A 72,089-nucleotide genomic window follows, 5' to 3' on the forward strand; every position below is an offset into this window, starting at 1 on the left:
AATGAGAAGGTGGGGGAGAATCTTTTTACCAAGAGTATGCAGGAGTTCAACAACTTAATTAATGATCTTGGCTTGGTGGACTTGGGTTTTAAGGGACCCAAGTTCACCTGGAGCAATAATCATAGACCTGGAGCCCATGTTCTTGAAAGGCTGGATAGAGCTTTGGCCTCTCCTGAGTGGCTAACTCTGTTCCCTCATGCCCGTGTCCAGACTGTGGCCAATGCCTCCTCTGACCATATTTCTCTTATTATTAAGATGGTTAACAAGGAGGAGTATAATCCTAGACCTTTCAAATTTTTTAATATGTGGCTCACTAATGATATGTGTAGACCTGTGATAGAGAAAGCTTGGGATGCTATAACTCATGACCTTCCTGATAGCAACTTGATACATAAGCTTAACAAAACTAGGGGGGATCTGTCTGTGTGGAATAAAGTTGTGTTTGGGAACATTTTCTCGAATATCAAGGCTACTCATAAGGAGCTGGACAAGGTCTTGGCTAAGCCTTTCTCTATTGAGAATTATATTAAAGTAAAAGAGTTGAAAGAGACTCTGCTGGATTGGTATGATAAGGAGGAGGATTTTTGGAAACAAAAGTCCTCCACTGACTGGATTAAGGATGGGGGAAATAATACCAAATTCTACCATCTCTCAACCATATATAGAAGGAGAAAAAATAACATTGAGAAAATAAAAAATGAAGATGGGATTTGGCAGGAAGGGAGAACTGCTGTGGGAAACTCTCTCAACTACTATTTTTCTGAGATTTTTCATTATGATCAACCTGAAAGGGATGATCAGATTATGAATCTGTTCCACAGAATAGTGAGTGAGAGAGAGAATGAGATTCTCATTAGTGTCCCCAGTAAGGAGGACATTTGGAAGGTGGTGAATAAAATGGGCAGCCTTAAAGCTCCTGGTCTAGAGGGTTTTCAAGGTTTTTTATAAAAAGTGTTGGGACATTGTTGGTCCAGCTGTGGTGGCTTTTGCGCAAGACTTCTTTACCAATGAGCAACTTAATCCTAGTTTCAACGAGACCTACATTGCCTTGATACCTAAGGTGGCGAACCCTGATCATGCCTCCAAATTTTGTCCTATCAGCTATCTGACTTTGGGTACAAGATTGTATCAAAAGTTCTTGCCAATAGGCTGAAAAGGGTCATTGAACAGATTGTGTCTCCTTTCCAAGGGGCCTTCATCAAAGGAAGGAGCATTGGGGACAATGTAGGTCTTGCCTGTGACGTTTTCCACAATATGAAAAACATGAAACATAAGGGAGAGGGATGGTGTGCCCTTAAACTAGACATGGCCAAGGCCTACGATAGGGTGGAATGGACTTTTGTGGATAACATCTTTGAACAACTTGGGTTTACAAACAAGTGGAGAAGCATGATTCACCAGTGTTTATCCACTGTTTCATTCCAAGTTATGCTTAATGGCTCTCCGTTGGAGAAGGTGATTCCTGAGAGAGGGTTGAGACAAGGGGACCCCCTATCCCCTTATATCTTCATCTTGATCTCGGAGGCCCTCTCAAGGATGATTGCTAGAGCAGAGGTCAACAATGAGCTTCATGGTGTTCGGATAAGGAGAAATTCTCCGGCCCTAACACACTTTGCTCTATCTTGATGACTTAATCTTATTCATTAAGGCTAATCTTGCTTGAAAGTGGACACCTCAAAAGATCCTGGAGGATTACTGCCAAGCCTCTGGGCAGAAAATTAACTTTGAAAAGTCCAGTATTTTCTTCAGCAGAAATGTAAAGTATAGACAAAAGATTAAGCTTAAACGTTTATGGAAGATGAGGAACTTTGACCCAAAAGAGAAATACCTTGGTGTCCCCATTATGCTGTCTAGGAAAAAAGCTGAGGATTTTGACTTTTTTGTGGACAGAATCCATAGGAAAGTCAAAGGTTGGAAAGCCAGAGTGTTGTCTCAAGCTGGGAGAACTACACTCATCCAAGTTGTTATCCAAGCCACCCCCTATATGTCATGTCTACTTACTTGTTGCCTGTCTCAACATGTAACAAGATAGACAAAGCTTGTAGGGATTTCTGGTGGAATGGAACAGATCTATCAAAAAGTGTTCACACCATAGGGTGGGATCAGATTTGTAAGAGCAAACTTGAAGGGGGCCTGGGGCTTAGGAAAACAAGAGATATGAATGTGGCTATGTTAGACAAACTACCCTGGAAAGCACCCACAGACATTCATTCTCTGTAGACTAGAACAATGTTCAGTATTTATGGAAAGAAATGGATAGGAGATGTGGAGAAACCTCCTGATCAAGCCTCCTATACGGAAGGGCATACATCAAACTTTTAATTCCATAAGTGGGGGGGGGGGGGGGGGGGTTGATATGGAGAATAGGACAGGGATCTACTACTTCCATTCTGAAGGATCCATAGCTAAAATGTCTTGATAAGCCTGTGACTCTAGAAGAATTGGGAGTAATGGAGGACTCTCTGTCCAATTTGCATGTGTCTGACCTCTTTCTGTCAGATAATAGTGGCTGGGACTCAGCCAAACTTAATCAGCACTTCCACCCATTCATATGCCAGCTGATTCAAGAGATTGTTGTCAGACCAGAGGGGGCAATAGCTGATAAAATGATATGGGCTATGGAAAGGTTTGGAAAACTCACTGTTAAGTCTGTCTATGATTTTCTGAGGGGAAATAAAAACTCTGAGATGGGGCAAAGTTCTGGTATGAACTGCATAGCTCTTAAACAAATATGGAAAACCCCTCTGCCTGCCTATATCCAGATGTTTGTCTGGAAAGTGTATATGAATGTGCTCCCTCTAGGAGACAGGCTGGCTGAAAAAAATATGAAAGGGGATTTCACATGCCCTTTTTGTTACAAAAAGCTTGAGACAGCTGAGCACTTATTCTTCAATTGTGACTGGACTAGAGCAGTATGGTTTAGCTCACAAGTGGGATTGCGAATCAATCACTTCCAGCAACACCAAGACTTGAGGGAAAGAATTGATATGTTCCTGTCCTGGTGCCATAGCAAAAACAGTGAGATAGCCTTGGCTGGGACACACATCATGTACCTAATCCAACATATTTGGAAAGCTAGAAATAAAGCCAAATTTGAACACAGGAAGGCAAATAGGGATCGCATCATCAGACTGAGCAAAGGATTGGCAGACAAGTGCTTCGAGGCTTTCAGAGAAGCTTCTCTAAACCCTCTAGAACCTTCTCTCTCTGAATATTATTTGAATAATATGTTTCCTATTATACCAAATGATTGTATAGTGATGAGATTTGATGCATCTTTCTGCAGGAACACAGGGATGGGGGCAATGAGCAATCGCCGATGCTGTGAAGGGGGATATAGTTGGAGCTGCAGTAAGGAGATTCAAGGCTAGGGAGTCAGGGGAAGCAGAGATGGTTGCAGCTGAAGTGGTAGCTCTGTTGGCTAAACAGCTGGGACATAGCAATTATGTTTTGGAAGGTGACAATCGGGAAGTGATCAAAGCGCTCCAAGGAGATGACTGCCCTTGGTTCCTAGAGACGCTGAAGACCTCTATATCATATAACATTCTGGGTTTGAATTCATGTTCTTTTGTTTGGAGAAGTAGGACTTTTAATGGGGATGCAGACGCCCTAGCAAAATGGGCTAACCATCAGCTGGGTGGGTCTTATCTTCCGAAGTGTATGCTTGATCAGAATTGTTTTCCTGTTCACCTTTAGGTGGTTTTATCTAATCTAAGTCGGCTTATATCGAAAAAAAATATATGTATCTGTAAACTGGCAACAAAGTTCAACGTTTTTTAGAGATCCGAGCACTGGACGCTGGATTATGTTTCCTTTGCTTTTTCTGGTATACCCTTCGTTATTTCCAACTTTTCTTTACACTTGGGGAAACTAAAAGGAGGACAAGAGAGGGTTACTCAGAGTTAACTAAACTGATTTTAAAGATTTGATATCTGAAATTACTCTGGAGGGAAAGTATGATCATGATCAATTATCCATTTGCATGTTATGGCATACAGAGTTTCAAATCTCAATAGCACACTACCAGCACGATGCTCGACCATGCGCGCTATCTGTTGAGCAAGTTGAAGTTTGCTACACAGATGTTAATTACTGGAATACTACATATCCGAAAACTAGTTTCAGAGAAAAGAAACGAAATAACCCTCGACTTTATTTCTTCATACTTTGCTAAAGCGTGCAATAAACACGACTATGATTTTCGTAGCTTTTACCCCAAGTTCAGAAAGCTAGACCCACAAGGGCGCCTTTTTTTAATGGCAACACTTACAAAATGGGTTCATCCCCTTATCTAGTATCTATGTTGACGGATCTGACAGTAGTGTGGCTGCTGCATGCCACACATGTTGGGAAGCTGCTCTGCCCCTCCTCATCACCTCTTGCATCTGTTGCCCTCCTTGGCCCTGGTATCCTCTTACAGTCTGCAAAGTTTGTCTGAGGGCCTCACACCTACACTCCTGATTCACATTTTCCAACTCTTCGCAACACCTTTGTAGAGTACTTCCCATATGGCCTCTTGGTACTAACATTTATGGTTGCAAGTATCGCCTGCAGGCATCCATCCTCATATGTCCGAGCTGCCTAAGACACCTTTCTGATTGATATGTATTTGGCTCATCATCAACGTCAGTTGTCGTGACGATGGATTGATACATGGATGCCTCTGCCATTGCTAGAAGAGCAGCTGTGGATGTCAAACGAGCCATTGCTTCAGTAGTTTTGCGAAAAGTAAGTGCTGGGCTTGTGTCAAGTGGGAGTGATGGACTAACGGGTGTTTATAGATGGGTTTTGGATTTGCATGGGAAGTACGTGGAAGGAGGAATAGAGCACGTTTTGGTTGATTTGCTGCGGTTAGGTTCAAGGCGGCTGAGAGTGAAGGAAGTAGTGCAAGTGCTTCCCTGAACAGAATTTGTTGTCATATGGTGAGAGAGATTTGGCATTGCTGAGTTAGCTGGATCAAGCAGTTGCAGTTGTTCAGTTAATGAATGAGACTTATGGTTATGGATCTGAATGGATCGTTCAGATCTTTGATGTGATCTTATATGCAAATGACAGGAATTGGAAATCCCTAATCTCCCGAAAGGTACTGACAGGAATTAGAAAGCATCTTCGTTTTCCTGACAAGGTTTGGAATTCAGGCATTCGACAAGCAACGGTTGAGGAGTTTGAGGGTAACATCATTCTCGAAAAAACCACAAGTTAAAATTAAAATGTCAATTGTGTTAAACCTCCTTCAATATGGTGAAAATCTAGAGCCATTTAGGATTTTCCTTTTCCCCGGCCACTAGGGCGTAGTCGACAAACATATATAGCAATCAAGTATTCAAGTGGTTCAATTATCTCCTTGTACGTTAACACTGAACAAAAGTAGGAGTGGTTACCGCGAATGGTAAGGATGTTAAAAATGGTTAGTGAAGATCTCCAATGGCACAAATCAATTTAACTAGACTACTAGAGCATCGTGGCAAGTCACTTGTCGTATGCGTATTCATGACTTCATGTCATAGTAGCAAAGCAGAACCCTCCGCATGAACTAGTCAAGAAAGACAGAGAATCAAAGGATGATAGTAAATTGAATGAAGATCAAGACTTTGCCATGTCGAACAGTTAGTTAGAGTAATATCTAGGCGGTATCATTTGTAACCATCAAAACAGTACTATATAAACAAGTCTTGTTTCTGTAATAATCAAGAATGAAATTTCTCATTTTATAATTTTGAGTTCAATTCTCATTTTATTATGGTATCAGAGCGCAAAAGCTTAACGGCGAAGAAATCGATCCGCCATTAAAATCTCTCATCAAAGCTTGCTAAACGCAAATTAGGTTTACCCAATTCAACTAAATATCTTTCTGTTCTTCAATCTCTGTTCTTCAATTGATTTCCAAGAACGAGTAAATGGCTCGAAACAATCAAAACCAAAATCCATCAGCAAATCAAAACTTGTCAATGAATCAAAACCAAAACCTATCAACAAATCAAAATCAAAACCTGTCAACGAATCAAAATCAAAACCCATCTACAAATCAAAACCCATTCAACAATCAATCTCCGATGAATAACCTTGATTCTTCAACATTTGTTCAAAATCCATCCCTAGCGATGCAGAACATATCAAATTTCATCACTGTCAAACTCAATAGAGAAAACTATATTCTTTGGAAGTCTGTTTTCATTCCTTTCTTGAAGATTTTTAATCTTGTTGGAATTATTGATGGTTCTGAACCTTGCCCGCCTCAGTTTTTAGTTGATTCGAGAGGAAATAATCAGGTTAATCCTATTTTTAATGAATGGAATAGAAGAGACCAAATTTTATTGATTTGGCTTAATGCTACTCTTTCTCTTGAGCTTCTCCCGTATGTTGTTGGAAGTTCAACTGCAAGGGATTTGTGGATTACTCTAGAAAGGCGATTTGCAACTATTTCACAGGCACATGTTGCACAGTTGAAGACAAGACTTCAAACACGTGAAGAAGGGGAAACCGTAACATGGCTATGTATCTTCGAATATAAAACAAATTGCTGATTTGCTTGTTGAAGCCGAGCACCGATTCTGAATCTTGATTTAGTGTTTCAAACACTACAAGGTCTTCAAAGTGAATACAAACCATTCACCACTTCAATTCGAGTCGAAGAAGAGATCAAGTTACATCGGATGAATTGCATGGTGCCGCTTTAATTTTAAGTGAAGAATTGTCTATTGAAGACCTTAATAAGTCAATGCAAATAAATGATAATAGCTCACATGCTTTTGCAAGTACAAGGGAGTATAATGTAGGTACTCAAAAGAGGAAATTATCAACACAATAGAGGAAATTATCGAACAACTGCTTGGTTATTACAATCATAATAGCAATGGAGGGTATAGCAATGGAGGAAGGAACGATAATGGAAATTATAGAGGTAGCGATGAGCAATTACAAAGGAAATACCAAAGAATCAAGGAAGAAACAACAACTACTGAGGTTCAAATCCTAACATTAATTACAACACTCAAGGCAACATGCCTATTTGTCAAGTATGTGGAAAGACTGGTCACTTGGCTATAGACTGTCATCATAGGATGAGTCACTCATTTGCAGGCAGAATTCCTCCAGCAACATTGGCAATGATGGCCACAGTTCATGACTCTTCACAATATCCAGAATCACAATATGGGCCTAATCTCAATTCTCAATCTTCTTTTGAATCCAGCAACAACAGTTATGCTTCTGATTTTCCTACTGCAAATTATGTTTCTCATGACTGGAATGCTTCAAGTTCTGGCTCAGCTCCAAACTAATATGCCGATATAGGAGCATCTCATCACATTACACCTGATATCTCTAATATTTCATCTCCTGCATCATATAAAGGGAAGGATAAAGTGTTGGTTGGCAATGGACAAGGTCTGAATATTCTAAACACTGGCTCTTCAATTTTTTGTCCTACAAATTCTGCGTCATCTTTTAATATGCATAATATACTTCATGTTCCCCAAATGACACACAACTTACTTTCTGTCCATAAATTTGTGACTGACAACAATTGCTCACTCATATTTCACTCTGATGGTTTCATTGTCAAGGACAATGCTTCACAGAGGATCCTTTTCAAAGCCCATACTGAAAAAGGACTCTATCCTTTCAAGTTCAACACTTCCTCGTCCTCTCCATCAGTTTTCATGAGTCACAAAGCACCTTTTTCTGTCTGGCACCAAAGGCTGGGACACCCCTCTGCTCAAGTGCTACATCAAGTGTTGAGCAACAACAAATTGCTTGTACAACACTCTAATAAAGCTTCTTCTTTCTGTAATGATTGTCAGCTAGGCAAAAGCCATAAGCTTCATTTTCATGCTTCCACTTGTAAATCTACATGTCCTTTACAACTTCTTCATATAGATTTGTGGGGCCCTGCTCCTTTTTGTTCTATCAGTGGTTTTAAATACTTTGCAACTATTGTTGATGATTTTAGTAGATTTTGTTGAATTATTCCTTTGATGTCTAAATCAGATTTTTATACTGTTTTTGTATCATTCAAATCATCCATTCAAAATCAACTAAATTTCAAAATAAAATGTGTTAGAACAGACTGTGGTGGAGAGTTCACTGGTCATACTTTTCAAACTTTTCTTGCTCATTTTGGAATGTCATCAATTCTCTTGTGCCTACACTCCAGAGCAAAATGGAGTAGTAGAAAGAAAACATCGACATTTGCTTGATATGACTAGAACTCTACTTGCTCAATCCAATCTTCCAATAAAATACTGGCTTGAAGTAATTATTACATCTGCATTTCTTATCAATAGACTTCCATCTCCATCTCTTCATAATTTTTCCCCCTGGCAAAAATTGTTCAATCAATCTCCTGATTACTTGTTTCTAAAATCATATGGATGCAGCTGTTTTCCATGGCTTAGGCCATACACACAAAATAAATTTGATTTGAGGAGTCATCATTGTGTGTTTATAGGATATAGCATGTCACATAAAGGCTATAGATGCCTTGAACCTCTTACAGGAAGAGTTTTTGTCTCAAGGCATGTAGTTTTCAATGAATTTGAATTTCCTTACAAGTCAAATACTTCATCAGTTTTTCTATCAGACAACTCATCTTCATCTCAACTTCCAAATTTCTTTCAGAAATCTCATCATTCTCATTCTGTTCATATTGATATTCCATCATCAGTTCATGAATCTTCTTCAACCGCTTTAGAATCTACTTCTTCCATTCCTAAAACAGTCAATTATGTGCCTAATTCTTCAAGTATAAATCCATCTACAGACTCTTTTAATACTCATAACATGAAAACACGATCCAAAAATGGAATTATCAAGCCTAAAACCTTTTATGCCACAAAACATGTTCTTCCCCTTGTACTTTCCACTTCTCTGCAAAATTTACCACCCACTCCAACCACCTTCAAACAAGCAGTCAAAGACCCTAATTGGAGATCAGCCATGGCTACAGAGTTTAATGCACTCATTAAAACAAAAACTCGGATTTTAGTTCCTCCACAAGACTCACAGAATGTTGTTGAGCACAAGTGGGTTTTTAGGTTGAAACAGAAATCAGATGGCAGCATAGATAAGTTCAAAGCTAGGCTAGTTGCAAAAGGTTTTCATCAAAAAGCTGAAATTGACTTTGGTGAAACCTTTAGTCCAGTGGCTAAGCCAGCCACAATTCGAATGATTCTTTCTATAGCAGTTCAACGAGATTGGGATGTTAGACAACTAGATGTCACAAATGCATTTCTGCATGGACATCTCAAAGAAGATGTATATATGACACAGCCACAAGGTTTTATTGATCAAGAAAAACCTCATTATGTGTGCAAACTTCTGAAGAGTCTCTATGGGCTGAAACAAGCACCTCGTGTTTGGTATGAGGAACTAGTAAAAGCTTTACTATCTCTTGGCTTTACTACTGCAAATGCTGATCCTTCTCTATTTGTCAGAATACATCCTCAATCTACAACGTATATATTGGTCTATGTTGATGATATTCTCCTAACAAGTAGCTCTTTAGTTTACTCTGCATCTCTTATTCAACAGCTTAGTGAAACCTTTGCAATGAAAGATCTTGGCTCAGTTAGTTACTTCTTGGTCATGGAGGTGAAGAGAAATTCAAATGGTTTGTTCTTATCTCAAACAAAGTACACTTACGATCTCTTGGAAAGATCAAAGATGATTGGAGCTAAAAGTTGTTCAACACCTTATTCTACAACTGTAAAGCTTGATCCATACAGTGGTGACTTACTTTTTGATCCAAGTGAATATAGGTCTATTGTTGGTGCACTTCAATACTTAACATGGACGAGACTAGACATCTCATTTTCTGTAAATCAGATTTGTCAGTATATGCATGCTCCAACAACCAATCATCTCATTGCTGCTAAAAAAGTACTTAGATATTTGAAAGGGACTGTTGATAAAGGAATCTACTTCACCAAAGGCTCCAATCTTATCACAAAGATTCTCGAAGCCGACTAGGGCCGGTTGTCCCACGCATTTAAGGAAGTAATAACCGGTTTTTGCATATACTATGGCAACAATTTAGTCTCATGGTGTGCAAAGAAACAAACCACTGTTTCAAGGTCAAGTACTGAGTCAGAATATAGAAGCTTGGCTTACACAGCAGCAGAAATATATTGGACGTGTATTCTTTTGAAAGATCTTCATATTCCTATCAAGCATCCTCCTTTACTATGGTGTGACAACATCAGTGCTATCTCTCTGTCCAACAATCCAATATTTCATGCTCGTACAAAACATGTTGAAGTGGATTACCACTATGTCCGAGAATTAGTCACTAACAAGCTTTTGGACATAAAGTATGTGTGTACTGAAGATCAAACTGCTGATATCTTCACCAAAGGTCTATCTACTGCTCGATTTCAATTCTTAATTTCCAAGCTTTCAGTATGCCAAGCACCCTTCAGCTTGAGGGAGGGTAAAGACAGAGAATCAAAGGATGATAGTAAATTGAATGAAGACTAAAGACTTTGCCATGTCAGCTTAGTTAGTTAGAGTAATATCTAGACAGCTGTCATTTGTAACCGTCAAAACAGTACTATATAAACAAGTCTTGCTTCTGAAATAATCAAGAATGAAATTTCTCATTTTATAATTTTGAGTTCAATTCTCATTTTATTAGTCAGCTCCTGTACAATATGGTTTTTGTAAGGAATAGTAGAGATTAGCACATTGTTAGTCGCTTTTTGTATTGTATGGTTGTAACCTAGAAAAACGGTAGCCATTAGCAATTGATGCCGCCAAAGTCAAGTATCGGCACGTGTCAATGCTATTTTCCAACAATGGGGCAAAACTTTTAGTGAATATGTATAAATTTTCATTTGAAACTTTTGATCTGAAAATTTTGCATATCAAATAACACCGCCCTGTGTTGGCGCAAATATTTCTGTTTGGAAGGGAAACATGATGTGGAAAGTCCAAAGGGAATTTAATCAGTTCCTAAAACTTTGCAGCTAGATTTTGCATAAGTTAACGAACCAAATTTAACGATCTTGAGAGGTCGTTACTATTATTGTTACTAGCCACGCTACAAGCACCAAGTTCTTTAGCATGGATGCTAGACTTGTCTTAAGTCAAATACCCAAAATGAATTTATTGTTCTAACAAGTGAGAGTGGTGCACAAAAGAAGAGCCACAATTAGGAGCGTCATAGCCACAAAATAGCAAATATCACCCCACTGCTTGATTGTCAATGTACAGAAACAAGGCTCTCTATGTATGTTGTTTCACCCGGAAAACAATTTTCTGCTCCAAACGACGAAGAATAAGTAAGAGTGAGAGGTTGTCCCGTCAAATTTTCACTTTTAGATCAATGTAACACAACTTCGGATGTGTTGTGTAGTACTAGAGTTCCACCTTCGTTTACAAAGCATCTTGGTTTTGTGAACCAAAGATCGACTTCCGTTTTTATGATGAACTGCTTAGTCCACGACCCTCCTTTTGCACCCCATACTCTTTCATCACCCACAATTCAAGAAAGGGTTTTCCCATGGTAGGATATATACAGAGTGTAAATGTCTAAATTTACACCAAAGTTAAGACTTAGCTCTTAAGTTAGGATAGTGAAAATGGAATGATTTTGTTTGGTGTTAATGGTTGATTTTCATGTGGATGAAGATGCCTACGAATCTAGTTTGTATCTTGGGAGATAGTTGTGAGTGGATGGAGAGTCAGTAACTCAGGTTAGGATTCATTAACCAGACTAGAATTAAGCCACATGTAGTTCTTAAGGGTAACTTTTATAGGGATTAGGAGCTTGCATCAAATGCGACACGTGTACAGAAGAGTATAGATGTGCGGTCGGGATAAATAACATGTGTCCATGAAAAGCATGCATGTAGTAAGTGTAGGCAGTATTTAGGTTTATCTGAGTTGGCATAGGGTGTAATGATGGTTGATGTCTATAATGGTATATATATATTACGACGAAAAAATGGCTTAAGGATAAAGTTAGTAATGATGACAGTAGCAAGTTATGACGTCACGAGATAAAGTCGAGTGACGAGTCGTTGGGTGCTCGTTGGGGTGTTGAGTATGAGTCTTTTGATATGGCGAGTGTTTGGAGTTGTTTGCGAGTGTGAAGGCCAGGCACTCGTATGTCTGGGGGTCACATTATATTGGGGGAGTCATTGTATGTGAGTCTCGTGCACATCACGTGACTGGTGGGATGTCATTTACACAAAGGTTTCCATATAATGTTGAGACCTGAATCTCAGGGAAATCGCGACCAACCAGATTTTTGGCATACAGTGACCTACTAATTGACCTACTTAATCGACCTACTAATGATAACCATTGATTTACAAAGAGATATGTGTGAGTGCATATTGCAATGCAAGCCAATGGTATCCAAATAACGAGTCACAATAGTAGGTCTAGAAAGTAGCTCTTGGGAAACCTCACCATCTACTAGTCCGCCGAAAGTATTGAAGTCCAATTATTTCCACACATTATGCCGGTATGTGTATATCCCACCAAAAATGGTTACAATGGAATATATAAGTCCACACTAAACCCACTATCAAAATTAGGTCATTAAGAGACCAACTGTCTAATATCATTTTATCAGTAATATCATCAGAAATTGAGAACAATAGGAAGCATGTTATAGGAAGTTCAAATTTATTCCCTAAACAAGTCTCATTTAAAGTTCCATAATAACCCACTAAATTCTTTTGACAATCAAAGCATCTGCATAGTAAGGATCTACATACCACTTGTAAAGGAGGGTTTTGGTTATCCCTTACAAATATGGAGGAGGAGGAGAAGGGGTTTAGAAATGGGAAATACCGAGTTCGTTGTTGAGCGAACTGCCTACGTATCTATCTCTCGATTCTGGGGGGAGAGAAGAATCATGTCTGGCATAGTTCATATGGGAGGTATTTATAGCTGGTGGATGTGGTTCTCTATCCAACACGTGTACTGACAAGCACAAATGTATGGTTGAGATTGAGAATGAGTATTGGAATGGTGTTGGTAGAAATTTTGTAATGATGGTGAGTGGTTGCAGTGGTTCGTAATTTGCGGAGACAGCATGTGTAAGTACGGCCTTGGCAATGATTGCTTCTAGAAGATATGCTGTGTCAAGGATCAGAATGCTCTGCATGAGGATGTGCGAATCGATTTGTTCTGGAGCGATCTCGTAGCTCAGGGGTATGAGCTGATGATGTAGGTCGCTCTGAATGTAGCTTGGGGAAGTGTGGTATTTCCGCTATGCTGGACACATGCTTGATATTCCTAAATGAGAATATCACTCCCTCACACAGCCCCCTCTCAGTAGGTCGTGCTGTACATTGAAGCGATCTGCTGAGAGAAAATGGTGGCGCGTGTTGAGCATGAGTGAAGAAGCGGACTGGCGTGAATGGAAATACCCACCGTACTATGGAAGTCGACTCATGTTGTATGACGAACTGATGTGGAGTGATAGCTGGCACGTGGTTGGCACGTGAGAGAATCTTAGCAGTTGGTGATGAAACGTGTCGCCGCTTTTTCCGGAATCTTGAAAAGACAGGCCGGTCTTTGGTAGATGTGTGCGGACTAGGGCTTAGGTTGTAATCATAATGTATTGGGAACTGGAGGAGCGGTTGTATAAACCAACTTTTGGAGATCCGAAAAGCCACTTTTTGTTTTGTTTCCAGAAATGCAGAGACTAGAACTCCTCAGGTTAGTGCTTCCGCCATTGTTGATCTTATTTTTTCTTCTGTTCTTGCTTGTTTCGTTCGTTTAGTAGGTCGACTTTAGCTTTTCTGGTCTAGCATTAGTAACCACTAAGAAAAAGTGACATGTTTGACTCTGACAATACTCAATCTGAAGAGATTCGGGAAGTGTCACTGAGTTATGGTGAAATGGAGGAGGAGAGGGGGGAGTCAGAGGGATTTGGGAGTGAGGATGTGGAGGAGGAAGTACGATCTGAAGCTGTTGCTGCTGTAGCTAGTACTTCAGGTCGTGATAAGGGGTCGTCCTTGAGTGGGTTGCCTCCTAGGGCTGTAAATAAACATACCACGAAAGCTTTCGCTGATCTGTGGGAAGTTTACGGTATCCAGGGGGCAACCTGGAGATACACGAACTGGAGAAGACCGTAAAGGTGCTTAGTGAGATGTACACATTACCGAACTACGGGATAATAGTCTGCGAGGGGCAACTGAGGGCTGGTATGAGGATACCGTTCTCGAAGATGACTTGCAACTTTTTGAACTTCTATTGGAAATCCCCCTGCCAGTTTGTGGGTAATACTTGGCAGCTGTTTAAAGTGTTTGATCTACTGAATGTGAGTGGTGAATACTGACATTATTGAGCATTACACGGTAAAGCGATCTCGTGCTTTCAACTTTAGCTTGCAAACTTTGACGGGAAAATCTAGCGTGATGGATCGTGTAAGCAATGAGGCTTGGGAGAGAAGGCCGTTGCTGTTAGTTGGAAACTTCTGTGCTAGAGGATGTAGTTTGCAAACTAGGGTTTGCAATTTTGCTGGTGGGTAGGAGTGTATTGTTCTGTTGTTTTGACGTTTGGATTATTGATATTTTAACTGACTTGGGTCTTTGCTGTTTTTGTAGAGCTCGTTATAAAGAAGCGAACTAAACGGGGGGAAATAGAGAAGTTTGCGAAGTTAACTCGAGCTTATAAACGGGCGAAACTACTTGAGGTCACACATTTCTTTGTGGAGAGAGGAGGTCGCGTGGTTAGGGAGAAGAGGAGGGATCAAAAGAAAAGGGCTCGGGGTCAAACTAGCTTAGTGAAGCAGCGATGGAGAAGCGTAAGAGCGAACTGGTGATAAGGGAGGACAGGAACCGAAGTCGTGCTGGCCCTAAGCGACCCACTGGAGGTGCTGGTGCCTCGGGGGTTGGTGGGTCGAGTGGGCGACCTGAAGGGGGGGTCTAGTAGCTCTCCTTTAGAGTTGGATGAGATGGTCTCCAAGCCTCGCGAGCGAAGCAGCTCGTTGAAGAGAAATGCTGATATGACTGAGCAGGACGTGCCAAGGTTGTCAAGGCTGCGAGGCATGTGCTTGGGGATAACTCCGGTGCTGGGGGCGTGTCTGGTGGTGAATGAGTTGGTGGTAAGGCAACTCGTAGTTCCAAGTTGAGGCCTGCACCACTCTTAGATCTGGAGACCTTTGGGGTCGGTCAGAGTTCACCCCCAGCGTCCCGAGAGCCCATCTCGTCAGCAAAGTTGAAGGCCCCGAGTAAGGTGAGTGGGAAGTCTGTTATGGCTGATGATGATTTGGAGCGCCTAGTGGTGTACGTGGACGACCAGAGGGTGCAACGAACTGTGAAGCGAACTGATGTCGGCTTCAAGTCGAGTAAGATTGCATCTTGCCTGCTTGATCACATATCTCTGGATGACAGCCATAAGGAACACTACACCATAATAGGCTATTTGCAACGGCAAAAAAGCGTTGCTAATAATTTTCGCAACGCTTTTAAGAGTTGCAAATATGGCGTGGGTAAAGTGTTGGAAATATTTGCAACGGTTAATAAGCGTTGTAAACAGAAATTTCCAATGCTTATTATAACTATTTCGTGCACAAATTTTAAACCTTTGCAACGGTTTTTTATTTCACAAACGCTTTTTAAGCGTTAGTAATTTGTTAAAAATATTACCAACGGTTTTTAACCGTTGCAAAGTTGTTAGTTAATTTAAAAAATAATAATTTAAAATTCGTTTGCAACGGTTATAAACCGTTGCTAATTGGTTGCTAATAAAAAAATAATAATTTCTCATATTTTGTAGCGAGACCAGCTAAACATACAATAAACAATGAATACAAGAATACAATAAACAATGTATCATCGTTGCCAATTGAAATAACTGAGTCCACAACCATAGAAGCGAAAAATTCTTTTTCACCACCAATCGATCAGCTTTGAAGAGAGTGTGGTAGCAGCACACTTTGCCAACAAACACTTCTTTTCTTCCATACTTTTCCCCTCAATACTCACAGCAAGTTCCTTAATTTTGCTAATTGTCTGAAATACAAGTAGCAAACTCATGACTTCTAGAACAATTTGTCATGAACATATCCATCCAATCAAACCAAAAGATCCAAATTCCTTACCAAATTGAAGCAAAATAAAACTACGTATAAGACTCTGTGAGTGGACACCATCCTCAATGAAAAGCTTGGCCTCCTTTAAAAACTCTCCCGCAAAAAGAATGTATCTAGGGTAAGTGACATTAAAATATCAACCACATCTAGGGTAAGTAATGTATCCATGTAAAGTAATATAAAATCATGGAGACAACTATCAATCCATTTAAATAATTCTAGCCTCCTAAAGGTATGTCCAAGCTTACATTCTATCCAACGCTCAAAAAATTGTCAATTTTGTAGTCATTGGGTACAAATAGTTTTGAGATATGCCAACTTGTTAATGAGTATGGTCGCCCATATGGGAAGATGACCACAAAAAATATCCCTTAAACTCTTCTCCACGTAAGTATCCCAAATATTCATTCCCATTATACATATATAAGATCAAATAGTTAATTTCACCTTTCGTTTTGTATTGCAGAAAATGACAGCCTGGGTGATTGTAACAGTGTCATAGAGATCGCACAAGGTATCAAACTTCCACTGTTCTTTCTCAACAGCAACAAAGAACTGTTTGATTCCCTGTTATTAAACAAAGACAAGCAACAAACTTAGTATGCCATAAAGATGAAAAGGCTGCCCTCGTAAAGTAGATCAATTCCACAAGAAAAAAACAAATACCTCCAAAGTTAGCTCATCACGTTTCACAAGGATCCTAACAGGATCTGTCATAATTGTCATTTCCAAAATTTCATGTGGAAGGGTTGCAGAGATCAAGATGACCTGCATATACACAAGTGCCATTTCATGAGTAACTAACTGCAACTTTGTAATAGGATTTTGGATCTAAACCTTAAGAGCTCATTATAGATATATGGTATGCCGACAAGGAATGGGTATTGAAAGGTGATCAGCAAGAAAAATCCTTTCACCACTAAGGGCACTACAAGACTATGGCATTCCAATATAGACCATATGAAGTGGTTTGTGTAATACATTAAATAATCCAAGATACAATGACATATTAGGCTATAAAATATCAAACATCTACACAAACCGACTATAGCATGACTAAGTAGCTAAGGCGTTAAGTCGCCACTTCTATTAAGGTTTCTTATCAAAGCAAGACAAGAAGACCTACTAATTACCTCAAGCTCGGTGGAAGATATCTGTAAGCGACATAAATTTGATCTTTAAACCCTCTCGCTCAACATCTCATCGATTCATCCCTGTCTCAACATAAAAAATTACAATAAATAACCCGACTCTAACCAACTCAACTAATTCTAGTAGAAAAAAGGAACGAAAACTCACAAGAACCAATAGTTTAATAGCTCTAGTCCTTAAAAGTAGCGTCCTCTTTAATCATACACAAACTCTACCGAGGAGTTCGAAAACAACATGAACACCATACTCAAGTTTCCTTATATCTTCACCCATACTTTTCCCTCCAATACATCCATGTACTTAAATACTCATATAATCACCAAGTGCCAATATAGTCTTCTCAGTCTATGAAGCTAGTTCTCTAGTAGGTGACAATATCAACACTTGTACCCTGTAAACAAAATAACAATTAAACACATACTAAAAAGAAAAGAAATTGGCAAGCAAGGGCAAGAAAGTAAATTATTATTACTCTCTGGAGGAAGTATCAACCATCTGACAAGCAACGATACCAATCATAGAAGTTTTTCCATTACAGTTGGGCTTGAGCAATGACGTCCGCGACCTTCAATTATAGGTAAAACTGCTCTCGTTGAATGGCCGAGGGTTTTTCAAACCCATGGTGGTAGATTCCACGTAGGAGGTCGTTGTTAATTCCCATTTTATCGAAAGTTGAAATTGGTTCGATTCTATATATGTGTGGTTTGAAATACTAAGGTCTCGTCGTCTGGTCCGTTTCGACGGGTGGTGTTGTTTCGAAAGGGGAAGAAGGGTTGCAGCCATGGTAGGGAAATAGATTGCACTATCCGGTGGAGTGCTACTTGAACCAAGAGCTACAAAAGCATGCTGCATAACCTGTCCTCCATCTCTTGCAAAAGTAGGCCGAACAAGAAAGGGAAAGGAATGGGAGTTGCTTTAGCTTCCGTGATTGAACGAACACCCGGAATGCACATTAGCAAAATATCTGGCCGGGGAGGATAGTGCAAGTAACCCGGCGCGATGTTGCTAGAGTCATGGGAGAATCTAGAGAGTCAAGATCATTGACCTGAGTTCATTAAATAATTGGATTTAGGAGCAAGCTGGGGAAGAAAATGAAGTAATAAACAAATACATGGGACGAGGACACCAACCTCGGCGGTTAATAAAAATGGAGTAGCATGCGGATGAAAATGCACAGCCCGAAGAGAACGTCGTGTCTTCAGTATGATGGCTGGTGAGGAAGTTTCTCCCCTCCTATTGTAGTGCCATATGTACAATTGATAAAGAATTGCAAAGTCAAATGTACGACGGAAAGAACAAAAGGTCCACAAGCTGTGCTATGATACAGCTCAAAGTAAGGGACTTCTATCCAAGAGATAATGGTGTGTAAAACAATGAACTGCTAGCAGCAATAGTCCATTACCTTGTGGCCCAATGCTACAGCAAGAAGCTCCCCTTGTGCATGGAAAGCAATAGAAGCAATAGGCGGTCTGCACTGCCTTGAAAAAATTATGATCGATCAAATTGTACAAAGGAATTTACATTTGAATAAATAAAAAAGAATTTGCAATGGAGAAAATGAAATAATACCGGTACCGCCATTGATAAAACGAACTAGTGCATCAACCAACAGAGCATAACCGCAAAACTGTCCACCATTCTCCCTCCTCCTTTATCCGGGCTTGGGACCGGCAGCGCAAAGACTTTCATTACTTTGCACTGGCGGAGTTAAAAATAGGGTTGTTATCTCTTCAACCTGCAAAAAACAAAAAAACTTTCATAATATAACATTCTTATAAACCATCTAGCCATCATACCATCATAACAAGTTATAGTGCACAAGTTTGTTATGTCATTCTTACATCTTGCAAAAGGCTCCTACCATTACTTACAAAAAACATACTAAAAAAACCAAAATAGATAAAGTTTGCATATCCCACACAATAGATTACTCATACTGCAACCTTGATTCAAGCCAAATCAAAGGCCCCCCTTCAACAAAATCACTAAGGTCCGAGCAGCCAAATTGAGGTCCATCATAAATAGGAGCATTGGGAACCAAGACTTCCTGGATGTAGATCTTTTTCTCCCCTCCAAGGACGACTCTGCATGCCATGGCAAATATTAGCGGTGGTTGTCATAACATACCCCCTAGCAACCGGAACACCATCTCTACCTAATAGGGTAACCTTAAGAGGTGGACTCAACGTTTCAGCAGGAGGGTTCACAGGAGGGTTCGCAGATTCAAACATATTCATTAAATTCTGTTGAGACGAACGATGAACTGAGTTGGAACCAACATCGGTTTCGGGTGTTGTATCCCCACACGGCGGTTGACTATTCGACATTCCATTGTTGGTTACAAGCTTAAGCATATCCTGACAAAATGAATGACAAAACTAAGATTTATATATATGATGAAAGCAATAAGTTTAATATTTAAGGCAAACTCACCATCAACACACCCTCAACTCTAGCTATGGAGGACTTCATCTCACTCATTTCTCCCTTTAAATTCAGAATTTGATGAAGACCTTGCTTGTGCTAACATCACCTTCGCATAATATTTGTATGCGTTTTAATTGCTTCTTAGAGAGGTTAGAGCTGATTCCACGAGTCCTATTCCTTTTGTCCATCCTAAGACTTGGGTCAATTAAATCATTATCAAAATCAAGATGAGTTGCACTGCCCTCTCCACTTGAAGTTGCATTTTTTCTTTTCTTTTGAGCAGCCTCCACCAATTCCTATATAGTGTTTTCCATGGAAATTAGTTCAAAACTAACAAGTTAGTACAAACTTAAGGTAAATCAGTCGAGAAAAAATTGTCTATAATAACAAAGTAATGAACTAACATCCTGCACACTAGTTCGTGCATCATTTACAAAGGGAAATACTATGCCAAAGACTTAACAAAATTATAGTTGGAACTCAAGTGAAATGCAAACTCACATAACGGGCTCGAGCGCTCTCCAAAACAGTTCCATTACGACGTTCATGTCCTGCTTTCCAGCTGTCTACCCATTCGTGTATCTTGTCCGGATTTTGTTGATTCTACATGTACATTGGTAAATAATTGTTAGCATATCGTGATCAAAATTTAAAAGTTTATGGAAAGACACCTACCATTTTATGCAACATGTTGGCATACGTATCCCGCCCAAGTGTATGTCGAGAATCATTAAGTTTTATATTCTCACCATTCTTCGCATTTCTTGTCATCACTTCAGGAGTGTTCTCATATAGTACAAACTGTTCCCCAATGATTTGGATCAATGCCATCCGGCATCGCGGCAATTTGTTCTTCAAGGTCTCAAACTTATTCAATATATCTTTTCTCAAGACCCATTTTCCATATCTAAACTTAGTACAAAAGTTTTTTTCTGCATGTGAGCGAGCTAGTGCTTGGTGGACATTTGTAACTTCAAATTCATGCTGTAAAACACAAGTTATATAGTAATGTGAATGAAGCTAGAACTCAAAATGTCTAGTATGCATTAAAAAAAAATTAGAGGTAAACCTTAGCATTAAGGCATTCCAAACCTTATCCTTGAAGTCAGGATGTACAAGCCTCCAATCAGTGTAACTAACTGGGATACGAGCTTGAATGAGACTACCAGCACGAGTATTCCATCTGGAGGCATTATCACCAACGACAACACCATCAATATCAATCAGTACAGGTAACTTCCTAACATTTTCTGATTCTTGCGTGTCGCATAAAGGCTGAGATGCATGTGAAACTGAAATAGAAGGTTGTGATGCATGTGAGGTAGAACCAGAAGGTTGAAATGCACTAGGCTATGGTTGACCTGATACCATTTCAAATGAAATCCTAACATATATTGCAAAATAGTCTATTAGTAGTCTGGTACTGAAAAATATAATCATGAAAGGTGAGAAAGAAGAATAAATAAAAGTATATACACAATTCAATCCAAACAAAAGTATTTCATTACCTTATCACACATACCACCTATTTAATAAACCCCAGATAGATACATAACAAACAAAATGAATAATAATAATAATATACACAATAAGCATACATATTAAGACTGGAAACTTTAAAGCAAAAAATAGTATCATAGTTTGGAAACTACAACAATTACAATCAGGTTAAGCACTTCATCAAAGGCTTCAAATTAGGTTGGTCCTCAAGGGTAGATTGGAAAACAATTGGTACATCTAGTGAGTCAACTCCACACGTCAATCGCCTCGGTGAATGGATGACTACCGACCAATTAGGATTTTTCAAGTCCTTCGAGTAAAACACTTGACTAGCTTCGGAAGCGAGAATGACCGGCTCGTCAAAGTACTGATCAACACTTTTCATCTTATTAAGATTGACCAACACCAAATTAGAGTCTAGACAGAGCTTGCAGCCATTGCTCTTGTCCTCCACCCTCACCCAATTGCAATAAAAGACAACTTGTTGAAAGTCTGAATAGTCCAGCTCTAATATTTGTTCAATAACCCCATACCACTTCGTCGATGCATCTACTGGATTTTTGTCTTTCCTACTTGACGTAAACGAAGTGATTGCCTCCATGCAAACACTACTATCTTGTGTGGCAACTGTTTCATCATGCGACCTAGTAGAAAAGACAAAACCATTAATGCGGTACTTTCTATACGTTTTAGCTTGGTGCAATGGTCCTTCAACTAATTGCTATAAGTCACTCTTGGTGTCATTTGTAGTCAATAACTGTAAAAAGACGATAGTTAGAAAGTTAATATTACTAACTGATAAGTGCTCAAAAAGTGCAATTTAACCCTCGATTATGCCTCTTATTTAGCCATCTTAGTGGACTAATAGTGTTTATAAGTTGTATTTTAAGATTCTACAGGTGAAAAAGAGAGTTTTGTAGAATATTAGAGAAAATGGGGTAAAACGGAGCAATTCGGAGCATTAAGGATCACATGGGAGTCCCGTGGACAATCATGGAGAAGGCCAAGGAATTGGAGCTATTAAAGATGCGACTTGGACCTATTTTAAAGTCTATTTGGAAGTCCAAGGCCAAAGGATTCTTTGCTTGGACCAAAGCCCGCAAAAGAGGATAGAAGGATAGAAGCGGAAAGAAGAGAAAATAGGCTTATCGTCGGGGGGCGATGGATAGAAGCGCCCGAGACGCATTGATCAAGTCTGGGACGCATGGATCGAGCGTCCAAACGCATTGATTAAGTCTGGGATGCATGAATAGTGCGTCCGGGCCGCATGAATCGACATTGTAGCCAATTCCTTCCGGTTTGAAGACGAAGTTGGACTCTGAAAAGAAGTCTATTTGTATTAGGAAACAAATGGCGGTTTGGAATGCTTCTAGAGCTCATTGTAACCCCTATAAATAGAGGACCTAAGTGCCTCATGTAATTTGCCAATTCACTTATATTCTTGTCTCCAGAACTTGAGGCAGAGAAAGATTAATAATAAAAAATCGGTTTTAACTAGTTGAGTCTTAATAAATTAGTCTTTCTAGTCTTATGTTCTTCGACTCTTCTTCTTTTCGTTCTTCGTGTTCTTCCTTCTATATGGAAGGCTAATCTTCTCCTTCAAGGGAGGAAATGAAGCCGGTGCTTAAGGTTTAATGATTCTTCTGGTTCATGGTGTTCTTCAATCATGTTAGTTCTTTATGTTTTTAGTTATTAGTTCCATTGCCCACACCAGGGGATGGAAGTATAGAATAGGGTTTATGTTTTACAATATTAATATCATGCTAGTGTTCTTTACTTTTCTTCTAGTAGTATACTTCTTTAGAGTTAGGGAAGTATTCTTTGTGTTGCCTTAGAAAGGGTAGCTCAGGGAGTGGCTGCCTAGGGGAAGTATTCTTTGTGTTTGCCTTAAGTGGTGATTCATTGAATGGCCGCCTATTAGGAAGTACTCCTTGATGTTGCTCTTGGTAATACATTGAATGGCTGCCCGAGCTTACATAAAAGGAAAGAAGATTTTAATAGCATAAACATAGGAACAACCTTAAGTAGAGTTAATTGTTAACGATGTTTCGTCCAAGAGGGCATCGACACTTGCTCGATTGCCTAATTGTAGTCTACTTGTAAGAACAACCATGAAGCAGAAGGTCATAGATTAAAAGCATTGGTGGATTTGAATCTCTTGAATCTATCTCTCTCATATTCTCTCCCTATTTCCAATTCTTAGCTTTAGTATAAGTTTAGTTAGTTTAGTTTAGTTTAGCATTAGAATCTAAATCTCTATAATCATAGTTTTTAATCCCTTAAACCCCTTTTCCAGTCCTGTCCTTCATATAAACATACACTTAAAAGTGGAACGATACCCTACTCATCCTTTACTTATTGAGGGATAATTAGGTTTTGATACGCTTCTATTTGTTCAACGACCATCATACATCTACATCATCTATCTACATCATTCATATACCATCTAAACACACAAAAGGAGTGAGTGTCAAATGGCGCCGCTGCCGGTTTAAGTTGTTTATGTTTAACATTTTCTTTCAAGATTAGAAGTTTGGATCTTGAGGTAATTTTTAGCCGCATCATCCATCCTTTTAAGAAAGAGAGAAGCTTGAAGGATATCTCGAAGACAAGATCTACCATCCAGGTTAGTCGAATCTTCATTCTTTTTATTGCTTTCTTAGTATAGTTGCATCATAGTTTAGTTTTATTGCTTTCTAGTATAATTGCATTTAGGACCTTTTCAACAATTGAAGTTGTAAGCCAACACAGTGAAACATCAAACTCTAGTGTTTCTTGTCTAAATCTTGACAAACGGACTATCGTCACGTAGGCGATGGTACTTAAACAATCCAAGTGATTCACCATAACCCTAGAAGAGACGACTTTGAACAACGGGCGATATACTAGTGGCTGCAAAGCCCAACCAGTTGAAGGAAAGTAGTTTTACATTTTAGTATAACTTAGAATAATTGCATACTATTCAAGCATTATAGGATAGTTTTTTGTTATTTTCGCATAACATTTTCTAGTGTATGCCCTGTCGTCCATATCATCGTTCGGTAAGAACACAACAGTGGACAAGGTTTAACAACCGACTCACAAGAATACTAGACAAGATTGATACAATGGCCGCAAGCAATGATGGAGGTGTTTTGGACACCAATAATCCTGAAGCTATCCCTTCCATGCAAAACGCAATGAGAGGAAAGAAGGCGGCGATTTCTATTAAGCAATCATTGGAGACCCACCCAGCAGTATTATTTTTCCAGAGACAGAAGCTAATCAGTTTGAACTTAGAGCATCAGTAATCTCTATGCTTCCAAAGTTCAATGGTTTAGATAATGTTCAACCTTATGTTCACATGAACAAATTTCTATCAGTCCTCAGAAATTTCAAGAACAACCAGAATATCAGGGATGAGAGTATCAAGTTAATTCTTTTTCCACTCTCACTCGAAGGTAAAGCATCCAAATGGTTAACTGCATAACCGATCAATTCAATCAACAACTGGGAGAAGTTGAGAACAAAGTTTATGAACAAGTTCTACCCACCCCAGAAGACAGATGCCATGTAGCAAGCCATCAATAATTTTAAAGGGAAGGTGACTGAAGAATATCATCAAAGCTGGGAGAAATTCAATAATCTCCTAGTCTCATGTCCACATCATAGTTATGATAAGAGCACCTAATTTGGCTCATTTTTTCTTTCGAGGACTTTCTACTATGAACAAGCGGATGATCTGATCAATGCATCAAGGTAAGTTTACATCATTGAATGGAGAGAAGCCTACAACTTTCTCGAGAATTTAGTGAAGACACTCAACAATGGAGTACTAGCAGCAACGAGGGCGTAGCTAGAGTGGAGGGTGCGAAGAAATTTGGCAACCAAATTCAAGACGACCCAAATCAAGCAATGCTATCAATTATGGCAAGCCTATCAACAGGACTTGAAAATCTGACAAGAAGTTTGATCAGTTCTCCATGAATCCTCTAAATGCAAACAATTTCCAAGCTAAACCTCAGCCATCCAAGCCTTGTTATGCAATTTGTGAGCTATGTTCTGATGAAGGCCACACCATTGAAGAGTGTTCGTACTATCTAGATACTAATGTAGAGGCATGTAGTATCAACTCTTTAGGAAGAAATAACCAGTTCAATCACGGACAGAATTATTGGAAGCCACAAAATACAAATTAGAGGAATTTTCCTCCAGGATTCCAGAATCAGTCAAATCAGTTCCAGAATAACCAGTATCAGTTTCAAAACCGCCAGCAACCATACAGAAATCAACAGTCATACCAGAACCAGCAATACCAAGCCAACACAAACAGAGAGTTAGTACCCGGATCTAATGAGTGGATATATTGCCCCTACGCCTCCGAAAGCAAGGCGGTTACCCCATCACCGAAGATGCTATCACCACCATTGTCAATGAAATGAAACGGACAAATCAAAGAACCGGAAGTTGGAGAATAACTTTAGTGTCATTCAACGCCAAATAGGGAACAAATCGCTGCCGCTTGAGAGATCAAAAGGAGCATTACCAAGCCGGTAGAACCAAATCTGAAAGAAAGAGGTGTCCCGCAGTGGATAACCGGAGATCACTCGGTCGAATGCCCAAGTTAATTCTGTCACCACTCTGAGGTTAGGAAAGAAAGTTGATAACAAGATTGTCTATGAACCAGGAAAAGATTCTGCGGAGCCTAAGGTAACTTATGTCCCCACCATCCCACCCAGTTCTAACATTCCAGATATATCTAGTGTTGTGCCACATGCTGAAGAAACTGTTGCAAAAGAAGTTGAAGGAACTAATGTGGAAGTAAGTAAGAAGAAGCCATCACGAGTGACTCCACTTGTCACTCCACTATCTGTTACCAAGCCAAACGAAGCCGAAAGAAGAGAACCGATATTGAAGAATCCACTAGCACCATTTCCTTCGAAACTAGTGAATACCAGAAAAGATGACCAGTACAAGGAGATTTGCAATGTATTTCGAATTTACTGATTAATATCCCATTTAAATTTGCCATCAAGCAAGTTCCCTCGTATGCCAAGTTCCTGAAAGATCTAGTTAAGAAGAAGACCAACATTCCGAAAGAAGCTTTTATCGCTCAACGATGTTCATCGTACCTACAAAATCTATCGGTTGTGAAACTGAAAGATCACGGAAGTCCAACTATTACATGCGAGAATGGAGATTCTTTGGAGGAACAAGCTTTATTAGATTTGGGTGCCAGTGTGAATCTTCTACCATATTTCATCTACGAGAAGTTGGGCTTGAAGGATCTAAAATCGACTGATGTTACTTTATAGTTGGCAGATAGATCAGTGAAGATACCTAGAGGACTAATTGAAGACGTCATAGTCAAGATCGAAGATTTTTATTATCCGGTTGATTTCATAGTACTCGACACATAACCTACATCTGGTAGGCAGATACCAATCATTCTAGGCAGACCATTCTTGGCCACTGCAAATGCACTCATCAACTGTCGAAACGGTAATATGACATTGTCCTTTGGTAATATGAAAGTCGAGACCAATGTTTTCCATATGTTACAAAGACCACGCAGGGAGGTGTTTCTTTGTGAACGAGGTATGCATGATTGAAGCGTTAGCACAGGATTATCTGACTCATTCATATCCTGCTGACGAGTTATTGAAAGCTCTGACAGACTCAGATTGTGAGGAACTTAGTGTTGAAGCAATCAATGCGATTTTGGATTCATCACCTGTCATGGATGACAGCAAGTTCAAAGAAAAGTTTGAATCGTCTATGCCTGATGGACCACCTAAAGAGCTTAAGAAGGAGCCGCCTAAGCTAGAATTGAAAACTTTACCGTCTACACTCAAGTATGTTTTCTTGGGAGATTTGGGAACCTACCCAGTAGTCATTGCATTAGAGTTGACTACGGAGCAGGAATCCAGGTTAGTAGCACTTTTAAAAAAACACAAGTCAGCTATAGGTTGGACAATTGATGATATCAAGGGGATCAGCCCTATGATAGTTCAACATAGGATTCATCTGGAAGAGGATTCCAAGACTTCTAAGCAACCACAGAAGAGGCTTAATCCGAAAATAAAGGAAGTAGTTAGAGAAGAGGTCGTCAAACTCCTTGACGCCGACATTATCTACCCTATTTCTGATAGTCAATGGGTTAGTCCAGTTCAAGTTGTGCCAAAAAAGTCCGGAACCACAGTGATCGAGAACGAGAACAATGAGTTGATTCCAACCAGGATTCAGACTGGATGGAGAGTTTGCATCGATTATAGGAAGCTGAATAGCGCATCAAGGAAAGACCATTTTCCATTGCCTTCATCGATCAGATGTTAGAAAGATTAGTTGGACAAGCTTACTACTGCTTTCTTGATGGTTACTCAGGATATTTTCAAATCCATATTCACCCTAAGGACCAAGAGAAGACCACATTCACATGTCCGTTGAACATTCGCCTACCGTCATTATGCCTTTTGGTCTATGCAATGCACCGCCACTTTTCAGCGATGCATGATGAGTATTTTTGGCGACATGGTGGAGAAATACATGGAAGTTTTATGGACGATTTTTCAGTTTTGGATTATCTTTTGAGGATTGCCTACACCATCTCTCCTTAGTCCTTAAACGCGTTGTTCGCGATACCAACTTAGTTCGAACCGGGAAAAGTGTCACTTCATGGTAAAGGAAGGGATAGTGCTAGGTCACCAAGTTTCAAAGGAAGGAATTTTAGTAGATCGGCGAAGATTGATATTATAAAGGATCTACCCAAAACCGAACTGTCGAGATATCCGTGCCTTCCTAGGTCACGCGGGATTCTACCGTTGATTTATCAAGGATTTCAGCAGAATTGCAAGACCGCTGTCACATCTGTTAGGGAAAGATATTGTCTTTCATTTTGATACATCATGTGTTGAAGCTTTTATGAAGTTAAAGGAAGCACTCACTTCAAAGCACCAATCATTCGTATGCTTCGATTGGAGCCGGCCATTTGAAATCATGTGTGATGCATCTGATTATGCTATAGGAGCCGTTCTAGGACAAAGAGACAAGAAAGTGTCGTATGCAATCTATTATGCTAGCAAGACTCTAAATGGAGGTCAGATTAATTATTCTACCACTGAGAAGGAACTCTTAGCCGTCGTCTATTCTCTTGACAAATTCCGACAATATCTGATAGGTTCAAAGGTTATTATCTATACTGACCATGCTGCCTTGCGTTATTTACTCGCTAAGCAGGATGCCAAGCCTAGGTTGATCCGATGGATACTACTTTTACAAGAATTTGATTTGGAGATACGTGATAAGAAAGGAAATGCAGAGAATGTCGCTCTTTGATCACCTTTCTAGATCAAGAGTGGAGAATACGGAAAACAATTTACAAATCTTTGAAACTTTTCCTGATGAACAGTTGTTCAGTATATCACAAGTGCCATGGTACAGCCACATTGCGAATTATCTTGTGACCGACATGGTACCATCACATTGGAGCAAGCAAGAAAAAGATTTATTCTACTCAAAGGCCAGATATTATTTTTGGGATGATCCATACTTATTCAAGAAGTGTTCGGATCAAATTATTCGAAGATGCATCCCAGAATTGGAACAAGAATCCATTCTATCATTCTGTCATGATCAGCCTTGCGGAGGACACTTTGGCCCGCAACGTACTGCAGACAAGGTATTACAAGCTGGATTCTATTGGCCTACCCTTTTCAAAGATGCAAATCTTTATTGCAAAGGATGTTCGAGATGCCAATTTTTGGGCAAGACCTCGAAAAGGTTCGAGTGGCCTCAACAACCAATCCTTATCTCAGAAATCTTTGATGTATGGGGTATAGACTTCATGGGACCATTTTCGCCTTCTTTTGGTTACACCTATATTCTACTGGTTGTGGACTATGTTTCAAAGTGGATTGAAGCAGTTCCTACAAAGACCGCCGATCATAAAGTCGTCATGGACTTTTTGAAGAAGAACATTCTACCAAGATTTGGAACACCGAGAGCCATCATCAGTGATAACGGCTCTCACTTCTATAACCGTGTATTTGGGAATCTTATGGCAAAGTATGGAGTAATTCACAAGCTAGCTTTACCATATCATCCTCAGACTAATGGTCAAGCAGAAGTTTCGAATAGGGAAATCAAGAGTATTCTGGAGAAGACAGTAAATCCATCTAGGAAAGACTGGTCTCTTAGACTCCAAGATGTACTATGGACATACAGAACAGCATTCAAAACACCCATAGGGATGTCGCCCTATCCCTTGGTATATGGAAAAGCGTGTCATCTACCTGTTGAGTTAGAACATAAAGCCTATTGGTGAAATAGATGAATTTCAACCTAGATCAAAGCGGAGAAAGGAGGAAGCTTCAGATCAGTGAATTAGAGGAATTGAGAAGTGATGCTTATGATAAGTCGAGGATTTACAAGGATAAGACTAAAGCATTACATGATAGAAAAATTCTAAAGAGAGAATTTGAACCTGGACAGAAGGTTCTGGTCTACAACTCTCGCCTAGAAATTTTCTCTGGAAAGCTGAGATCTAGATGGACGGGACCGTTTATAGTAAGACATGTCACACCTTTTGGAGCTATTGAAGTAGAAGACAAAAAGAGAAGGACTCATTTCAAAGTAAATGCTCATCGACTGAAGCCTTTTCTGGAGTTACCTACTGGAGACGTGGAGGCTATTTTCCTCAAGGATCCGGTTTATCAGACCACTGTTGAAGCGGAAAATTGGGGTAAGTTACCTACACACCTTAAAGATTACATTCTATGTCTTGCTGAACCTGTTACTCTGTCTAGTTTAAGTTTTTTGCATGAGGAAGCCAAGCGTCGTAAGCTTGACTCCTTAGGATCTCATTAGTATAAGTGCCACCGATAGTCGGGCCTCAGATTTTCATAACTTTATCCTTTACTGAGAGGAGTTGCAAGCGCCGGAGTCAAAGTCTCATAACTCTAGTAGACCGAGTATAAAATGTCTACTGGAAGTAAGCATGTTGTTGAGAGATAAATTTTGAGATGGGAGTACTAGTCTTGAGGATCTGACTATAAAGGACTCAAAAGTCTTGAGGATCTGACTTTAAAAGACTCACATTATGTCTTGGGGATCTGACGTAAAAAGACCTAAAAATTTGTTTCTTGAACTAATTCTGATATTCGGCATCAATGGTAATATCCAACCTTTTTCTCATCCATTTCATTTACTTCTTTATACATTGAGGTCAATGCATGCATAAGTAGGGGGAGGGTGTACTTGAGAAATGAATTTCGAAAATTAATTTTCAAAAAAACAAAAATATTTTTGGTTTCTATATCAGTAGCATGAGAAAAATGAATTTTAATGATGAGTCTGGGATATATATTCTATATTGCTTAGTGTTGAGTTTGATAGATAGTTGATATTATTGATTTCATTACCGCTTAGACTATTTATTATGCTCGGACATAGTTCTTATTGATATAATTCTTTATCAAGGCACCACCATAGTACTTGGTCAGTTTTGTGTACTTTTGCTAGAAGAGAGATTTAAACCCCTAGTAAACTGGAAGTAGAATTTTTAGACTTAACCCATAAGACTTAAGCTTTATACCCATTCTTTGGAGAGTTCTTATGAAAAATCCGAGTTTTAGTGACTCAACATCTTTCAGTTCTTTATGTCGTTGTAATATAGTCTCATTATTCGTTGATTTGCTTAATCACGAAGTGACATCAACTAGGGAGATAGCCATTAGGTCTTGTAGTCTATTCAAAACAGAGTATCATACTGATAAGTCAAGTAGTGAACCCATTCAGCCTTTATCCCACCTAGTAGGACCATTATGTTAAACCCTTTTGAGCCTTACAATAAACCATTTTTCTTCCAAAACCCTTTATCCTTTACCTAACTCCAGACAAGGAGTATAGCCAATATCTTTATCAGCCATACCCATATGTTTATGAGAATACGAAGGGCACAAAGAGGAAGAAAGACCACAAAAGGAAGATTACAAGGAAATATCAGAGAGATACAATGAAGTCCATCATTCTGTTCAAAGTAAAAGAAGCTAGTGGAAAACAAGCATATCCAGTACTAATCAAGGATATACCACTGAGCTTTAACTAAAAAAAAAAAAAAAAGTTGAACAGAATGGATGGAAAAGCTAAGACAAAGGAAGAATTTTCTCTGCAATACAGAATTTGAAGAAATCTTCCAAAGAAAGAAGCAAAACCCTTAGTGTTTTTCAGAAACAACCTTAGAATCCTTTTTACCTTTCCTTCATAAACCAATACCCAAGCCAAGTTACAACCCATGACTTATCACTACAGTATGGTACAAAGTCTAGAATAGGTGAGAGGATGCTAAAGTGAAGGACCCGACACTTCATATGTGATTGACATTCTTTCCATGAGACTACTTTTATTCAGAAGTCTGTTTTTCAAGGTAGTATGTGGGATGTTCGTATGCATTATTCTTTTCCCCACATACATGAGGTAAAATAGTAGACCATCTTCTGAGAGATTCTTTGTTGAGAGTATGACCGGTGAGGATTGAAAATCGAGATTATCTGTCTAAAGGTAAACTAGGGATTCCGTTTCTTGGATAGGAGAGTATAAGAGATTGACTAAGTACAAACATAAGCCTTGATTGAGAATTTTGTCAATTTTTACTATCTCCCATCATAATCTATGAGTCTTTGCAGCAATGTAGTTCGCAATGGATACCGTCTGTTGGAGTAAGCACTAAGTGGGTAAGGAATTTCTCTCTCTGAAAAATACTATCATTCTTGAACATGCTATTGATTGATTTTGTGGGTATATCACCTGAAAACCCTCACGAGACTATAACTCGTCCTTTTTGGGGGACTTAAAGGTTTAAAGCCTTGTTGCATATGGTAAATGCAATCACGATGCCTGCGAAAGTAAGTTAGGATTTTATTTTTGTTATTAGGATGTGATTTTGATCACTTATCTATTTTTATCTTATTTGCTAAGAGACTAGCAAAAGGCTAGTTGGGAGTTGTGATAAGTGCTCAAAAAGTGCAATTTAACCCTCGATTATGCCTCTTGTTTAGCCATCTTAGTGGACTAATAGTGTTTATAAGTTGTGTTTTAAGATTCTACAGGTGAAAAAGAGAGTTTTGTAGAATATTAGAGAAAATGGGGTAAAACGGAGCAATTCGGAGCATTAAGGATCATATGGGAGGCCCGTGGACAATCATGGAGAAGGCCAAGGAATTGGAGCTATTAAAGATGCGACTTGGACCTATTTTAAAGTCTATTTGGAAGCCCAAGGCCAAAGGATTCGTTGCTTGGACCAAAGCCCGCAAAAGAGGATAAAAGGATAGAGCAGAAGAGAGAAAATAGGCTTATGCATCTGGGACACATGGATTGAGCGTCCAGACGCATTGATCAAGTCTGGGACGCATGGATCGAGCGTCCAAATGAATTGATTAAGTCTGGGACACATGAATAGTCGTCGGTTTGCATGAATTGACATCAGAGCCAATTCCTTCTCGGTTTGAAGAATCGAAGTTGGACTCTCGAAAAGAAGTCTATTTGTATTAGGAAACAAATGGCCGGTTTGGAATGCTTCTAGAGCTCATTGTAACCCCTATAAATAGAGGACCTAAGTGCCTCATGTAATTTGCCAATTCACTTATATTCTTGTCTCCTAACTTGAGGCAGAGAGATTAATAATAAAAATCGGTTTTAACTAGTCGAGTCTTAATAAATTAGTCTTTCTAGTCTTATGTTCTTCGACTTTTCTTCTTCTCGCTTCTTCGTGTTCTTCTTTCTATATGGAAGGCTAATCTTCTCCTTCAAGGGAGGAGATGAAGCCAGTGCTAAGGTTTTAATGATTCTTCCCGGTTCATGGTGTTCTTCAATCGGGTTAGTTCTTTATGTTTTTAGTTATTAGTTCCATTTCCCACACCAGGATGGAAGTATAGAATAGGAGTTTATGTTTTACAATATTAATATCATGCTAGTGTTCTTTACTTTTCTTCTAGTAGTATACTTCTTTAGAGTTAGGGAAGTATTCTTTGTGTTGCCTTAGAAAGGGTAGCTTCGGGAGTGGGTAGGGGAAGTATTCTTTGTGTTTGCTTTAAGTGGTGATTCATTGAATGGCCCTATTAGGAAGTACTCCTTGATGTTGCTCTTGGTAATACATTGAATGGCTGCCCGAGCTTACATAAAAGGAAAGAAGATATTAATAGCATAAACATAGGAACAACCTTAAGTAGAGTTAATTGTTAACGATGTTTCGTCCAAGAGGGCATCGACACTTGCTCGATTGCCTAATTGTAGTCTACTTGTAAGAACAACCATGAAGCAGAAGGTCATAGATTAAAAGCATTGGTGGATTTGAATCTCTTGAATCTATCTCTCTCATATTCTCTCCCTATTTCCAATTCTTAGCTTTAGTATAAGTTTAGTTAGTTTAGTTTAGTTTAACATTAGAATCTAAATCTCTATAATCATAGTTTTTAATCCCTTAAACCCCTTTTCCAGTCATGTCCTTCATATAAACATACACTTAAAAGTGGAACGATACCCTACTCATCATTTACTTATTGAGAGATAATTAGGTTTTGGTATGCTTCTATTTGTTCAACGACCATCATACATCTACGTCATTCATATACCATCTAAACACACAAAAGGAGTGAGTGTCACTAACTTCAGATTTCCTATTTAACTAATGGATGAATTAAACAATACCTTGTTATATAACCAGACAATGAAATCTGTTTGTATCTGCACTTCTGACTTTGCAACCCCTTTTCCTCTACCACGAGATTGTAAGGAGCGGTATTCACTACAAATCGTTCATGCAATTACGCATAAGTATTTTCATGTAGAGTACTAGAGTGGGTTTAGAAACCAAGTGTGTCAAAAAAAACACACCTGTAGTAATCATCAAGCTTTTCGACGCCTAGTCGAAACAGACCCATCCCATCTATTTTGAATCCATTGTTTAACACTTAGGGTCACATCTTTACCATCGAGCAAAGGCCCTTCATCACTATACTCGCCATCTTCATCCAGAAAGGCCACACGCTTCGATTTATGATTTCTATCCCGCGAATTGGGCATATACTCCATAGCATACCTAACTGACTCAGAAACAATATACGACTTTGTAATGGACCCTTCAACATATCGTTTATTGCTGGGAATATTTTTACACTCTTTCATCGCCCTATTAGAATAAAAAAATTTAAGTATACACTTTCAATTTTTAAAATCCAATTATAGAAAAAGCTAGAGAAGATATTAAGGTAAAAGTAATTTACATACCGTTCAAATGGAAACATCCACCTTTGATGCACAGTTCCACAAAGTAGGGCTTCATCAGCCAAATGCACCATGAGGTGGATGCTGATATCAAAAAACGATGGTGGAAAATATTTTTCAAGCACGCATAAATGCTTACGCAACCATGTACTTGGCCTCTTGGATATGTTGCGAGACTAAGACTTTAGAGCACAACAAGTTGAAGAATAAGCTTATCTGATGAATAGCTCTTCGCAGGTCACGATGTTTAGGAAAAGCATGTTGAAGCAATACATGTAGCAAATAATACATAATGACATGATAGTCATGTGATTTCATTACGAGCAAACCAGGTGGATTTAAAGTGACAATGTTGCTCAGATTTGATGAGAAACCAGAAGGAAGCTTCAAGTCCTTCAAAATTTTGCATAAATTTAACTTCTCGTCTTTAGTTAAGACAAATAGAGCCTTCGATTTTATTGGTTTCCCTGTGACTGGGTCTGATTGCATCCACTGACCACTGTGAATTCGCATCTTCCTCATATCTTCTCGCGCACCTACTGTATCCTTTGACTTGTCTTTCTTGTCTAGGATGTAATTTAGTAGATGTTCCAAGAACATTTTTCTCGGTATGCATCACATCAACAACATGTCGGGATTTATGAGTGAGCCAATAGGGCATATCCCAAAAAATAGACCTTTTATACCAAGCCTCTGTAACTTGAACATCTTCATCATCTACACTATCATCCAAATTCACATCAGATGTGCTTCTTTTGCTATTTGTTGGGATTTTACCCGGCATATACTTGATATGACTCACCTGCTGCATAACTTTTTCTCCACTTAACCTTAGTGGAGCAATGTTCAACTCTTTAGTCTTAAGTCCTAAGTATTTGCCTGACCCAAACGGGTGACCCAACAGAAGAAAAGGGCGATAGTTTGTGTAAACAATCTTCTTTGCATGCTCAAGATATATTGATTGAGTGTTATCTGAACAAATCGGACATGCTTTGTAACCATGTGTTATACAGCCCGCTAAGTTTCCAAAAGTAGGAAAATCATGAATACCCCACATTAGCATAGCTCTCAAGGTAAAATGCTGTTTTTTATGCATGTCATAAGCCATCACCCCTTCCTTCCACAACTATTCCAACTCCTCATACAATGGCTGAAGAAAAACGTCGATATCTTGACCCGGTGCCTTCCGCCCAGGTATCAGGAAACACATCATTTGGAACTTTGGTTTCATACATAAAGAAGGGGGGAGATTATAAGGTACCAAGTAAACAGGCCAACAACTGTAGCTAGTGGATTGTATTCCACGGGGATTGAAACCATCAGTTGCAATTCCAAGCCAAACATTACGCCCTTCCTGAGCAAAATCAGGCCAACTCTTTTTACATGTTTTCCACTGGATTGAGTCGATGGGATGTCGCATAATATCCCAAGAAGGTGTAGCTCGGTCATGCCATGTCATTTCATTCGCTATCCATGGGATAGTGTACAACCTCTTGAGCCTTGGAATCAAGGGAAAATGTCTCAAAACTTTATTCGGCTCTTTTGTTTCTTTCTTACCCATCTTTCCTTCTTTCACTTTGTATCTGGGTGTTTTACAGCGGCGACATTCCATTAACTTAGCATCATCTTTCCAAAGTATAACATACAATTGTTCTCACATGCATCAATACTTGTGGCTTTCATTCCTAGATCTTTCAAAGATTACTTTCATTCTGGGTACTTTGATGGCAAAGTGATTCCTTACGGGAACCATATCCTCAAAAGGGACAAAAGTGCGGAACACACTAGTTCCCGACCAACCATATTTCTTCTTCAAGTTATGAAGGTCAACAACTGCTGAAAGTGTAGTAACGGGAGCCTCACATGAAGGGTATAGCTTTTGTTCTGCCATTTTCTTGTATTCGTTGTACCTCTTCCCCAAATCACGTTCAAGAACAGGTGGTGGTTCAAAATCCCCCATATGATTTTCTTCATCCTCATTCAAATCACCTGCAACTACTTCATGCACTCCATAAGAAGCATCAACAAAATTCCCCATCTCAAGCCCTTCAGCCTCGGTGCTTTCTTCTTCAATCACTGGCTCCACCACTGGATCCGTACATGGGTTCTCACCATGTAAAACCCATACACGATAATTCTTATCCATCCCGTACCTAATGAAATGTCTAGAGATTGTACCAAACACAAAGCTTTTTCCATTTCGACATTCTCTGCAAGGACAAGGACACGTGATCGAGCCGCGGTTGTTCCGCGATCGCAAAATTGAATGAAATCAGCCACCCCTTGTTTGTACACATCTCCAAATCTGTCCAATTCATTCATCCACTCTTTCTGAATTGGCCGAGACATTCTACAAAATTAGACATGTGGGGGGTTAAACAAACACATTGTGTAATCTATCGATTTGATACAACATAATACACAATCAAACCTTGAATATAAACACAGAGCACTAAGGCTTTTGTGTAAGTCATTGAATCCTAAACTTGACTCCAACTACATCAAAAGTAAGCTCTAAATCGGTCCAAATAAGCAAATGGCCTAGGTAACAATATTAAACATGTAGAATACTGAGATCTTTTAGTCTACCATGCATGAGAATACTTTTACTTCCGCCTTAGCAAATTATCACGAAAAGCTTACCAAGAGCACACCATTTACAAAGAATACTAACAAAGAAAAATTGATTTAATCTGCCGTAACATTGGGCTATACTACCACCTTAGGCAGGCACTGCCGTCAAACCCTCAGTCGACATATCTTTATCTAAGCAACCACATATACTTCATCATATCATTGTTTCACCACTGAACATAAGAAAACTTCAAGCAACAGCAGCTATCAATATGTAGTCGATGTCAAATTGTGTACCGATGAAAAACTTGAGGAGTCCGTAAATTTAGATTTACCATGTTATTGTGATAGTAGTGGCAAGTACATCGACCATTGTGAGGATGACAATGGCGATATTGCTACTCTAGATATGGTGGCCTCTTGTGATGGCATAATTTGTTTACACCATCGTTTAAGCAAGGAGATTTCATTATGGAACCCCGCAACAAACCTATTTACACAAAAACCTAGCATGCTTTATTTTCTAACAACAATGCTACATATTTGTTCATGTAAGTCTTTTTAAGTTAGCTTTCTGTAAATTGATAGTTCTGTTGGTGTTTGTTTCTTAGATCACAAAATTATCCGTCTGATTCACATGAAGCGTCAAGCTCGAGCCATGAATGCTGACATGCCATATTTGTCAAAAGCGATTAGTGCTAAAGATAACATATGCGAGATCAAAGAAAAGGATGATCATTTAAGCCCTCTTTGGGGTATACAACTCATGGCTGACCAGTAGTAGTTTCTTACTGTGTCCAATGCGTGCTTGTAGTCTATCATATCTCTTTAGGGCATAGTGTTTGGAAAGGATAAGGTAATTTACATCTAACTTGAATCTGATGTCGTACCTTATGATGCATACAATAGCCTGCCATACCTTATATCTACTTGACCACATATTTTATTGTGAAGCAGTTAGTTTCAGTGATATATTTCTAGTGTAATCAACGTTATTGGTAGAATGTCAGTTCTTGATTTAAGCCCCTTTAACAACTTTCGACTCTATTTATGCTTGTTTGGATGGTATGACAATATGACATAACAAACTACAATATGAAATGCAATTTATCTTATCAATTTCAATGAAAAGTTGATCAAATCAAACAATAACCCATATGCATATATAATTTTTATAAATCAAAGACATAATAACCCTTAAACAACAAAACATACCTTTGGATTCTCTTTCGATAATGGGGCACTTAGGTCCACTAGCCCTCTTCTTAGTCAAATGCAGTAAACAAGCTTTCCACCTAATCAAAGTCAGTTCACACTTTTAAACATATGGGTACTCATAAAAATCAAAATAACATCTAAATATCATTTAAAATTAGAATATGAACTAATGAACACCAAGTGTTGATTAACCAAGAAAACAAGTCCTCAAAACTAATCATCACAACAATACATTTTTTTTGTCGACTAATTTCTAACCGAACCAATACATTCAAACACAAACATATTGCGACACAAACATATTGAATGAGAATAATAATAATAAAGATAAAGAAAGAGCTACTGCTCCTTCTACTTCTAATGTTAAACCTATTCCACCCCCTTCTGATAATCATCATCGTGATTCTAGAAACAATAATAACAACAACTCTTCTAAGAACAAGCAGCAGCAGCAAATCATGTTCAAACAGTAAGACTATAAGGATTGAAGGCCCGGGACATAAGTGGTCAAGAGAGTAACTAATCACAAGGAGCTAAAAGTGAAGACCAAAAATATACTAAAGCAAGATAAAAGAAAACTATGTAACTCGCTTTCTCTAATTGCAATATAAATTTCAAGCTATCAATTCACATCCTAAAATAGATAAAATCTTATAATTTTATTACCCTTGCCAAAATTAATCATCATAATATTATCAGAATCTTTAAATTAATTAAATTTTATCTTAAATTCAAAACCAATCTTAGTAAAAATGTAAAACCACCTTGAGGTCTATTAATGTCATAAATCTATTTTTGGTCATCAGTAAGCACTCTAAGTTGTCCCAAGGGAAATACACATGGCTAAGTTTTCTTTTACCAACTTCTTTTTCCTTGTTCTTATTGTTTCAGGTATCTAGTTTTCTTTCCTCTCTATCTAGTTTTCGTAACAATATTTATTAGTTAGACAGACCGAAACCTAACTATCCCATTCTATCATGCTAATCAAATAGTTGAATACATATGTTTTTTAGTAAATTCAAAATATGTGAGTAGTGGAAATTTAGTTTCACAACTTAGTTTTATTGTAATTAATTATGAAATTTCGCTGCCCTAACATTTCTATTCTCTCTAATTCGAAGACCACCCAACTCTTTCATCACAATCCCAGAATCCAAACCCTCATCACTACCAACTTTCTCCTTCTCATCATCAAACACAGTCTCACTCACAACAAACTAATTACTCTCACCAAAAAGTTCTTCTCTTTTCATCATTTTTTCCTTAAAACTTAAACAAGAATAAGGTGAATCATCATCCAAACTTCCTATTTCCAACACTTCCTCTTCCTGCTCATCTCTTGTAACATTCACAACCTGAACCTGAGGAACCAAAGTACTAGTACCCGATGATGAAGAACCATGAGAACGACTCTCGATTATTCGGGCGTAACCTCTCTAAACTAAAATTCTAGTGATCTTAAATTTCCAACTCAACCCCTCAAAATTGTCCTTCAAATACCCAAATGCTTATCACGTGCTCTAACTTTAGGTATAGTAAAACCAATACCAAAGCTAAAAGATTTCACAATTTTTTGCTATTCCTCAAATATCAATCTCTGCATCTCCCTAACAATTCTCATGAGACCACACAACACTCAAATAATTTCTATATCCTCAAAACTCACCAATAAATATACCTATTTTTTTTTAATACTGAACTCAAACCTTGGAACCCAACCTATTAAAAAACCATTTAAAGTAATAAATTTTCATTCTTTTACACAATTACCCTCACAATTTATACAAAAAAAAAATTGATATAGTGTTGTAATTGTTTCATCATATGTTTTTTTAGACTTTTTTGGTTGTTATCCAAGTGGTTTCAACTTTCAAGTAAATAAAAACATGAAAACTTCATGTTGTAGAAAAAGATCTCGCCTCCTTGGTCCAATTGTTTAACTAAAAACATTTCTTGCTATTTACCATGTGTTCTGGAATTCGAAATTGATCAACATTTATATCACTAGAAGAATTGAACAAAATAAAAAAATTGAATAACAGCTAGAACAAGGATATTACTTTAAAGTTTTGAAGAAAGAAAGACAAACCTGGTTAATCTACTGAAAATTAGTTTTGAGTGCTAGATCTATTTTTCATAACCGAAAATTGCGGCGGTGATAAATTAGTTTTGAGGGGATGATGATTTTAGGGATGCGGCGGTGAGAGAGAGAGAGCGAGGAGAGAAAGAAATTTTCATTTGTAACTCAATGATATTTCATTTTTTTTCGTTTACCTCTTTCGCGAAATTTTCAAGTTTTTAATTTGTAATACTTCTCCAACGCTTTTTAAGTGTTAGCAATTAATTCTGGAAATTCAACTAAATAAAGTAACGCTTTACAATATTGCCAACGCTTATTTATCGTTGGAAATTTATTAACGGTAAATAACCGTTGCAAATCAAAAAAGGTGCGTGTTGCAAATATCCTATTATGGTGTAGTGGAACTGGACACCAAGGGTCTTGCTAATAATCTGAGGTGAATGGACGTGGCTCACTGTCTGGTAAGTGACATTCTTCAGATGGTGAGCCTGAAAATACGGCCTGAACTTCCTTGCAGAGTATAGCAATGCGAGTACCGCTCTTTTAATGTAAGAGTAGTTCTTTTCAGCTGGTGTTAATGTCTTACTTGTAAAGTAGATCGGCTTCTTTGAGTTATTGTCCTCTTTGAAGAGAACCGAACTGATAATAAAGTCTAACACTGCGAGGTAGAGCCCCAACGTTTCCCTATTTGTTGGTTTTGCTAGGATGGGTGGTGTTATCAAGTATTCTTTGAGAGTAGAGAACGCTTGGTGGCACTGGTCGTTCCATGAGAACTGTTCACCTTTTTTAAGAAGTTGCAGGAACGGTCGGCATTTGTTAGACGCCCTTGATATGAATCGGTTGAGCACTGCAACCATTCCTGATAGCTTATGTATTTGCTTCTTTGTCTTTGGATCAGGCATTTCCAAGAACTCTTGGATCTGGTCCGGATTGGCCTCGATCCCTCGATGTTATACCTGATATCCAAGAAACTTCCCAGAGGACACTCCAAAAAGGCATTTTTCGGGATTCAGCTCCATCTGAGTTCTGCGTAATCTGGAGAACGCCTGCTCAAGGTGAGTAAGGTGGTCACCCGCTTTCTTGCTCTTGACTACCATGTCATCGATATAGACTTCCATGGTGTTGCCTAACATGTCCTGGAACATGTTAGTGACGAGCCGTTGATAGGTCGCTCCAGCGTTCTTGAGGCCGAACAGGAGGACGTTGTAGCAATAGATTCCCTGTTCTGTGATGAATGACGTTTTATTTTGATCTTCTTCAGCAATTGGGATCTGGTTGTATCCACTGTATGCATCCATAAATGACAGGAGCTCGTGGACACAGGTTTGGTCCACAAGTCGGTCTATTCTAGGTAAGGGAAAGCTATCTTTAGGTGTTTCTTGGTTGACATTGGTGAAGTCAACGTAGAGGCGAACTGTGCCATTCTTCTTTGAAACTGCTACTATGTTAGCGATCCATTCTGGGTAATTGACCTTCCATATAAAGTCGACTTGTTTGAGTTTGTCGATCTCATCATTGATTGCTTTTTGAAATCTGAGGGATAGCTTCTTAAGTCGCTGCCGAACTGGCCTAGGATTAGGGTTGACATTTAACTTATGGCATGCAACACTAGGATCTATACCAGGCACATCGATATATGACCAAACAAAAACATCTTTATTCATCGACAAAAAGTTTACAAGCTGGGACTTGAGTGTAGGGTCAAGGTTAGCCCCTACATAGACGAACTTGGGATCGTCTTCTGTTCCTAAGTTCACTCGCTCCTTTTCTATAGTTTGAACTACTGCCTTTGAAGGTGATGCGCCCTCTGGGGAACTGGTCTCTGGTGGGGCTTTGTCGATTTGAGTAATGGAGGTCTAGGCCACCGGAATTGGAGCGACCTCTGTGGTTACGACAAGAGGGGCTGATGCGACCTCTGTGGTCATGACAACAGGGGCTGGTGTGATCCTAGGAATCTGTACTGATGGACTAACAAATGTTGGGGCGACCTCTGGGGTCCTGACTGGTGGTGTAACTAGTGTTGGGGCGACCTCTGGTCTTGACTGGTGGATGCACGAGAATTTGGGTGACCTCTGGGGTGCTGACAGATGACTGGACTTTTTTTATAAAGCCCCAGTGTTCTGCTTTGGTGCTTTGGATCTGACCTCGGCGATTAAGTCCTTGGCCATCGTGTAGCTAGTGGGCTCATTCCTAGTGCTGATAAACGGGTCAGCGACTTGGTTCGCTGAAAGGATCTGATTGCAGTGATAAGCCTCGAGCTGATTGCTGCGAAGCTCCATCATACCCCTAGGGCCAGGAAAACGGAGCACCTGATGCAGTGTTGATGGTATAGCTTGCATTTGGTGGATCCAACGTCGTCCTAGGATGGCATTATAGGACGATTGAATGTCGAGAACGCTGAAATGCATGTTGAAGCTGACTTCATCTTCCCTAGATCCAACAGAGACTGAGAGTATGATGTCACCAATTGGGTCGGCTCTGGAGCCATTGAACCCATAGAGGGAGCTACTGGGTATATGAAGACCGATTTGGGCAGATTCATCTCTTGGATGATATGGTAGAACAAGATGTCGCACGAACTACCAGGATCTACTAGAACACGTTTGACTGTCCAATCGCTGATTTTGACATGGACGACTAAGGCATCATTATGAGGGAGGCAAACCTTGTTGAGGTCGGCCTCTGTGAAAATTATATCACCTGAGCTGCGGCCTGAACTGCGTGGTGTGGGTGCGGCCTATGAAGAGAACTGGTAGACTTCTTGGAGAGCGCCTACGCGGCTTTTTTTTTTTCTAGAAGATGCAACAGAATCATCTTGGAATGTGATCATGTGTATCATTCTGTCATTATCTCTATCTGATGAGTGCTGACGACGCTCATGGTAGGAGCGGTCAGCCAAGCCCCTCCTTTCGAGAGCAAGCTTGGACACTTTGGCGATTACGACGAGGTGGAGATCTACTCCACTCCCTACGAGCCATGAGTTTATGGAGCAGGTCACCATCAACGATATTGGCATAATGCTTGAGATGCCCTGATTCTATGAGGTCCTAGAGGTAGTGCTTGATCCCCCAGCACTCATCGGTCTCATGACATTTTGCTCAGTGGAAGGCAGAGTAAGGCTTGCTAGGGCGATCCTCTGGTTGTCGTACGTCAGGTCGGTAATATGCATCTCGCTTGATTTTGTCCAGTATGTAACTGGGAGATCGGGTGAGTACAACAAACTCGAGATTGTTTCTTGGTCTGTTCCCAGTCTTTTGTCCTTGTTGTCTAGGTCGCTTTTTTAAAGCTGGGGGGTCATCAGAGATTGCTGCCACTTTGTTCTTCTGTTAAGCCATGACATTTCAGGCCTTCTTGTAACTTGATGAACTTGTCTACTCGGCGTTACATAACGGATAAAAGTTTACGGTCATTTTTCATGAGCGATCACGACAAATACCGTGTTAGCGATTCGGGGAAGCTTTGAGAATGCCAATGTGGCAAACGACTATTTGAGGTCGCTTTCCATGCCAAGTAGTTCAGTTTGGAAACGACCTAGGAATTCGCAAATGGTTTCATCTTCTCCTAGGGAGAGTTGGAAAAGTGAATCGAGATCAGCTTTTTTACACCTGTTGTGGACGTACTGTGTCACACCCCGAATTTCGACAGAATTCGGAAAAACATTATTTGTTCCCGACTCTTCGATCTCCGAGGTGTGACGCACTCTCAACTTCCAAAAACCCATAAACAGTTTAAATATGCGGATAATTAAAAACCAATAAAATTTTTAACTTAAACAAAAGTCCTCTTCATTACAAAAATTTACAAATGAAAATACAAATAACTTTGTCTCAACGGCAACACTCTATATCACCTCAAGGGAAAACAAAACATATCCTGAAATGCAACGCTAACGCAAACCTCAAGCAGTAACCAACCTTCTTCAACACTAAACTTGTCAAGACTTATGAACTATGTTTCTTTAATGAACACACCCGATAAGCAAACATGCAACTCGGGTCAGCATTATAAAAATGCTGGTGTGAGTAGCTCTAAAATACAACATATACTTATACCAAATATATACACAATCCATACGACAGTTAGTTCCTCCACCGAGGCGCCTTAACTTCCAACGACTAATACAACATCCTTAAGTACAATAATTAAAAGGTGTAGTTCCTCCAATCGAGGCCTTTAACTTCCCACTAACCACACAACAAACCATACGCATAATAAAAAGGCATTTAGTTCCTCCACGAGGCGCCTTAGGTTCTAACTAAACTATAACCAGCCAAGCATATACAATCATCTATCTAAAGATATATCATTAACCAACATATTACCATAATTATATTAATTAAGGTTTTCTTTGTGTGTCCCTAAAATTTGCGTCGTATCTATGTCTTACCTAGTTTCCCTGGCTACCACAATCGCTTCCCAACGCCAACATGTACATCCACATGCCTCCCCACATAATGAACCACTCCGTGCGTAACTACCCCGAAATGGATGCCGCGACACCGTAACCCTCACACGAAAGCCATTATGTAAGTAATCGCCACTATTCGCATAAAATATCGCTACGTCTCGTTCTATTTTGCGAACGGAATAATCAAGCCACTATTCGGCTACACCGGAAGGGCCATTCAGATTCAATCAAACGCCCGGAAGGGCCAATCACATTACTTAATACGAAGGCCATTCAAATTCAACAAACGCCGGAAGGGCCAATCACATTACTTACGTCCGAAGGCCATTCAGATTCATCAAAAGCCCGGAAGGGCCAATCACATTACTTACGTCCGGTCATTCAGATTCATCAAAGCGCCGGAAGGGCCAATCACATTACTTTACGCCAGAAGCCCATTCAGATTCACTGAAACGCCAGAAGGGCCAATCACATTACTTATGCTCGAAGGCCATTCAGATTCATCGAACGCCAAAAGGGCCAAATCACATGAGTTGTGGTAGCTAGGTTCTAGAATTTTTAGCTTCGTAATTTATTCAAGTGTCATCCATTTATGACTCATAATAATTCCACTATATCACGTGCAGGTCAAATACCTTATTGCACTATGCCACAATATTTAGAAATATCTCAATATATCTCATAACTATTTCATTCTATCACGTGCCAATATATTATTGCACTACGCCACACTCCCGTGGGAAAATATTCACCAATACTATACTACCTCATAGTAGCATCTCACATATATAATAATGGAGCGTTTATATAAAGTTCTCAAAGATGTTGCATTTAATCGATATATCCCAACATATTATATAATGTCACAATATCAACGTCAAATCTTAATTAGATAATGACAACCAAATTTATACAAGCTTCCACAGTATTTTAGCATTTGATTTGTCCATACAATTTACAACATAAAATGTAGCACAATAAACAGTCCACAGTCCACAATCAAAACCCAATATATATATGGTTTACACACTACTCATATCAAATCTTAATTAGATAATGACAAACAATGTTATATAATTTTCGACAATATTTTATTACTACATTTGTCCATATTCTTAAACATGTGAAAAAAACGGGAAAAAGTTAACATTCCACAGTCAACGGTCAAACTCAAAGTCAACATGTCATGGTCAAAGTCAACATTCAACGGTCAACGTCAAAGCCAACACGTCATGGTCAAAGTCAACATTCAACGGTCAACGTCAAAGCCAACACGTCATGGTCAAAGTCAACATTCAACGGTCAACGTCAAAGCCAACACGTCATGGTCAAAGTCAACATTCAACGATCAATGTCAAAGCCAACACGTCATGGTCAAAGTCAAACTATCGTTTTCTATGTTCAACAGGTGCGTGGTCATAGCCATGGTTCATGGCTAAGGTCAAAGTGCATGGCTCATGAGCTCATGACTAAGGTAATGGTTCGGACCCAACTGGCCAAGCCCAAACCTTAGAACCCAAAAGTCTAAATGTTGAAAGACCCATATTTAAAAAGAGTTCAAACCCTGGTCCTAAACGATCAAGAAACCCGACCGGTTTAACCCTACCATAAACTTATTTGGCTCAACTTGAAAATTTCAAAACCAAATGGATCTCTCCTGCGATCCATTTCAAATTTTAGGGACCAGCCCACATAAACCTTTTAAACCGGCCCAACCACTAACTCATGTTTAGGCCCAAGACAATATGAATGAAACCGGCCCAACAACTAACCCACCTAAGGCCCAAGCCCCAGGCCCAACCGACCAACAGGTCGTCTCCCTCAGCTGGTAACCAGCTCTCCTCCACCGCCAGCAGCTCAAGTCCGGCCACCACGCCTCACTTCATCAAGTCGGTTCGACTCCTTTTGAAAAACCAAACCACTTTAATAAACGCGAAATCTTCAATTCTTGAATTCCCCATCTTCACCAAATCTAGATCTGAGAAATCTCTGGCCGCCATTAATGGTTTCTCCAAGCTCCACTCGACAGCACTACTGCCAAGCCCCCACTCAACCAAACATCCACAACCAACAATAGACCAACCCACCATACAAAATCACAGTTCAAACTACACAAATCCACACCACCAGTATAGCAGTATCAACCTTGGATCCGACCGCCATTGATGCCGGATTCCAAGCTTCGACCGCCCCATCCATCCCAACAGTCAATCACCCCACTATCATCCATCATAATCCCACAATCATAATCCAACATCGTAACACAGTAAATCTAATACTACGGTTCAAAATAAAAATCGGGCTTCCTTGCGGTTGGACTCGCGATGCCGCCATTGACGACCTCTTCCGAGCTCCAACAGCACCCAACCTCCAGCACGCCATCCCCCACTACCACCAAACCAAAAATCAACCCACACACAACACAGTATACCATTTTCAAACCATTTACACGACCACGGTTTGTTTGGGCTCGCACCGCCATTAACGGCCCAAATCAAACTTCGACAGTTAAATCTCCATTTTCCGAGTTTCAACAGATTTTAAATCAGTTTTTAATAACGACAGTTTTACCAATGACAGGACGAATATTACTAACAGAATAATTAACATATTTCATGAAATAGAAAAATAATCTACTCACCTTAATCCCAAGCTCCACGAATCCTCCTAGTCCGGATCGTCGCGTTCCAACGCTCTAGAAATCCAGCTTCTATCTCTGCCTCCATTTTTATTATTATTATTCTTTTTTTCTCCCGGAACCCTATTCTCTAGAACAATACGAATATATACTTGGGTTTGAAACCCAAGCCCAACGCAGACTCGGGCCCAGAAACCAGGCCCATGTATCCCAAATCCAATCCAGTCGATTTTTAAATAAATAATTTAATTAATTAATAAATAATTCCGTATTTTAAATACGGGCGTTATAGCTATACACATCTCAAAAGAATCTCGTCCCGAGATTTGGAAGTAAATCTATACGAACAAATAACGTTGGTTATTAACTTAGAACCTACACAAGAATGTACCGGGATTAAACTTAAGCAAGATAACGTTGATATTAATTATTTTTAAATAATTCCAGAATATATGTCCTCATGCCATTACAAAATCTATACTAGTTTAACTGTCTATATTAAAACAAATTATTATTGTCACTTAAACGCAAGATAAATATATCATTTCTCATTAGCATGCTATTTCTTGACCCGTAGCAGACTCTACGAAAATTAATATTCTACTTAACTAATCAATAATATGGAGTAAGTTCATCCCTGCATAAAACATTATGGAGTATTTCATTATCATGCACTAAAGAAAAATTAGTGCCCTAATACACTTAAAATAAAAATCACTCATGTCATGGATACTACAATAAAACTTTATATTTACTCTACTCATGCTATCAGAAATATTAAATTTAAAACAACCTTGAATCCTAATTCATGCTTGCAACTGGATCAAATATAGCACGTATAAAAAAAAAAAAAATACGGAAACAAAATAATTCAGAATAAATACTCGACGTTCGTTGCTATTATTATTATTACTAATTATTTTAAACGGTGAAAAGATTCAAAAATTAATCTCCATATACAATGACAATTAAGATAAGACTTGCTACCGTATAACCCGAATTTTAAAATATTAGGATAATATAAACTCACTTCTAATATATCACCCATAACAAGTTATATTCTCACGGTAATATTTATGAACCATAAATCAAGGTATATATTTAAGAATACTCGAATATGCAAAAATCAATATGAAACAAATTTAACAATATTAATCTATCATGCCATGTTGGTGACACACTATTATCATCCTATACCAGGCAATAGTTCCTCTATATACAATAATATAAAAACGTGTATACGCAAGTATACACATCTCAAAAAGAATACACGTATATTTTATTATTATTTATTTTATTTTTCTATTTATAATTAGTCACATCTAACAAATTAATCTCTTATACTTCAAAATACTATTCATCCATTAAAGTGTACGAGTGAGGCGAGATAGTTCCTCTAACACAGAGGCAATTAGTTCCTTACTCAATACGTCACAAAGTCATCCGTTAATACAACTCATTCAATATAGATCAAAATATCTCATTGTTTCTTAAATAATAACTTAATACTCAAATACAAAGTTCACATACAGGTTGTCATACTTAATCCATACTCCATGTGAAAATGATCACCAATCAACAAAACATCCTTATAGCAGCACACATCATTTTGATCAAATCCGTTAATAATTAACATATTACACATATAACCACTCCTCATATGATAAGGAAAATTAAAAAATCATTTCATATCCACTCCACAAGTAACTAATATAAATATACACATTACACATACAATCAAATCAAGAAAAATATTGACTCGCTTTATTTATGTATTTTTTTTTTCTTTATAAAAGTAAAACGACTAGCGGAAATAGTTTTGAAAATAAAACTTCTTAAACACTACCCATAAACCACAATCCGAGAATCACTTAGACTCACCTAAGTCTAAGCTAACCAAATGCTCTTATACCAAACTGTCACACCCCCGAATTTCGACAGAATTCGGAAAAACATTATTTGTTCCCGACTCTTCGATCTCCGAGGTGTGACGCACTCTTAACTTCCAAAAACCCATAAACAGTTTAAATATGCGGATAATAAAAAACCAATAAAAATTTTAACTTAAACAAAAGTCCTCTTCATTACAAAAATTTACAAATGAAAATACAAATAACTTTGTCTCAACGGAAACTCTATATCACCTCAAGGGAAAACAAAACATATCCTGAAATGCAACGCTAACGCAAACCTCAAGCAGCAACCAATCTTCTTCAACACTAAACTTGTCAAGACTTATCAACTATGTTCATTTAATGAACACACCCGATAAGCAAACATGCAAATCGGGTCAGCATTATAAAAATACTGGTGTGAGTAGCTTTAAAATACAACATATACTTATACCAAATATATACACAATCCATATGGCAGTTAGTTCCTCCACCGAGCCTTTAACTTCCAAATCCACTAATACAACATCCTTAAGTACAATCATTAAGGCAGGTAGTTCCTCCAATCGAGGCCTTTAACTTCCCACTAACCACACAACAAACCATAATGCGATAATAAAAGGCATTTAGTTCATCCACGGTGCCTTTAGGTTCTAACTAAACTATAACCACCAAGTATATACAATCATCTATCTAAAGATATATCATTAACCAACATATTACCATAATTATATTAATTAAGGTTTTCTTTGTGTGTCCCTAAAATTCGCGTCGTATCTATGTCTTACCTAGTTTCCCTGGCTACCACAATCGCTTCCCAACACCGAATATGTACATCCACATGCCTCCCCTTACATAATGAATCACTCCGTGCGTAACTACCCTAAGCGGGATGCCGCACACCAGGTAACCCTCACACGAAAGCCATTATGTAAGTACTACCACTATTCGACATAAAATATCGTGCGTCTCGTTCTATTTTGCGAACGGAATAATCAAGTCACTATTCGGCTATGCCAGAAGGGCCATTCAGATTCAAGCGAACGCCGGAAGGGGCCAATCACATTACTTACGCCGAAGGCCATTCAGATTCACTGAAACGCCAGAAGGGCCAATCACATTACTTATGCTCGAAGGCCATTCAGATTCACTGAAACGCCAGAAGGGCCAAATCACATGAGTTGTGGTAGCTAGGTTCTAGGATTTTCGTTACGTAATTTATTCAAGTGTCATCCATTTATGACTCATAATAATTCCACTATATCACGTGTAGGTCAAATACCTTATTGCACTATGCCACAATATTTAGAAATATCTCAATATATCTCATAACTATTTCATTCTATCACGTACCAATATATTATTGCACTACGCCACACTCCCGTGGGAAAATATTCACCAATACTATACTACCTCATAGTAGCATCTCACATATATAATAATGGAGCGTTTATATAAAGTTCTCAAAGATATTGCATTTAATCGATATATCCCAACATATTATATAATCACAATATCAACGTCAAATCTTAATTAGATAATGACAACCAAATTTATACAAGCTTCCATAGTATTTTAGCATTTGATTTGTCCATACAATTTACAACATAAAATGTAGCACAATAAACAGTCCACAGTCCACAATCAAAACCCAATATATATATGTTTTACACACTACTCACGTCAAATCTTAATTAGATAATGACAAACAACGTTATATAATTTTCGATAATATTTTATTACTACATTTGTCCATATTCTTAAACATGTGAAAAAAACAGGAAAAAGTCAACATTCCACAGTCAACGGTCAAACTCAAAGTCAAAGGTCAAAGTCAACATGTTATGGTCAAAGTCAACATTCAACGGTCAACGTCAAAGCCAACACGTCATGGTCAAAGTCAACATTCAACGGTCAACGTCAAAGCCAACACGTCATGGTCAAAGTCAACATTCAACGGTCAACGTCAAAGCCAACATGTCATGGTCAAAGTCAACATTCAACGATCAACGTCAAAGCCAACACGTCATGGTCAAAGTCAAACCGCTGCTTTTATGTTCAACAGTAAGGGTCATAGCCATGGTTCATGGCTAAGGTCAAAGTGCATGGCTCATGAGCTCATGACTAAGGTAATGGTTCGGGCCCAACTGGCCAAGCCCAAACCTTAGAACCCAAAAGTCTAAATGTTGAAAGACCCATATTTAAAAAGAGTTCAAACCCTGGTCCTAAACGACTGGGCTAAACTAACCCGGTTTAACCCGGCCCATAAACTTATTTGGCTCAACTTGAAAATTTCAAAACCAAATGGATCTCTTGCGATCCATTTCAAATTTTAGGGACCAGCCCACATAAACCTTTTAAACCGGCCCAACCACTAACTCATGTTTAGGCCCAAGACAATATGAATGAAACCGGCCCAACAACTAACCCACCTAAGGCCCAAACCCCAGGCCCAACCGACCAACAGGTCGTCTCCCTCAGCTGGTAACCAACTCTCCTCCACCGCCAGCAGCTCAAGTCCGGCCACCACGCCTCACTTCATCAAGTCGGTTCGACTCCTTTTGAAAAACCAAACCACTTTAATAAATGCGAAATCTTCAATTCTTGAACTCCCCATCTTCACCAAATCTAGATCTGAGAAATCTCTGGCCGCCATTAATGGTTTCTCCAAGCTCCACTCGACAACACTACTGCCAAGCCCCCACTCAACCAAACATCCACAACCAACAATAGACCAACCCACCATACAAAATCACAGTTCAAACTACAGAAATCCACACCACCAGTATAGCAGTATCAACCTTGGATCCGACCGCCATTGATGCCGGATTCCAAGCTTCAACCGCCCCATCCATCCCAACAGTCAATCACCCCACTATCACCCATCATAATCCCACAATCATAATCCAACATCGCAACACAGTAAATCTAATACTACGGTTCAAAATAAAAAAATGGGCGCTTCCTTGCGGTTGGACTCAGCGATGCCGCTTATCGGGACGACCTCTTCCGAGCTCAAAGACACCAACCTCCAAAGACGCCATCCCCACTACCACCAAACCAAAAATCAACCCACACACAACACAAGATACCATTTTCAAACCATTTTACACCACCACGATTTGTTTGGGCTCAGCTCACCATTAATGTTCCCCAAATCAAACTTCGACAGCTAAATCTCCATTTTCCGAAGTTTCAACAGATTTTAAATCGGTTTTTAATAACGCATAGCTTTACCAATGACGGAGATCTAATATTACTAACAGAATAATTAACATATTTCATGAAATAGAAAACTAATCTATTCACCTTAATCCCAAGCTCCACGAATCCTCCTAGTCTGAATTGTCGCGTTCCAACGCTCTAGAAATCCAGAGTCTATCTCGGCCTCCATTTTTATTATTATTATTATTTTTTTTCTCCCGGAACCCTATTCTCTAGAACAATACGAATATATACTTGGGTTTGAAACCCAAGCCCAACGCAGACTCGGGCCCAGAAACCAGGCCCACTTATCCCAAATCCAATCCCGCCGATTTTTAAATAAATAATTTAATTAATTAATAAATAATTCCGTATTTTAAATACGGGCGTTACATACTAGCTAGTGAACAGATCGGTGAGTTGCTCGAAGTTCTTTATCGAGTCTGGCTCGAGTGAAAAGAACCAATCGAGCGCGCCATCTTTAAGATTAGCTGGAAACAAACGACAATAGAGATGATCGAACTCTTGAGCACTATAGAGTACGTGCAAGGCTTTGAATGTAGCGTGCCACTTGTTGACTAGGACACGTGCTGCCATCGTACATTGGAAACCGTGGCTGAATGAAATATGGAGGAGAAGCTCTACTAAGTACCTCAAAGAAGAAATAACGGGGGCCAGCGATATGTCTTCAACATCTTTTTGAACGATCCGAGTGGCGCCTTTCTTAACTGCACTTTGGTCGATCCTTTGTGACAATTCGTTAATCTGTTGATTAACCCCGTTGATACCATCCTCTGCTATGGCACCTGGTGGATTTTGCGTGTCCACTTGCGCACGCAAAGTAACATTCTCCTGCTTGAGCAGGGTACTGTGCTCGTTCATTGTATCTAACTGACCTGCCAAACTATGGGTTTGAGCTTCGAGGCTTGCCATGTTTCGTGGGCTTGAAGATTTTGTTTCTTGGTTTTGGGATTTGTGAAGTAGTTTCTTAAGAAATCGAGACCACAGATGGCGCCAATGTAAATGAGCATTTTGGTTATCCCTTACAAATGTGGAGGAGGAGAAGGGGTTTAGAAATGGGAAAGACCAAGTTCGTTGTTGAGCGAACTGCCTACGTATCTATCTCTCGATTATGGGAGGAGAGAAGAATCAGGTCTGGCGTAGTTCATATGGGAGGTATTTATAGCTAGTGGATACGGATCTCTATCCAACACGTGTACTGACAAACACAAATGTATGGTTGAGATTGAGAAGGAGTATTGTAATGGTGTTGGTAGAAATTCTGAAATGATGGTGAGTGGTTGCAGTGGTTCGTAATTTGCGGAGACAGCATGTGTAAGCACGACCTTGACAATGATTGCTTCTAGTAGATATGCTGTGTCAAGAATCAAAACACTCTGCATGAGGATGTGAGAATCGATCTGTTCTGCAGCGATCTCGTAGCTCGGGGGTATGAGCTGATGATGTAGATCGCTCTGAATGCAGCTCGGGGAAGTGTGGTATTTCCGCTATACTGGACACGTGCTTGATATTTTTGAATGAAAATATCACTCCCTCACACCACTGATATTGTGAATGTTGTAGAAAGTTTTTCATCATTCTTCTTCTGTGCTACCATCAAAAGGAGTTCTAACCTCTCTAGATCATCTTCTTTCATGCTCTCACATACAATTCCAGTTCCATGTTTTACAATAAATGCCATAGCTTCAGGTGTAGACAATGACGCTGGCATTATCAGATCTCCCTCATTTCCTCTTCCTTCATCATCAACAATGATGACAAACTGCACTACCACCCCAAGTTATTATAAATAAAGAAAAAGAAAACTATTAAGTACGATCAAGCAATGGCGGTAACAATCCTTGCCTCGGCGAATGTCTTCAATGGCCTCTGGAATGTGCTAAAAGCAAGAAGGTACTAAAAACAAAACTTAATGATATCGGTAACCCTGTTTTTCTTGAGCGCGCTTTCTACTTTTTGAGTTTATTCCTTTTCTTCTTTGGGATCATCGCTAGATTCTATTTTTATAGTAATACTAACATCTTCAAGGACTGTAGAGGGAGACTGTAGGGGTGGGAGTGGGAGGGAGTGATGATGCGGCGGTTAGGGCAGATGTTGGAAGAGAGATTAGAAAAGAAGATCTGATCTCATGGATCTAGACGTTATGGATGGAAGTAGCATACTAGGTGGGAATCCTTCTTTTTGCTGTATCACAACTTGATAAAAGACAATGACAACCATTGGATGGAGGCCCTACGGGCCCCACACCACTGCTTTTTATTAGATAGATAATAATAATTTGTTATTCCCTAGGGTAATTAGGAAGTGGAAAGGGTTTGGTCTCTTAATGACCTAATTTTGACAGTGGGGTTTAGTGTGGACTTATATATTCCATTGTAACCATTTTTGGTGGGATATACACATACCGACATAATGTGTGGAAATAATTGGACTTCAATACTTTCGGCGAAATAGTAGACGGTGAGGTTTCCCAAGAGCTACTTTCTAGACCTACTATTGTGACTCATTATTTGGATACCGTTGGTTTGCATTGCAATATACACTCACACATATCTCTATTTAAATTAATGGTTATCATTAGTAGGTCGGTTAAGTAGGTCAATTAGTAGGTTACTGTAGCATTACTGCCAAAAATCTGGTTGGTCACGATTTCCCTGAGATTCAGGTCTCAACATTAGATGGAAACCTTTGTGTAAAGGACATCCCACCAGTCACATGATCTGCACGAGACTCACATACAATGACTCCCCCAATATAATGTGACCCCAGACATACGAGTTTCCGGCCTTCACACTTGCAAACAACTCCAAACACTCGCCATATCAAAAGACTCGCATACTCAACACCCCAGCGAGCACCCAACGACTCGTCACTCAACCCTATCTCGTGACGTCATCACTTGCTACTGTAATCATTACTAACTTTATCCTTAGCCATTTTTCCGTCGTAACATATACACCATTACAACCATCAACCATCATTACACCCTATGCCAACTTAGATAAACCTAAATAACGCCTACACTTACTACCTGCATGCCTTTCATGGACACATGTTATTTATCCTGACCGCACATCTGTACTCTTCTGTACATGTGTCGCATCCGATGCAAGCTCCTAATCCCTATAAAAGTCATCCTTAAGAACTATGTGTGGCTTAATTCCAGTCTAGTTAATGAATCCTAACCTGAGTTACTGACTCTCCACTCACAACTATCTCCCAAGATACAGACTAGATACGTAGGCATCTTCATCCACATGAAAATCAACCATTAGCACCAAACAAAATTATTCCATTTTCATTATCCTAACTTAAGAGCTAAGTCTTAACCTTGCTGTAAATTTAGACATTTACACTCTGTATATATCCTACCCTGTCTTGAATTGTGGGTGATGAAAGAGTATGGTTAAAAAAGAGGGTCGTGGACTAAGCAGTTCATCATAAAACTAGAAGCTGATCTTTGGTTCACAAAACCAGTATGCTTTGTAAATGAAGGTGCAACTCTAGTACTGTCAAAAATGGTTTCTAGAATGCTTTTATTGGATTGCTAAGTTGCATTGTCAATCCACATAGTATTTATTTCTTCTTTTGAATTAATTATAAATGTGCAGCGCTCAATTGATAATGTTCTTCTATCTCATCTCCCGCCTTCTGGTTCCCACGTATATGAGGTTTAATTGAACTTTGCTTATGATTACCAATTAATGGCCTGATGCATTGTCCATGAAGTGTTTCATTGCCATTTATTTTTCTACACTTACTCGTGCTTATTTGCATATTACGTTGTCATAAAATCTTGCTGTTATGTTATGTTCATAGTATCCATCAAGTTTAAATTATGCTTCATAGATATACATCAATCTATTCATTAATAATTGACCCATTTTAGCTTTTTTTTCTTTTGTTTTTTTTTTGTCTTCACTTTGTTTTTTATTTCATATTTTCATACTATCTATTTTTGACTTACTAATTATGATTCATAGATATACATTTATTGTGTTGGATTTGGACATATACTTCTTTATAGATATATACATATACGCTCTCCTAACACTCTTTAATTAAATTAAACTTCTTTAGCGTTTTTGAACTCTCTTTCAAAATATTTGGTTTATATAGATTGCAATGCGACCAATTCTCAACAAAGGGAAACACCATCTGCACCTTTCTATCGAACCTTCAAAGCAGAACATACGTACTTTTGTTGCCCCCAAGATAGGCTCAATCTTCAACCGGCCTCTTGGCTTCTCGGTATTTCTTGCTTACAGCTACTATTGCTTATAACTGCTATTGCATTGCCAATCCAAGGGGTATTTATTTCTTCTTTTGTTTAAGGAATTCATTGTTGATGCATTGACTTTCATTGAACAAAATAGATTATGGTACTACATATTCATACAGTATTATAAAGAGCATGAAGTTGATAATAAGGATGTGGTTCTATATAATACTTACATTTTTAAAATGATTGACTGCGTAATACATTGACAAGTACATATTCAAAAGACACGACAAAACAACAATGGTGTTGAATTTAACTTATGTTGGTAAGTCATTTGCTCCCTACTTCTTGGGTCAACACTAACAAATGCAAGTTCTTCTAGAAATATCTTAGTGTAAACTAATTTCCCAAGAAGTTGTTTAGAAATTATGAATTTTGTGTTATGATGTGTTATTGTGGTTACATTTATATAAATATGTTGTTGTTGTCCTCTTTCTTCTATAACCAATTAAATGGTTTTCAATTAGTTTGGTTTGTTTAGTAATTATTAGTATGTTGTTGTCAGACGTTGATGACAGAAAGGAGGTGACAATTGTCAATTTGAATGCTCACTTCGCTGTACTCAAAGATACAATTGTCATTTTTAGCTATACTTTTTATACTTTAGTTTTTTTGCTTGGTACAAGTTTTTTAGTGTTAATGGATTAGTAAAATCCTAAAGCTGAAACTATTTAACCAATTTGATTGGTTAATATCAAATTTTCGCTTAATTGATTCATCGATATTGGATCGAAGTCTCATTTTTGAACTTCACTCTCATATACTCAGTATATTAAAGAGTCAATGAGGTTGATTGTGGTTAGATATTTGTTACATATTAGTTATTTCTGTCATTCTGGGTTTTCAATCTCAATTTGATGATGGTGTTCTCTTTTAGGAGTGTCTGAACTTGATGCTTTTGCCTTTCGAATAGTTTTTTAATCCCTTCAGTTGAATTTTCTCTTGCATGCTCTTTTATTTGCCAACTTATTCATGCTTTCTATTGATTGGCAACAGGTTCAAGATCATGGATTTAAGTGGAAATCTCATGCACATGTTGCAGCTAAATAGTTATTTAACCATATTTGCTTAGGAAATGTGTTCAAGTTTACTGCCTCACTTGAAAATGTAAATTGCGAAGAAATCTGAATTGAATATATAGTTTTCATGATGCAATTTGATAGTGTTGTAATTATTTGACTTTGTTGAATTGTTAGTTATTTTGTTGCTTTGTAAGCAAACCAGATTGTGCCTATAGTAGAACCTATATGAGCACACTTTTTAGTTGTGCCAACTTCTTTTTTCTTTTGTGTCACTTATCAGTTAATCAAAATTATGTCGTTATTCAAATGCTAGGTAAGTGGGTAAATTATGTCGTTATTCAAATTTTATTTGGATATGGTTTCAATTTTAAGAATGCTATAATTTTGTCCACGTCTAGACGAGATGACACATGTAATTAGAAAATAATATGATCGGATTTGTGGCTCGAGGTATATGTATGCTCAATAGGGTAGCGCTCTAATATTTGGCTTTTAAGATAGCTGATAGCTGGGGCAAACCCTAGTAAGAAACATTCTAGAAACATCTCCCCACCTAATATTCCCCCTATAAATATAAATATAAATATAAATCAGACCACCACATCTCAGCCTCCTCCTAATTTCAAAACAATGTCAACAGCCACCGAGACTGCAAAGATGATAACACTAACAAGTTCCGACGGAGAAAAGTTCGAAATCGAAGAAACAGTTGCAATGGAATCAATAACAATAAAAAACATAATCGATGACGGGGCAATTGATACTGGAATCCCATTACCGAACGTAATGGCACCTGTTTTATCGAAAGTTATTGAGTATTGCAAACACCATGTTGATAATCCATCTAAGATTGAAGACCGTGAAGTGGATGATGAGTTGAAGAAGTGGGACAAGGAATTTGTTCAGGTTGATCAGAATATGTTGTTTGATTTAATATTGGCTGCTAATTATTTGAATATTAAAGGGTTATTGGATTTGACTTGTTCAACTGTTGCTGATATGATGAAAGGGAAGACTCCTGAAGAGATTAGGAACACTTTTCATATTGTTAATGATTATACTGCTGAGGAAGAGGAAGAAGTTAGGAGGGAGAATTCTTGGGCTTTCGAGTGATGGAAAGGTCTTGCTTTTTGTTTTGTTTTTATGTTTTGGATATTTTAAGGGTTTTTGTTTATGGTGGATGTGATTATTATGGATTATTAATGGTTTAGATATTTTGGGGATGTTGTTTCGTTAATGATAATTGCTTTGTTTGTTGAATGCATTAGCGCTTGTATGTTTTGGTATCAGTGTCTGGTTGCACTGTATTAGTTGCGGATTGTTATGTTGGCTGTTGTCTAGGAATAGCGTTCGTGAATGCATGTTGCTATTGAAGTTTATTTGTAAATATTAGTTGCAGACTTTTAAGTTTTTGTTGTCTTTGTCTAGAATTAATTATGTCAGATTAGTATATCACCTGAATATTGACATGGAATGTAAGGTCGTTGGGTTTAGAATTGGAAAGTTGAAGTTTTAGAAAGTAGTTATATATTTTTGAGAACAAGGTGATATTACGATCATGTTGTTTAATACTAGCAAATACAGCAAGTAAGGTGTTACTAGGACGAAGCAGAATAAATTGAACTCGTGATATTGTTCTACATAGATGGTTCTGCACAAGCGCACTTTACTAGTATTTATTAGTTCACTCTATAGTCGATAGTTATTGATGTTAGAAGGTGCGTTGTATGACTTCTTCTCATATGCTAGCACTGTTAAAGTGCTCAAAATCAGCTTTCATTGTTAGAATCTATTTAGGGGATATTCATTGGTCATTGCCTTTTCCTCTGTGAACTGTATATTATCTGGGAATTTTACCATTCTTAATTCTGTTCCCATTGTCAAACACTTAAACACTGAGAAATCACAGTGAGTCTGTATACACGAATGGTACTTTTTACCCCCGTAATAAGGGTAAAGAAATTTGTATGTCATGTAATGGCTTATTGATCTTGAATTTCTGCCTAGTGAAGAGGATTTCTACCTCTGAATACGGAACAATTGTTGCCACCATAATCTTTTGAAAGTTGAATTGTGTGAAATCCATCAACAGTGTATAGAGGGATGTATGACAGGTATATTTATATAGTGATAGTTGCACTTTCTTGTTTGGTCTTGTAGGGGGATTTTACTAAAAGCGTATGGAGTGAAGTACCAATGTGGCTATATGCCATGCTTGTCTGTTGATTGCAACTGACAAAACCTGTTATTGATCTATTAGCTCTTTGATAGTCTTGCAACTCTGATCGCTGCAGAGTCTAATAAGAATACGCCATAGTGATTAGTGTATTGCATCTTCCTACTGTTGGGAATTTGTGTTTTGATTCTATTATAACTGATTGGGAAAGCTATAGTACAACTTGATGTAACTGTTATAAGGGTAGTGTGAATCTCTCACACACTGATTCTAATAAAATATTGTTTTATCGACCAAAAAAAAAAAGTCATTTGTGCCCTAGTCACGATACAAGGTTTTTATTTTCGTTTGCTTAGTCATGGTGCTTGTTAATGAAAAGTGCACCTCTAGTTAATGTAAATGATGCTCAACCACCGCCTTTTTCAATGTTGTTGCGGGAGTTTGTTTTGGTCACTTTGTTTTCTTATTTATTCATCTTGTAGGCTGTTACAGAAAAAAGGACTTTGAACCTTAGATCTTTGCAGTGTATAATAGGACATCTTGCCTCATGATAAACACAAGAAGGATGATGTCAGACATGAGATTTCAGTCTCTTGTTTTATAATCATAGACAGACGAGATTTCAGTCCCTCGCTTTATAATCTTAGACAAACATTGCCAAAGAAACGTCAACAAAGAATGGAGAGTTAAAATGTTAGAGAATTTCTTTGAGAAGGGTTGCTATAGTTTTTAAGACTTTCTGTAGCTCTGTTTTAGTATGCCCGATTGCCCGAACCTGACAAAATATTAACTTGCTGAAAAATGATGATTTGAGCCTTCTTCTTCCTGTTCTGTTTTCTAATTGCAATAAAGTTGGATGTAGATTAGGCAATTAGCAGAGTATGAGTTTGAGAAACTGCATCACCATGCAAAACCAATTCACCCCACATGAAGTATGCTTTTTGAGATTTCCTCTTGTCCTATAGATTGGTTGAACACAAAGCAAGGATGGTCCCCGTGGTATATCATTCTAATTTTTTCCTTTCTTACGATTTTGTACTACACGAGTTGAACCTGTAGAACTGAAAATCTCAGTTTCTGGACAACGATGTATGCGTTTTGATTTTGCGTTTTGATTTTCAAAATAATCTTAGAACTTCATAATCCTTACTAGTTGGACTTGGTGAGTGAATGTAATGTTTAGGACACAAATCCCTGTCATTATGCATTCCATTGCGTTGCAGGAATTTATTAGTTGGTCATAATAAATTTGAGAGATGAACTTCAGTCCTGTCAATATCGCGCTGGAGTTCATTGTTTGTTCTCTATAATTGAAGAAACTTACTCGGTTGAAATTTGAAGTGCCACTGCTAAATATGAATTATCCAAAGTATTTATCCTGATGAAATTAATAAAGTACGAAAAGCTATATGGAATGAACTCGACACTAATGGACAAAGGATCAACAGAAACCTCTTTAAGTTTTTTTTTGGTAGTCACCTCTTTTAAGTAAATTAGAACAATCGTTTTCCTACTAATCGCAGTTCAATATAGCATAAGTAGGGAAAACGACCTTCAGTAGACATGTTTCGTGAGAGGCTGAAAAAAAAACTATTTTCTTTTCACTGAAGTTGGCGCCTTTGGTCATGATGAATCTCGAAGCACGCTACGCTTAGATTTCTTCACACGAATAATACCTGTTTTTCTCCATTCCTCATGTGATAGATAACTCCAACAATCTCCCCCTTCCGAAGAGTGGGGGGATATCTCTATACATTCCCAAATCAACAGGAGGAGTGTATTACCATTCCAGCGGTAGCACAATAAACATCAAACTTACTTTTCGGTAAGACTTTGGTCATCATATCCGACCTACTCTTGTCGGTATGGATTTTCTCAATGCACAAATGTTTGTCTTCGAGAATTTCTCTAATCTAATGATAACGCACAAGATCTAGAATGAACACTCGGATTCTTGTTCAAATTGATGGCGCTCTGACTGTCACATAGAACTACAAACTGTTTCTGCTTTAGCCCTAGTTCATCGAAGAACCTCTTCATCTATAACATCTCTTTGCAAAACTCAGTGGCTGCAATATACTCAACTTCTATAGTGGAGAGGGCAACACATTTTTGCAACTTCGATTGCCAAGAAACTGCTCCCCTTGCAAAAGTAAACAGATAACCGGAAGTGGACTTCATAGAGTCAACATCACCTGCCATGTCTTCATCTATGTAGCCTTCAAACAAGGTCTTACTGCCACCAAAACACAAACAGGCTTTGGAAGTGCCCTTGAGATATCTCAATATCTACTTAACACCTTGTCAATGCTCTTTACCCGGATTTGAAAGAAAACGACTTATAACACCAACGGCGAAAGCAATATCCGGTCTTGTACACACCATGTCATATATCAAGCTGTCCACTGCGGATGCATAAGAAATCTTTTCCATTTGACTTTGCTTAACTTACAAAGTTTTAATTAAATTACTATTTGATCACCTACCAGGACGCTACCGAGGCAAGGCCGATGTCAAAACTCAAATACCTTATTTATACTTGTGTTATGACCTGCAAACTTTCTTAACTTGCATTTATACTTGGTGCATTCATTATTTTTTGCTCGATCTCAAAATTGCTAGAAGTTTCAATGAGCATAATGTATTTTTTTTTGTCTGGATGACCCCCTACAATGTAGAGAAGTATTTACAGAATTTTAGTTCTAATAAAAATCTTTAGAGATTTATAGAAATAGTTCTTAGTTTCATTTGAAGCTGAATGGAAACGGTCATATCATCTGATAATCTATGAACCATCCAATACTTCTGGCAAAACTTTCTTTAGATTAATTGTTCCTGTTCTGTTGGTATATTAGGTTTCTGGTTGCATAGTTGAATAAAAGGGAGGTGAAAATGAAGGGTCGGATATTATTAGCATCATTCATGGTATGTTCTTAAACACTTCTCCTTTCTTATTATGTATTTTTCCTTTGTTTTTTTTCTTTGCTTATTATCTATGTAGAGTTATGTTTGAGGGCTTTCTTTCTGTCTATTGTTCAACTTGCAGCTATATTCCTAGGAACAAACGATCTTGATGACACGTAGCTTAAGCTTAAGGGAGGAAAAAATAATTGAATTCATGCCACAACAAACTTTAATATGCTGGGGAAAGTTGTATTCGATAATAAAGCTAAAGCATTGGGTGATGCAAAGTTAAGTATTGGGTGATGTTGCTAACCAACAGAGCAAATATTTAGTCATGGTTATGCAATATTAATGTAAAATTTTGAACTGAAATATCATTTGAGGTTGACCAATGTTTGCGATCACTATGTGCAACTTCAGTTTCTTACAGGCAGTTACCAATAATCAATTAATGTGGTCTATCAATTGAAGGTGGTAATTTTTTTGGTGGAGATCCACTGATCCAGTCCATTCTTGGTAATTTTGTGTGTATGCCATTTTCAAATTTGATTTGATTTGTTTTGGTAAATTATCTTTTTTAAAATACACTTACATATGCCTGCTACTTAACACCGGAGGTAATGTTTTGTTCTTATATGTGTTTGTAAGTTTTGTTGTAGTCATTGCTACTAATTCATGATATTCAAATCACTTTTCATAGTCTATATGTAACCATTGATGATCACTATAGGTCTACAATACTATTGGTAGCTTTTACTTTCTCAGACCTATTTGAAATTTCATTTTGTTAGCTTGTATTTAGTTCGGTTTGCATTTGAATTTGCATGTTGATGGAAAGTTTTTTGTACCAATGGCACGGAAAATGCTTCTAAAGAAAGAACTCAATCACGTTGGATATAAGATAAATGCATGTAATTACCAAAAAAAAAAAGATAAATGCATGTATATATTATTCTTCCAATCAAGACGTTTTTTTTTTTTTTTTTTTCCTCAGTAAGCAAAAATTTGTATTGATGAAAGGTGGTTGGGGAGGGGGGAGAGTACACAAGGAGTTACTTACATCCCACAAAAAGTAGCACTATAAGAACTTAACAAAACCTATAATAAACATGCTCTATAACCTCCCATTTGGTTATCGATGAGGGTTTTACAATAAAAATAACTTGATCATTGTCTTGCAAACTGACCGAGTACTTTGCCAATTGATCTGCTGTGAAATTGGCTTCTCTCCAAACTAGAGTCAATTTGCAGTAGTCTAAGAGTTCTATGCATCTCTGCCATCTCTGCTTCATACACCCAGTGTTCGTGATTCCAAACGAAACCTCGGAATTCCGCCCAATATTTCGATTTTTCAAAAAACTAGAATTTCAAATATAGAGTCGAAATATTGATTATCCCGAAATCAATCGAAATTCCAAATATGATAGGGGTCGAAATTTGATGAATTTTGGTTTTTGGATTTGTCGGAATTCCGAGAATTCCGAAATCCCGAACTATGCATACACCAAGGTACACTTGAAGTTCCAAAAGTATTAGCCGCAGATGTCGAGTCCGACTCCACCTGCCTTCCTCCATTTCTCTTAATAGCATACTCCACTAAAATTGCTAAACATTCAGCTATATGAAATTCGGGTCGATGCCCAATATTCCCCGCAAAAGAAATGCTAGGAACACACATTCATAATTTCTAAAGCACGCACCATAGCCTGAAGGGCCAGGATTACCACAAGAAGCCCCATCGACATTAACTTTTATGATGTCACCCTCGGGTGGGTATCATTTGTACTCCTTGATCCTAGGTGCCCTCCGTGGCTTGTCTTGCAAACCCCAATTCTTCAAGATACAAGACTCACTACCCCCTCTTTTCATCTGACCTGTAGCAAGGCAGTTTGAGAAATGGATATTAGTCCTCAATTGTACTTTTCTTTGACATAGTCTCAGCTGTTCCCCTTCAAAGATGCATCGATGTCTACTTCTCCAGTTGATGACCATGCCTGCTAATACCGCTGAACAACACAATGACCGATATGAAAATTCTTCACACCCTTAATCTCCAACACAAACTGAGAAGAGCACAAAAAATTCTGGAATGTTACTGGCTTCTACCACCTCCTAGCATCATAAAAATTAATGTGGATGGAAGTTCACGAGGGAACCCATGTAGGGCTGGTTAGGGAGTGATTCTCAGGGATGACATGGGTAACTTTTTGGGGGCAGCAGCAGGAGGCCTTGGGGTATCTACTAACTATATGGCGTAAACTTGTGCTATTATAGAAGGGATTCAGAGGGCACCGGATCGGGGATATATATATGGGTGGAATCGACTCTACATCGGTAGTCAAAGCCTTCCGAGAAGACACAGCTAGCATTGAGGGTTTGAACAAAATGGAAGCAACTCGAGGGAGAAAGCATCATGGATCAATGTTACGTTCTACATGGAGGGGATACAAACACAAAGCGGATAGGCATGCGGTGACATGGAGCAAAGATTGCAAAATGGAGAAAGTAAATGGTGGGACAACAAACCTCCTTTTTGTGGAGATATGGAGAACCACTTTTACTACTTACTCCGCTTTCATAAGTTAAATGTAGGATGTACCGTGGGTACAATAACCGATGATACCCATACTATACAGTTCTTAACATTTTTTTTTTTTCCTTGTAACCTCTTATTCTTGTAATCAATTACCTTTTAGCAAAAAAAAACTGCTAATACCGCTGACACCCACAGCTGCTTTTGAAAACCGCTTCTTCTATGTAACCTGAGTGCTTTTGAAAAATTTGCAAAAGTGTCGTTACATCCAAACTGAAATCCAACCCACAATCAAGACGTTTTCAATTACACTGTTGATTTGGCCACGTACAAATATGTGCACTTTTGCTAGTACAACTTGTAGAGAAAAAGGTATTTTTTTTCTCTTTCACGTGTAGGGTGCGACCCGTGCTCACTTTTGCCTTGACAAGGGCGCGCCCTGCGCTCATGCCTTTGGTGACCTTCAGGAGATTAAAGCGACGACCAATCCACCGTTTCAAACCGCGAAATTCAATCGCTTCGGAAGTTTTTCCGAAATAGTATAAATATAGGTTTTTCCAGAAACCTAACTTTTCCAAAACCAAGAAAGAGAGAGATTATAAGTGAGAATTTTTTTGTGAGTTGAGTGTTCATTCTTTGTGAGTGAATTGAGAGACTTGTAATCTGTTATTCTGGACATCTAGTAAAGCTTGGAACTCCCAGTGTAGACGTAGGCAAATTGCCGAACCACGATATATCTCGTCTTGCAGTTTGTTCTTCTTTTACATTAATTGTTTTACTTTATATGTTTGTTATTTGATATTGAGAAGTATTGGGATATTGCTTGGAGGGTGGTGAAGTCTTGTCTATTGAGAAGGATCGATCATTGTGTTGGATTGATCCGTTTGTTGTGGGTAATGTTGTTTCCACAGTTATTTATTCATAACAATTGGTATCGGAGCGTAGATATACAACCTAGGATTTTGAGTTTAGTGCTCAAAATTTATGTAGACAAGGTATTCGATTAAATTCTGAAGTGAAATTATTTTTTGGGTTATTGTGTGTAACCTGAAAGATGACTCCCAAGATGTCAAATGCAAGGTTTGAAGTAGAGAAGTTTAATGGGAAGAATAACTTTGGGATTTGGCAAGTCCAAGTAAGGGACATCCTCATCCAACAAGATTTGCACAAGGCTTTAAAGGTGATTAAATCTAAGGTGGCGAGTATGAATAATGATGATTAGGAAGAGTTCGATCTTCAGGCTTGTTCATCAATCCGGTTATGTCTTGCTAATGAGATCATGTATAGTGTGATGGGAGAAAATACCACTGCCGGTATTTGGCTCAAACTAGAGTCTATGTATATGATCAAGAGCATGATGAACAAGATGTACTTTAAGAAGCGTCTTTATTGGTACATGATGGTGGATGGTTCAACGATGCAAAAGCATGTTAGTGAGTTCCGTCGGCGCCTAGCGGATTATTTGAATGTGGGCATGAAAATGGATGATGAGGATCAAGCGGCATGTTTAATATTCTTCTTGCCAAAAGCTATGAGCATCTAATGACTACATTATGAAACGAAAAGATGTTGATCTTGACGGGTTCGTGAGTGCTCTTTTCTTATGAGTTGATGAAGAAGACACGTGTAGAGAGAATAACATTGATGCAGGTCGGGGGCTAGTGGCAAGAGGAAGGTCGTATGAAAAGGTTTCTCTAAGCAATGAGAAGTCTAGGTCCGTCAAAGAAGCCTTTGACACATGTGAAGTGCTATAATTTGCGATGAAAAGGGACATTACACAAGTAATTGTCCTCACCAAGAAAGAGAACAAGAGAGATGGTAAGAAGAAAGGTAAGGCAAAAATGGGGCAAAGAGTTATGCTTGTGCTCTAAAGGGGACGAAGTTGAGTCCTCGTGTGTCCACACAAAACTATATGGTCGAAAGGTGGATTCTTGATTCCGGATGTTCCTACCATATGTGCCCGAATAGAAAGTGGTTTACTTCTTATGAGAGCATTGATGGTGGTTCCGTTTTGATGGGTAATGACGTTGCTTGTAAGATGGTAGGAATTGGAACTATACGGATCAATATGATGGTGTAGTGAGGACTTTAATTGATGTGAGGCATGTTCCTGAGCTAAAGAAAAACCTTATTTCTCTTAGTACCTTGGATTCCAAAGACCACAAGTTTGTGGGCGAAGGTGGAGTCCTAAAGATTGTCAGTGGCTTTTTAACTGTTATGAAGGGTCAAAGACATGGAACCTTGTATACTTTGATGGTTAGTACGGTGATAGGCGATGTAGCAGTGGTTGCATGTAGTGATGATTCAATGCACTAAGATGTGGCATATCGCGACTAGGCGTATAAGTGAAAAAGGTTTGTCCGAGTTGTCTAGCGGGTTCTTGAAGGACTTGAAGAAGCTAAGTATGGGGTTCCGCGGAGCATTAAGGCCTATGGAAGCAGTCAGAGTCAAGTTCAAGTCAAGCAAGCACACGGCAACCGTGCATCCTTGACTATGTGCATACATATGTTTGGGGACCTCCGTAGTGGCTTCTAAAGGAGGTATCCGTTATTATGTCTCATTTATAGATGATCATACCCGCCATGTGTGGGTGTATATGATGAAAACGAAAGATGAAGTGTTTGAGACATTTAAGAAGTGGAAGGCAAGGGTTGAGAATCGCACAGATAGGAAGGTAAAGACACTTCGGTCCATTAATGGTACCGAGTATATCTATGGGCCTTCCAAGAGGTTTGTGCTTGTAATAGGGAATTGCCGACACTTAGAGCGGTCCGGGGGCGCCTCGGCCGAGAATGGAATGGCAGAGAGGATGAATAGAACCTTGCTTGAAAGAGCAAGATATTTGTTATTTAATACCAGTCTAGGTAAAGAGTATTGGGCAGATGCAATGTCCATGGCGTGTTACCTATATAATAGGTTACCGGTTCGATTATAGATTGCAAGACACCTTATGAGGTGTGGTCGGGTAACCAAATGATTATAGTATTTTATGAAAGTGTTTGATCGACTACTTACTACCATGTGAGGGAGAGCAAGCTAGATCCTAGAGCTAAGAAAGCCATATTCTTAGGCTTCGCGAAATGGGTAAAAAGGATACATATTGTGGTGTCTAGAAGACCACAAGTTCCCCGGGTCACAGAGATGTTACATTTGATGAGACTTTCGTTATTATTTTCGAAATTTGGAAAGAGTTGGGCGAATGGTGAGTCCATAGGTTCAAACCACCGAGCTTGAGTTATTCGACGCAGTTAGATGATTTGGTTGGTTCATGATGAGGTACCAAATCATGGAACTACACAAAGAACAGAAGAAGAGCAAAAGCATCCGCGAACTTGTATTGGTTGACCCCAGGACAAAGATACAAGTTAAAGAAGTGCACAAGTATGGGCACGGTAGAAGCCGTGAAACACTATGGTCAGTGGATTTAGTGGCATATGCACTTGAATATCGAAGATGACGAGGCCAAATAGTTTCAAGGAAGCTGTTAGAGATGCTCATTATAGAGATTGGTTGGTTGCTATGCAAGAAGAGATGAAGTCTCTTGATAAAAATCACACATGGGACCTAGTTTTATTGCCAAAGGGCAAAAGGACTATCGGCATTAAATGGGTGTTCAGAAAGAAATAGGTCCTTCCCGAGTTCAATAAGATCGGGTAGGCAAGAGCAAAGAGCAAAAGGGTTTCTCACAAAAGGAAAGAGTCAACTACAATGAGGTATTTTCCCCAATGGTCAAACATACTTCCATTCAAGGTGTGTTATTGAGTTTAGTTGCTCACTCCGACTTGGAGTTAGAGCAACTTGATATGAAAACCGCTTGCATGGGGACTTGGAGGAAGAGATCTATATGAGACAACCCTCGTTTGTCGATTCTTTGAAAAAGAAGATCATGTATACAAAATTGAATTGGTCACCTTTGCGGTTAAAGCAATCAAAGCAATGGTAATGGCCGCTTTGACACGCTCATAATGCAACATGAGTATACCCCAAGTAAAAGTATGATCATTGTGTTTACTTTTAAGTAGACTTCGTGGTATAAAAACTTCATCTATCTCCTACTTTATGTGGATGCCATGCCTATTGCTTCCAAAAGCATGGTGGAGATAGACAAGTTGAAATCTCAACTTAGCTCGAGTTTGAGATGAAAGACTTAGAAGTGGAGCCAAGAAGATGGGCATGGAGATTGATGATAGGAAGAAGCGGCGATAGTTGTATTTCGTAAGAAATACCTTCCAAAGTAATTTCGATTTGGTATGGAGAATGCAAAATCGGTTTCCACCTTTAACTGGCATTTTAGGCTTTTCACTAAGTTCTCTCCCCAGTTCAGTGGAGGAACAAAAGCATATGGCTAATGTTTCTTATGCAAGTGTCGTAGGCGGTTGATGTATGTTATGGTGTGCACCGCCGGACATTTCATAAGCAGTTAGTGTTGTAAGCAGGTATATGGTAAATCCTGGGAAACAACATTGGGAGGCAATGAAATGGGTACTAAGGTACTTGAAGGGTACCTTGGATGTGGGATTAGTTTATGGTGGAGGCACTTGTTATGTCGATTGGGTATGTGGATTCAGGTTATGCGGGATCTAGATAGACGACGATTGACTCAATGGTTATGTGTTTATGATGCATGGTGCACCGTTAGTTGGAGGTCTATGCTACTAAGCTCTGATTGCTCTATCTACTACTAAGGCGAGATGGCGGATGAAAGAGGCACTATGGCCGAGGTCTTCCGGATGATATGGGTATTGAAGCGAACGGTGTTGCTTTGTATTGTGATAGTCGAGTGCAATTCATTTTGGCGAAGAACCGGTTCATCATGCTCTCGGACCAAGCATATTGATATCCGTTATCACTTTATCACGAGATGTCGTTGAGGATGGTGATGTAACACTTTGAGAAAGTGGACACCCATGATAATCCTGGCGATATGTTGACAAAGGTTATTCTAGTTAAGTTCCAACAACATTTGGACTTTGCTCCAAATCTACATGCTTGAATGAACCACTTTGTGGGCATGGCCCCTTCTCGGGCGTTGACTTGACTGGAGTCTTCCTTGATTGGATGTGTTCCCACTTTTGGATGTCATCTTCTTTGGATGTGTTTAACTTCGGTTTTATGTGGTACAACCTCACCGAGGTGGAGAATGTAGAGAAAAGGTATTTTTTTCTTTTCACGTAAGGCGACCGGCTCCTTTACCTTAACTTTTTGCCTATATAGCTCGTGCCTTTGGTGACCTCCGGGGAGCTTAAAAGCGACCAGCACTTTCGTTTTGCTTGGTGAGGCCGTGCCGCTCCGGATTTTCGGCCCACCTAAATTCACTATTTCTAAGTTTTTCGAAATAAAGTATAAATATAGGTTTTTTTCAGAAATCTAACTTTTCCAAACCAAGAAGAGAGAGATTATAAGTGAACAATTCTTTGTGAGTTGAGTGTTTATTCTTTGTGGTTGAATTGAGAGACTTGTAACTGTTACTCGGGACATCTAGTAAAGCTTGGAACTTCGTAATGTGGGCGTAGGCAAATTGCCGAACCACGATATATCTCGTCTTGTGGTTTGTTCTTTCTTACATTAATTGTTTTACTTTTATATCTTTGTTATTTGATATTGAGTAAGTGTTGGGATATTACTTGGAGAGTGTTGAAGTCTTGTCTATTGAGAATGATCGATCCTTGTGTTGGATTGATCCGTTTGTTATGGGTAATGTTGTTTTGCCAGCTATTTATTCACAACACAACTAATGATTTACCACAACTCATTAAGCTCCATTATATGAATCAATGGGACATTGGGACAACAACACAACTATATATGTCGCAGAATTAAACCAGAAAGAATGGCCATTTATATTGATTGGTAATAACAAAAGAGTAAACATTCAAAAGCGCATAAAAAAAATGACATAGGCTATATAGTTATTAGCTTATTATTCTTCAGGATGGTTCTAACCCTTAACTCCCCAACATGCCGCATGCACCATTAGATCAGGCGCGGCGGCTTTCTCGCATTAAAGCAGGGAACCATGCAGCCATGATACGTACCTGACAATGTAGTTGCACATGAATCCTATGCCTTTGATGCATATTATCACTAGATGGGAATGTAGTATTAGTAATTTAAATCAGAAATTAGAGTATCTTTGTTGATCCCATACAGTGAATCATTTATAAATTTTTGGTGCCATGTTTGTAAAGACACTACAAAATGATCATTAGAAGTTGGTATTACACACTATCTTAGATAATTAACGGAAAATCAAACCGGATGCAATCGCATTGATAAATTAACTTCAAAGAATAATTAACTAAAAATGGATACCTCATGAATAATTAACGGAATTCAAAACTGAATGGATGCAATTTTGAATTGATCTCAAAGAATGATTAATGGGAAATCGTGAAATTGGATGCAACCGCATTGAACAAACTTTAAAGGATAATTAACGAGAAATCGAAACCAATGTAAATACATTGAGCTAACCTCAAAAAATAATTAATAGAAAATCGGAAATTGGACGCAAATGCATTGAACTAACCACAAAAATAATTGACAAAAATCGGAATGGGATGCAAATGCATTGAACTAACCCCAAATATTAATGGACGAAATTGAAAACGGGCGATTTGCATTGAGCTAACTCTCGAGAATAATTAATGTAAAATAAAAAACGGATGCAACCGCATTGAAAAATGATTAAAAGGAAATCGAAACCGTGATACAAATGCATCGGAAACTAGATGTAACCGCATCGAA

The 72,089-nt window shown here is 38.6% G+C and overlaps 1 protein-coding gene and 2 pseudogenes across 2 annotated transcripts in view; 2 read left to right on the forward strand and 1 right to left on the reverse strand.

Annotated features, from left to right (window-relative positions):
• LOC147499964 (uncharacterized) overlaps positions 1 to 948 on the forward strand; it is a 1,314-nt gene extending 366 nt beyond the window's left edge. The window contains exon 1 of the mRNA XM_086563575.1: positions 1 to 948. This exon is cut by the window's left edge and continues 366 nt beyond it. Within this exon, the coding sequence (XP_086419701.1) occupies positions 1 to 948 (948 nt within the window).
• A 15,141-nt stretch (positions 949 to 16,089) lies between these two features.
• LOC147499965 (eukaryotic initiation factor 4A-III homolog B-like) lies at positions 16,090 to 18,787 on the reverse strand (annotated as a pseudogene).
• A 39,434-nt stretch (positions 18,788 to 58,221) lies between these two features.
• Positions 58,222 to 58,989, forward strand: LOC147499966 (SKP1-like protein 1B pseudogene; annotated as a pseudogene). The gene has a single exon (XR_015196142.1). The product of XR_015196142.1 is annotated as an SKP1-like protein 1B pseudogene (transcript).
• The last annotated feature ends 13,100 nt before the right edge of the window (positions 58,990 to 72,089 follow it).

The sequence above is a fragment of the Coptis chinensis genome, chromosome 5, assembly GCF_015680905.1.
Source record: "Coptis chinensis isolate HL-2020 chromosome 5, ASM1568090v1, whole genome shotgun sequence".
Classification (NCBI taxonomy): domain Eukaryota; kingdom Viridiplantae; phylum Streptophyta; class Magnoliopsida; order Ranunculales; family Ranunculaceae; genus Coptis; species Coptis chinensis.